At 41.6% G+C, this 72,089-nt stretch overlaps 1 protein-coding gene across 1 annotated transcript; it reads left to right on the top strand.

Moving 5' to 3' along the window:
* Nucleotides 1-30,152: 30,152 nt before the first annotated feature.
* Nucleotides 30,153-31,501, top strand: LOC134221967 (uncharacterized). Its single transcript, XM_062701125.1, has 3 exons — nt 30,153-30,178; nt 30,244-30,467; nt 30,528-31,501. The coding sequence occupies exons 1-3, from the start codon at nt 30,153-30,155 to the stop codon at nt 31,499-31,501; spliced, it is 1,224 nt and encodes a 407-aa protein (XP_062557109.1).
* Nucleotides 31,502-72,089: the final 40,588 nt, after the last annotated feature.

Below are 72,089 nucleotides of genomic sequence, written 5' to 3' on the forward strand. Positions count from 1 at the left end.
GCGTCTTGAAAGGAGGCTTCCGAGCCTTTTGAAAAAAATGTCCTCCGAGTCTTTTTCAAGAAGGAAAAAATAATGAAAGTTTGAAGAAAAAATGTACAAAATAAGGCTTCCAGGCTTCTCGAAAGAAAGTTTCCGAACCTCTTAAAAGGAGGCTTTTGAGCCTATTGATTGGAGGCTTTCGCGCCTATTGAACGTAAGCTTCCGAGCATCTTAAAATGAGGCTTCCGGGCCTCTTAAAGAGAGGATTCCGACCCCTTTGAGCCTCCGAACCTCTTGAAGGAGTCCTCCTTGAAAAGTGGCTTCCGAAAAGCGTAGAAGGATGTTTCCAATCCTCTTGCAACGAAGCAACTGAGCTTTTCGAAAAAAAATTCTCCATGGAGACTTTCGAACTTGTAGATTCAAGATTTTTGTTAGAAACATATTCTTAACATATTATACAACATTTTGCTTCAATCAGGCAGGTGAATAGGATATTTTTGAAATTAGTTCATTCGACGTCTTTCCCTTTTCGTTTTTTGTCCCACAGCCTATCATGTACGTTGAGGAGTACGGTGAAGGATCGTCTGGCCGAAACCCATTCGCCGGATGTTCATTTAGCCGAACAGACCATTCCGGTGTTGAACTTAGTCTGTAGATTAAAAAAACACCTTAATAAGGAGTTAAAAAAAAACGAACAGACCATTAGGCTGAAACCCAACTGACCGACAATTATTTGGTCGAATGGGTCATTCGCCGGATATGTTATTTGGCCAAATAGGTAAGGTCTCATTTCTCACCACTCAATCATCATTTCTCACATCTCACTTAAAAAGTGAGAAATAAGGAGTTAGAAATGATTAGTGAAAAAAGACGTCTCTCTTTTTGCTTTGCTCTTCCCACTTTTCACAGTGAGAAGCAAGAAATGATTAGTGAGAAGTGATGAGTGAGACGTCTTACTTCTTACCGCTCTAGAAGAGGGGAGGAACTCTCATATAAACGGAACACATATTTCTGCATAACTAGAGAACTAATCAAGCGATTGGAACCAAATTTGGCATGTGGAGGTTTTTCTAGCCAACAAATGTTTCAATGGTGGTTTAAGACCCCTCCCCTCTCTTGAAGGGAACTCCCATACAAATGAAACACAACTTTTTGCGTAACTCAAGAACTGAGCAGAGAATAAATCAATTTTAGATGATGAAACGTAGTTCGTCGGGTCTACTAGTAAAAAATAAATGAATAAATTGATAAAATCGAAAAACTCATCAGTTTCCTTAAAGAATTTTTAGGGAAGTTCAACATTTTACTATTTTTCCATTATTTTATTATTTTCCCCCCTCAATTAATAAAATTAAGCCACGAAAAAATCGAGGGGTTGGAGACAGAAAAAGAAAATAAAAGTTGTTCCGGCAAAACACAAATTATCAAAACTTCTTCCATTAGTATGGTATTGGAGACGTCTTTTAATTTTTTTTTCATGTGGGAATTGAGGCTATCTCAGTCTTAAAAACCATTAAACGGTTAATGTTTTAGTCTGTCCGACGTTTCGGTCATTGAATGTGGCCTTTTCAAACGATAAATTGGTCAATCGTTTTCGTCTGAATTTACGTCCAGAACGACATATAAATTAGAACGAAAACGATTGACCAATTTATCCCTTGAAAAAGGGACCGAAACGTCAGGCAGAATAAAACACGAACCGTTTAATGGGTTTAATGGTTTTTAAGACTGAGAGAGTCACAATTCCAACATTTATCAATTATTTTTAATTAAAACTGTAATTCTTCCGCTATTACGCATTTTTGTCTGAGGCGTCCTCTGGGCCTCTACCCCAGGTTGAGAACCACTGTACTAGAAAATAGCCATGTTTAAACTAAAGGGCCCTCCTTAGCCGTGCGGTAAGACGCGCGGCTACAAAGCAAGACCATGCTGAGGGTGGCTGGGTTCGATGGCGGCGATGAGCAGATCCGTTGGTTTCGGCGGCGTGATAATTGAGTTACCGAATGGCGCTTAGCGCGTGCGAGTATGGGCTAAGTAAAGGTAGCGGCTGGATTTTTTTTGGTTATTTATTTTTGTGATTTATCAAACATGATAAAATTGCATCACTTAGCTGACTACTGCTCGTAAGGCTACTGAAGACCCATTTGTTTCAGCTATGACCGTGATGAAATGAACCTCTGAGCTTCGGTTCCAATTCAGCACCGTGGTACGCAATTGGTTACGTACTTCACGCGCCGCACTCTCGGTATAACGGCCCATTTGGGTGGTAAAAAAATGGTACCATCATCGATTATTTGGCAATCGACGGCTTACTTTCTCTTCCCCTTGATTGGCAAACTTCACCACACCTCGTCTAGCTCCGATTAACGTGATGCCGCAAAACCCTTCTCGTCGACTGCAGTCGGCATCTCACACAATACAGCCCAAACCAAAAAATATGCACCTAGCGCAGTGAGTCCAACTCGATACTGACTTTAGTGATTCATAAAAAAATCGAGTAGTTTATAGCATTTACTTCTTTTAGTTGTAATTTACTTTAAATTTAGGAATTATGCGAGCGCGACGTCAAATAGCAAGAATATCTAATAAAATAAAAAACAGAAAACTAATCACAATCACACATAGCATCACTCTAATTAACTACAGTGAACTCTCCCTAACTCGATGTTCTTTAACTCGATATTTTCCCTTACTCGATTATATTAATCTAGCATAGGGGAGAACAGTCCAAAATGCACCCTTTAAACTTTTTCGATGTTTTCACCAAAATAAACAAGAATATCGAACCATTTCGATGGGCAGATGCAAAATTTCTACAACTAGCTACATTTCACAAAGATCTTCTATTCAAAACAAGTTTTGATTGACTTTCTGATGGATTTAAAATATGTTTTAAGAATGGTTCAGTTCTCTTGCACGATAGGGTAACGATGGTAATTTGGACATCTGAATATATTTTGAACTTTTATTTATTCAAAGAAAGCTAAGTAGAAAAACAAGAAAAATATAGCCTAAAGTTCAAAATATATACAGATGTCCAAAATACATCATTTCTAGAGTACACACTAACTTTTTATTTCTCGAGCTCGGCAAAATCGGGCACCGCTGTAGCTCAGTAAATTTCAGAACTGAACTTCGGCATAAAATTTGGTTTATTACTGATTTTCGGCAAAATATTTACTATATCTCAGCAACTGAAACGTCACTTTTACTGAGATCTCGGCCAAAATCATGTTTGCTGAAACTCGGCGGTGCCCACCTCGGGAAAATAAACAAAAAATGCTGAGATCTCGGTGAAAAAAATTAAGTGTGTAACATTTGAAAAGGGCGTAACAGCCAATATTTATTCCTTCTGATTCTTCGTCTACGTATATAGCTATGTATGTGGAAAAAGAATCAAAAGGAATAAATTTTAGCTGTTGCGCCCTTCTCAAATGTTGGTCTAAATTTACCCTACACACGGTTTGGGTAATTTGCCTGGATGCCGTTTTGCCGAATAAAAGAAAAAAAGCAAAGATTGCGAGTATTGACATGTGAGAAGTTGGAAGTTAAAAGGAAGAAGTGAGATGTGTGAATTGAGAAATGAGAAGTGAGAAGTGAAGGTAAGAAGTAAGAAATGAAAAGCGAAACGTGAAAAGTGTAAAGAGAAAAGTGGAAAAAGAAAAGTGAAAAGTAAAAAATGAAAAGAAAAAAGTAAAAGGTGAATAGTGAAAAGTGAATAATGATATGTAGAAAGTGAAAAGTAAAGAGTGAAAAGCGAAAAGCGAGAAATGAAAAGTGAGAAGTGAAAGTAAGAATTGAGGAGTGAAAAATGAAAAGTGAAAAGTGAGAGGTGAGAAGTTAGGAGTGAAAAATAAAAAGCGTGAAGTGAGGAAAATTATGAAATAATTTTCATTCCTTCCAATTCCTTTTTTCATCTTCTTTCTCCCTTCTTCCTTCTTTTCACTTCTTTTTTCCTCTTTCTTTACCATTTTCCTTGTTCTTCTTCCTTCTACTTTATTCCTTCCTTTTCCTTTACTTACTTACTCACTTGATGGGTTGCAGCTCCGCCTCGATAATCCTACGCCAAATGGAGTATCCTCCTCTTCTCGACTCGATCCTGAGCCAATCGCTTCCAGTCGCCCTCAACATTTAGTGCCCTCAGGCCCTCTTCAACTGCGAAAAGCCGTAATGTACGCGGCATATACCGGGTTCGCTACTAAATATTATTTTTGATTGATGCTCTTCCGGCATACGAACAACGTGCCCAGCCCACCGTAGTCTACTGTGTTGTATAAACTTAAGGTCACTCTTGACAGAATCCAAGTTTCAAAGTGCTCGCGTTTTCGGGGACACACCACTCGATACGAAAGCAACGCACAACTGTCATTTTTATTTTTTCACGCATGCTGCGACGCAGCAAAGCTGAATCAACAAAAATGACAGTTGTCCGCCGTCTCCGTATCGAGTGGTGTGCCCCCGAAAACGCGAGCACTTTGAAACTTGGATTCTGTCAGGAGTGACCTTAACAATACCCAGTTACACATGCACCTTGGTAAAACTCGTGATTTATGCAACGCCGCCATATCCCGTTTCCCGTTCACCGCCGAGTATTGTTCGCAATACCTTACGCTTAAATACTCCGAAAACTCTCCGATTAGCCATCTTTAACGTCCATGTTCCATGACCGTATAGTGCTACCGGAAGGATCAGAGTAGTACACGGACACAAATTTCACCCATCTTATTCAAAAACAAACACGTTTATTTGCAAACATATAATTTTTTGAAACAATCATATTTATTTTTATATCGAAAATCAAGTCGTTTCCGGCTGTTGCAGTCTTGTAAATCAGCAGAAACAAGTTAACTTTCGCACCCGAAGGTTACGGTAATTTATTTCACCTTTTTCAAGGATTTGAAGCTTGTTTCGTTGTTAGAATGGTAGTATCAAACACTTATATAATCCATTGAATGGTAAAATCGCTACATGGGTTACAGTAATTTTGTGGTGCACTGTATCACGCGTGGCTTTTTCTGCTGTAAATCCTAAAGCTTCGTGTCTTTTCGCTATGCTTTGCACTATAATTTTATACCTACTATTTTAAGTACTGCAGCCGGTGGGTGCCTGCGATTTTAGACTTAAGGACGTTTTTTGGAACTTTGAGAAAAAAAATCGTTTTAACTTGTTCAATGTGTTGTTTACACTTGTCTATAATGCCGCTAACCGCAAGTCGAGCACATCTGTATATGGGCCCATATACAGATGTGCTCGACTTGCGGTTAGTGGCAGTATAAGACAAGCTAGTACACCCAACCAAAAGACGTAAGATTTTCTCACACTTTTGTATAAGAACATACCAAAATCTGTGAAAGAACTGGGCATATACGTAAAAAATATAAGCTTTTTATACACGTATTGTAAAAAAATCTTGCAACACTGTTGTGTCTTGTCTTGTACAATATTTGTTCTTATACATATTTTTGTAGGTTCTTTTACAAAATTGTAAGAAAATCTAACATCCGCTGGTTGGGTGTACTATTGCATTCAATTCCAGTACTCTACTCAGCCCTGTAGTAAAATGTTCAATTTTTACGTTGGCGGTTGACAGTTTCTACGATCTACGTCGATCCTGATTAATTTGTTTTTCTATTTTCCCGCAATACCGACGACAAGTCAGCTTCACATCAACTAACTTTCGAGATTGCTTTTGGTTTTTTTTTTCATTGGTCTACCACAATAAAAACCAAATCCTTCAGAGCAGTGAGTTTCAAGTTTTGACAGCATAAATTAATTCAATTAAAGTTCATATTCGATTTTCCGGAAAATGGCACGAACAGTCATCGTATTTCCCAATTACGACCGAAAACCCCAAGCCATCACTCAGCATTAGGTTTCCCCGCGCTAATAATGTGAATCATCGTCATCATCATTGGCTCTGGCAGACAGCCGCCGGTGGGGATTGAAGATTTTTACATTCGACTGCTGGAAAATCATCCAGGTACCGAAATAAAAGGAACTTTATGAGTCTGCGGTGATGAGATTTACGGAAGCACGTCGATGGTAGTCATAAATGTCAATCGTATAGCTATTTCATTACCATATAGGTAGAAAAGCCATTGCAAATGGAGGGTATTGAAGCAGAAATGAAAGAATCGTATTCGTTTGCACAAATGACTGTGCGACTGTGTCTGAGCGAATATTTATTTTTATTACACTATTGCTTTCAACATGGAAATGCTTTCATCGACTAATGAGTGCTCCAGAAATAAAGAGGGGAAAAGGTTATCCCGAACAGTTGGTTATTTGCGAAACAGCATTCGATTGCCAATTAATTGAAACTCTTTGTTTCAAAAAGTCAGATATAATGAACTGGAATCGTAACCAGAGCTAATTATTGATCAAAGATTGTGACTCGAAACCAAGCATTGAAAGCGTGAGTGAAGCGGACGAGCATTGATCTAATTCAATCATAGCATCCTATGCCAGTGAGTGAACAGCCATGCTCAGATGGATACCAAACAACGATTATGAGCGATCGTTGTTACGTAAACAACTAGCAACAGAGTTCGCCAAGCCAAACTTGGTATGGTATCCAGGGAAGCTACAACTGGAGCTACGACTACGCTTGCTCTACTATAATAAAACTAAAACACATCAGGTATTTTGCTTTATTCACTCTGCTTTCAAGTTACTGGGATGAAGGAGAGAAAGTATCAAAGCCTCCCATGCAATGTATCAGAGTTCCATTCTCATAGCGGACTTAATTTTCCTAATGTCTGAAAAGATTTTTCTAACAGCGTGTGGTAACTCATTGTTAGGTTACCAAGTGATTTGCCTCACTCAGTTGTCTTCCATTAGTGAGCGATGAAGATCTTTAAACATTGAATCAACGAACGCCAAATTTCAACGATCTAGAAAGCATCAGCGATTAGGCCGCAGCAGAGCATCAAGTTGGCATGAATTTAGCCGATTTTTACTCATGATCTGATTTTTTTTCAATGGCTGCTCGGAACAGATAATGAATGTGAATTTTTACCCCACCTGGCGAAGAACGTAAAAAACTTTTGATGCAAAATAAGAGTTTTTACAGACAGGATAGCAATTGGTAAAACAGGAAAGCTAGTTCTAAGCCGGTTCTTTTTAGAGTATATGACTCAAACCTGGGCCTAATATGCTGCTGTTGAGCACTTCTTTCGTTGTTAATTTTCATATATTGAAGTTTTAACTAAAATTATGCTACCAGGCATTAAGCAATCTTGGAGGCATAATTTTGGTTACTACGCCAAGTAGTCAGAAAAAATAATAATTGTCCACAATATCTTATTTAAGCCATCAAAAGTATCGAGCGAAATGGATTTAATGCTGGATTTTTTTTTCCAGATTTGTTCTTCGCTTTTTCTGCTTTGTCGCCTCAAATTTTAATGCAAATGTTGTGTTTGTTAAAATCGAAAAAAGTAGACAAGAAATGATCATAGTCTTAGATTATCCATTACCCATGTCGGGACATTGGGTCCGGGTTTATACGAAACCTCTGTGAACAAATCCACTGAAAGAGTTTGTAATAGCCGAGCGAAAGAAACCTTGGAAAAAAATGCGCGAGCAAAAAGCAGGACCGTTGGGTTTGGTTTTGGTAGTAGAAGAGTAGGAAGCGCGAGCAACGCAGGCGATAGAAATAATTGAAATCTGGATGTGCGGGAAGAAGCTGGCATTGGCCCAAAGCGAGCACAGCGTTGAATATCATATCATATCAAACAGTTTTGCGATTAGTAGCAGTTAGAAGAGATTCCTGACCAGAGCGTATCTACGTCAACACTCAGATGCGGAACTCCCGTCTGGACGGCTGGAGTTATCACGAGGAGAAATCTGATCTATAGGCTGATGATCATGAGAGTAGCAAGTGCGTATCCTACTACATGAATGGATACGGTTTGTGTCTTAGTGGGAATGATTCCCATAAACATTTTATTCCAGGAAGACTGTGAGTGCTACAGACTGCGAGGAACGGTTGGTGCTCGCATAATTACGAGAGCTGATTCGATGAGGAAGTGGCCGCTGGTTTGGATCAGTAGTTCGAAAAAAGGTGGAAATATCGGCTCATTCCGAACCTGTCGTTGTAGGTGGACAGAAATCACGAGAAAGTCAACTACTTCCTGACGCAATTCATGTGTGGCCATGGATGTTTCCGGCCGTATCTGCACAGATCCGGACACGTCCCCACTTCGCCCGACCTGTCCGAACTGCGAGGAAACACCAGAACACGTGATTTTTGACTGTCAACGATTCAGGACAGAACGAAGTGTGATCGCAGCGGGCAGCGTTCGTGATATAAGCCCTAGAACATAGTACAAGAAATGTTCAAGAACGAGAATACGTGGAACGAAATAGACAGAGCGGTAACGCAGATCATGTTGTCGCTGCAGCGAACATAGCGTGAAAACCAAGGGCATCTGGAAGCGATCACAGTAGCACGGTCGGTTACGTGGAAGCTGCCGCCGTCGGAGAACTTTCTGTCACCTTAAACGGAAGCGAGTCGTTGGTTCCTAGGGAAATTCCAATGCTGAGGAACTCCCTGTCAGAGTAGGATAGATCTACCACCGGAGATCATCTGAGTAGTCCGCGATTTAGCTGGGACCAAATGGGGCCAAATAGTTCAACGAAAAAGTGTTTGAGAATGACAAGAAAGTTATGCTGGAGGCTGTACGGCTCAATGAGCTGAATGGCTCATTGAGATATTAGTGTTGGATGCGCGTCGGTTTTCGGGGAAACTCTCGCCGGCGCGGCGGCGTACTTCCCGTCGGAGTAGGATAGATTCGCCGCAGGGGACTATCTAAGTAGGTTGCGAGCACGTCGAGAGCTGAACTGCCGTGAATCGCAAGTCAGTCCCATCTGTATATAGATACCATATACAGATTGGACTGACTTGCGACTCACGGCAGTGAATAGCTCAAAAATGTGGTGGTGATGAATGGCATAAGGAAGAGAGACAGTGAGAGTTGAAGATCATGAGACACGCAATGTGTAAAAAAAATCCAACTTAACTCACCGAGTAGTAAAACTGCCTTTCTCACATTTAGCTAAGACACCAACCTTATATGGTGCTAATATGGTTCGAGGCTGGGAGGGAGAAACAGATTAAAAAAATGTGTGTGTCAAGCCGAGCCGAAATATAGCTGTCATGACATGTCAGAGTGAGCCGAGAACAAAACTCTCGTCAAGAAAAATTTCTAAGGCAATATAACAACAATAACACACAAAAAAAAATTTGGTCTTTTTTAGGTGGCGCCTACGTTGACTGTTTATTCTTGTAGAAAATTTGCTTGTTGCCTGACGACAGTATTTGTTTATTTGATGTGTAGTATCGAGAGCTCCCTCCCAGGTTCGAGGTACCATTTTCTTTATATCGTTCAAACGCAACGGTCGATCGTTATCAAACCCGCATAATGAAAAACGACATGCCATGCAGTCAAAATTACATATGTGTTATAAGATATATTGTCACTATTCTCTTTATTGTTAGCATACAATTTTAAGCTTGATTCACCATACCAAGCCTACATCAACACTTACTGTTAATACATAACATGCTGTCGATGTGTAATTATATAGTTCTTTAATTGTACATCTACCAAATGATGTATGGTACATCGAAAATTTTGTTCGAATAAACGACCAGATTTAAATGTTAATTATACTTAACCACCCATTACTCATACGGTCGTTTGGCCGTTTACCATCTGAGCTACTGTTGAAACAGTATATGAGACTGTCCATTTATAGTTGACTACTATTAATGAGACCATCTCTACAATACCACTTATTCTCTTCAATTATAACAGATGCGGTCTACGTATGGTCCATGATTATGCGGGAATTCATTAGTGATCAACTAGGCTTTGCGCCCAGTTGAATGAAACTTGTTGAGAGGTGAAAGTGAAATGTGAAAAATGAGAAATGAGTAATTAGAAGCGAGAAGTGAAAAGTGAGAAGAAGAAAGTGAGAAGTAAGAAGGGGCCCGAGCAGCACAAGTCAGACGAAAATGGTTACAGCAACTTGATTGTTACTTAATCTGGTCACATATGAGTTGCAGTAATCTATGTGAAACCTGTGTACTGCTAGGGCAGATGTAACAAAATGAAAAGTAAGAAGTAAGAAGTGCTAATTAAAAATGAGAAGTGCTTAGTGAGTTTTCTTATTTCCCCTTCCTTGTATTTTATTGATTTATCCTTTAACTTTATCTTGTTTATTCTTCTTTCTTCCCACTTTCTTCCATCATTTTCCTTCTTTCCTCGTTAGAAAGAAGTGAGAAGTGAAAAGTAAGAAGTGGGAAGTGAGAATTGAGATTTGAGAAGTGAGAAGTCAGTAGTGAGCAGTGAGAAATAAGAAATGAGAAATTCGAAGCGAGGAGTGAGAAATGAAAAGTGAAAGTGGGAAGTGAAAAGTGAGAAGAAGAAGTAAGTAGTAAGATGTGAGAAATAAGGAAGGTAAGAAATGAGACGTGTGAATAGAGAAAAGTGAAGTGCGAAGTGCTAAGTGATAAGTGATTAGTGAGCAGTAAGAAGTGAGAGGTAAAAAAATAGGAGTGAGGGGTGAGATTGAGAAGCAAAAAGCGAGGAATGAGAAATGAGAGCTGAGGACCAAAGAGTGAGAAGAGGGGTGAGACTGATGAGGAGTGAGGTGTGAGAATTGAAAATTATGAAATTAATCCTTATGTTTTACAACTTCCTTCATTTCGGGGACATTCGCTTCCTCTACGATATCTCACGATGCTTAAGTGGGGCGAAGATGAATGCAACGAAGCCTGTGAAAGACGTGAATGGTCAGTAAAGTGCGGCTTAAGTAAATTAGCAGAAAACTGCATTATCTGTAAGGATTTCATTATGCTTTACTATTTTGAAGTTTTTACAATGTTATATGATATAATGAAATATTGTATACAATGATTATTATAGCACGATTGAAATTTTGAACGAGTTAATTGTAATCAGAAATAATCTTATTAAATTGGTGACGAACTATTTTTTCTGAAAAATCTTTTGAAGTAAATCTACTTATAATTTGAATTTTTGCGAAGACCGTAAACCTCATTGGTTTAGATTAATGCAAGAGTTTTCCATAAATTTGTATTGTTTGAAGAACTTAGTGTTAATAGGAAACGAATCATATCCACGTTCTATTTGTAGCTGTACGAAGAACGGTAAATAATTATGCTGAAGGGCTCGATTTACTCATGGTAAATCCGGGACAGTAGATTCATAATTGTTGTACCTTAATCAAAAATGTTTACTGAACGGCAATGTAGTTCGGCAATGTTTTGATCATAGTGACTATGGTTTTAATAGACCGGACTATATGAGCAACGGTTTGTTATGAATGTTCCCCTTTTGAAAAAGTAGTTTTGGCATATATTTTATAGGAATAATTCTATCAATATAAGATTGATTGTGGTACGTAGACCGTTAATAATGAGTTATCCTCATTTAATAATGTAAATATAATCGCTGAAATATGTAGGTGTTCGAAGAACTTAAAAGTCTGAAAAACCACAAATCTTATTTGATGCACCTTTAAATCTTCATGGAATTGGCTAAAAATTGTTCGCGAGATTTCTTTCAAGCTGCCCATTAAAATGGAGGAGTGGCACTTTGAATCTGGAATACTTTGAAAATAGTAAACAGGTTTACTAATTTTTAACTGATTGAAGAACGGTAAATTATTATGCGGGTAAACTTTCATTCTAAACAGCTTTTCATTATAGCAAAACATTGTTAATACGTCAAAACAATAAAACATAATGAAATTCTTACAGGTAGGGTAACCGTACCCTTAGTGGAAGTAGTGGGGTTTTATTGAGATTTATCATATTTATACACTTTACGATGGTTTCAGTTTATGCGTCGTGCTTTAAATATCCTGTTAAATGCAACTTACCTCAAGATTTCGCTTGATAAACTATTTAAAACAATGATTTTCCTTAACAAATTGACTCCCCTGCACCTATAGTGGTGCAACTGTACCAATAGTGGCGAATCTCATAAGAAACCAATGGATAGCACCACTTGGAATCAAAATTAATTTTTACCGCCACTAAAGGAACAGTGTACTCATAGTGGTGCAAGCAATATTTGGTAATTGTTGATGTTAAATTACATTACATCTATCTCATTTATGTGAGCAAATTTATTAGTTTATCTATTGACTAAGACAGAGGTTCCCAAACTGTGGGTCGCGACCCCCAGGGGGGTCGTGGGCTGTTCAGTGGTGGGTCGCGAAAGACAAATTTTAATTCATAATTTTGTTACTGTTAAAAAAATTATTTTGAGTTTTTAGATACGCATGTCGACCTCAGCAGTAAGGTCGAAATACGTATCTGTCAAGGTACAATTAAGTGGTGGAATTAAATGGGATGGTACAAACTCGTCTTATGACAAATGGTTTTGTTACTATTTTGTCCCACAAATCTATTCCATATTTAGAATTAGGATCTAAGTAATTGGATGATTAAAGAACAACAAACCTGACGAGGTCAACGGCCTTTTTTTGTTATACGATATTTGGGCAAGTAAAACGAAGTCTTATACAATCCAAATCTAAACCCCGAACACAATCCAAAAACAATCCTAATCCAATTCGAATCCAATCTAAATCAAATCCAAATCCATTTAAAATCCTAATCCTAATCTAATTCAAATCCAATTTAAATCCAATCCTTATCAAATCAAAATCCAATCTGAATAAATTTCAAATCCAATCCAAATCCAACCCAAATTCAATTCAAATCCCATCCAAATCCAATCCACATCCAATCCAAAAACTTGACGTAGTTTTGACAATGATGGGATATAAAGCAATTAATTATGATTTCTCGCTTAACTTTTCAAAAGGACCTAAGTAACATTTTTTTCATGAATTAATTTGAATAGCGCAATTAACAGAACAACATGAAAGCTTTCGATTGCGCTATTCAAATTAATTCATGAAAAAAATGTTACTAAGGTCCTTTTGAAAAGTTAAGCGAGATTTGTCCAATCTAACGCGATCTCATTTTTATCTAATTTCACAAAATCAATGCATTTGGTACCTGATGGGTCGCAAGCAATATGGGATTGTGCTAGGTGGGTCGCATATCCAAAAGTTTGGGAACCTCTGGACTAAGATAATAAAGCAGTAAATTTCCCATAATTATCAATTTTTCTAAAATATTTTCTTTTGTGGATCTACTAATACCTCCACTATTGGTACCGTTACCCTAATGCAGTTTTCTAGTAATTTTTTTATGCTGAAACAGCTTCATACAACAATGGTATAATTTCATATGAAAAGAAACTATTTAAAATCTGTTATAAAAATAATAAAATTATGGCCTACTATGGGGCGTCTTTGTTTAATAGAAAAATTGGTTTGCAGCATTTGGTCTAAAACATTGCTAAATAATGTTTTTAGAAACTCAGTTTGTTCTAAAAAAAATAGAATACAAATTTATCTTTGATTTCATATGAAAATATCCGGATTCGGCTGATATTTGACAAAGTTAGAGCGTTTGTAAAACTGATTTTCCTTGAAAAAAAGAAGAAATTTTTATCAAAATCTGCATATTACCATCATTTGGAGCTGATTTCAAGAAATATGATATTCCACAAAGTTTTCATAAATTTAATACTGAAGAGATTAATTACAATAGATTGTACATCGGATGAAAATAGCAAAAGTTATGATTATTTTTATAAAAGTTTAAACCTGATGGTCAAAAAATCACCTTAAAGGCCTTTGCGCGACCTCTAAACTTCAATATTCTGGCCTGAAATTCTTAAGCTACTCTTGTTTTGGCATGAAAAGCGTTTACTCACACGAATTCCAGGTTTCGGAAACATTCGAAAAATAAGCCGCACCCTAGGTCAGTTATTGACCGACCCAACTGAACAATTGAAACGCAGGTTCGAGCACTTCAAACAACTGTTTCAAGTGCCAGCCAGGCCACCATCACCTCGGCATGATATGCTTAGGATCCGACGTATAACACGTGTCAATGCCGAAGCTCCATAACTGCTAGAAGATCCAAACAGCCATCCAAAACATGAAATCGAATAAAGCCCCATGGGTCGATCGCATATCAGTTGCTCAAAGCTGACCCCATGACATCCGCTCAACTACTGCATCGTTTATTTCGTAATATCTGGGACACCGCAATTTTGGATGCAAGATATCTTAGTGAAGGTGCCCAAAAAGGGTGATAACTGGCGAGGCATTATGTTGCTGTGTATCGTTCTCAAAGTCTATGCAAAGTCCTATCCCGGATTCAGCAGACGATCGATGCGACTCTCGGGCGGCAACAGGCCGGATTCCGTACCAGAAGATCCTATGTGTACCATATTGTCACGCTCCGTATTATTCTGGAGCAGGTCAACGAATTTCAAGAGTCCCTTTACTTGGTATTCATTGACTACGAAAAGCTTTCGACCGTCTCAATCACGGCCTCATCGAGACACAGCCTGAAGCCTTCTCGAATAGAGTGCTGCACAATAATGGGGTTTTGTCCGACCCTATCCGGGTCGTTGTTGGTATGAGGCATGGATGTATTGTATCACCGTTACTGTTCCTCATCGTAATCGACGAGATTATGGTAGGTACGATTGACCGTGAACCAAACCGCGGGCAGCTATGGCAGCCTATAACCATGGAGCACCTAAACGACTTCGAATTGGCTGATGGCATTGCACTCCTCGGTCAAAAGCGCTTTGATATGCAGAGTAAGCTCAACGATCTTGCAGAGCACTCCTCTTCGGCAGGTTTAGTCATCAACGTCGTTGTCACCAGAGGCCAATAGCCAAGAGCCATTTGGCCGAATGCCACTAGGTCGAAACCCATCTGGCCGACAGTCATTTGGCCGAAACGGTCATTTGGCCGAAAAGGTCGTTTGAACGAAAGGGTCATTAGGCCGAAAGGGTCATTTAAGCGAAAGGGTCATTTGGTCGAAAGTCATTTGGCCGAAAGGGTAATTTGGTCGAAAGTCATTTGGCCGAAAGTGTCATTTGGCTGAAAGAATCATTTTGTCGAAAGTAATTTGTCCGAAAGGGGCATTTGGCCGAAAAGGTCATTAACGCCAAAGGGTCGTTTGGCCGAAAAGGTCATTTGGCCGAAAGGGTCGTTTGGCCTAAAGAGTCATTTGGCCGAATCGGAAATTTGTCCGCATAAAGTAAGAAGAGAGACGTCCCAATTCTCATTACTCATTTCTCACTGTAAAAAGTGAGAAGCGTGAAGTGAGTAGTGAGACGTCTCACTACCAATTTTGCACTTCTCACTTTTTACAGTGAGAAATGAGAAATGAGGAGCGAGACGACTCACTTCTTCTTATTTCTGTGTTAGTTAGTGAGTTATGAAACGTTCGGTCTAATGGTCTGTTCGGCTAAATGGTATATTCGGCCAAACAACTTTCGGCCTAGTGGCATTCGGCCAAATGGCATTTGGCTGAACGGTATTCAGCCAAACGGCTCTTCCCCCATTTCATATTCATAAACTTTTCAAGGCAAATTAACATATTTTTGACAGTGATCGGCGCTCGGATTTCCTGATATCGTCTGCATTCTGCCTTTGTTTAATATAAGTAAAATTAGTGTGATCCATATAGCGATCCATCTATTTCCTTCGTATGTTTGTAATCTACAATCTTCTTCTTCTTCTTCATTGGCATTACATCCCCACACTGGGACATTGCCGCCCCGCAGCTTAGTGTTCATCATTAAGCACTTCCACAGTTATTAACTGCGAGGTTTCTAAGCCAAGGTACCATTTTTGCATTTGTATATCATGAGGATAACACGATGATACTTTTATGCCCAGGGAAGTCGAGGCAATTTACAATCCGAAAATTGTCTAGACCGGCACCGGGAATCGAACCCAGCCACCCTCAGCATGGTCTTGCTTTGTAGCCGCGCATCTTACCGCACGGCTAAGGAGGCGTAATCTACAATCACTACAATCAAATGGACCGAAAAAACAGATTTCAACATTATATAACTATTATATAACTAAATATGTTGAAAAATCAAAAAAGAATTATAGATCCAAAAAACTTTTAGATTGGATAAAAAACTTGAAAAACTAAATTCGAAAAAATCAAAGTGTGAAATTGATAAAAACGCGAATATTTTTTTAATTCCCAAAAATTTTTTAATACCCAAATAGTGATTTCGAGTGGAAACAAAAATTTGGGTTGTAGAAGGTTAAGTCTAACATTAAGTCCATTACACTTGAGGCTTTCGATGGCCTAAACAAAAGATTGAGGACAATTATCTTTGTTTTTGATTTCATGGCGTAATAACTAAAAGTGAACAAGCCGTCTGGTGGCATAATTTTGGTTAGAGCTACAAAATATGCAGATATATAATGATTAATGTGTTCAACCACAGCATATTAAGCCAAGGTTCTGGCCATGCACCCTACGGAATATATGGCCACTAGACAAATTTGTTCTCTCTTTTCAATAAGAACAATACACCACCCACAGGTACCAACCTTTCTACAACATATCTTTTAGGTTCCGCTCATCACAAATGTTATTTCGTAAACAGTTCAACTCGATATATTTTCCAAGAGGATATCTAATTGTACGACTTTCCACAGTTTTAAACAATGGTGGTCCTTCAGTGATGTGCTCTAGAAAATCCCAGAATCCTCGAATTTAAAGCATTATCCAGCAAGGCACGACCATAGCCCGTGGGCTCTATGGAATTCCTAGAAATACAACACTCAAGATAAACCTGCCTCCATATTATTTTCCTGCCTCTCATTGCGTCCTAAACGAGCAACCGCTAAAGGTGGCCTGCAGCATCCATTAAATGGAATTGCTTTACCGCCTGGGAAGTTTTGCTGATAAAGGGACGAACAGTGCGACGATTTCCCACGGTGGAATAAGAAGCCGTGAAGAGCTTTCCCATTCGTTGTACCGCAGTTAGTGTAGCAGACATGGCACGGCCCCGAACAATGCCCGCTGAGATAGCACACAGGCACGTCCGAAATTCAATTATGATTATTAAATATTTATTGCACTTACCTGATCTTTCACTCTCTCTCGCTCATAACCGACAGGTTCGTACGGTGAGAATAAGGATAACGACGGCCGCATGTCCATTTTTAGTTTAATTTTTTTACGTTCATTCTTCCCATAGATAACTTCTATGTTGCCGTAATGGGCGCTTAGAATATAGAAAAGATGCTGTAACGTTTCTTATTTTTCGGAAGGATGAGCCATTTTACAGAATTCATTATTTATTCGGTCAACAATGTTTGATGAAATTTTTGACAAAGTAACATGAGAAACAGCGAGGCTCAGAAAATTATACTTATAGATGTGTAGTTTTCTCGTTCGTTGCTTTATCAAGCGTATTGAAATGACTGAAACACGTTCCGCATAATTTTCCGTTAAGTTATGTACGCTTCATATTTTTTCCTATTCATGAATCAGTGTTTCCAACCAGATTATGCGTCAATCTTCATGCAGCTTTATTAGCCAAATTATGTGTAAATAAATCTAACCCTCGAATAAGAACATCACTGCGACCACCTGCTAGGTCTGTGATAAATCAATCGTTGCCAGTAACCCAAATGCCATCAATCTACGCACAACCAACCCCACAGTCAATAGCCAAACCATGCTGACCCGCAGTTTATTTATGCAAATTTTACGTGCCCCATTTGCGGAAGCAACAACAATCCCATCTCATCCTCGTGGATGATCCTCGTGCCGGGGAAACCAAAAGGCCACGTGAGAGTGATAAAGCTAAATTAGGGTTCAATCAATGTCAGAGCCGTACGGAGTGCAGAGTGAACGTGGACGTCATCAGTCGGCGTGGTTTGGATTGAGCATCCGTGCGCCGGTTAGGGAAGGTTGTTGGCTGACACCTACTTGGCCGATTCCCTGACGTGCCATAAACTTTAACATTAGCCGGTTGGCCGGCAACGGTTGATAACTCGGGGGGCGACCATGATGAATGGCGCTTTCCGGCGGAAGTTATGAATGTGTGGGTTGATTCAACTTTTTAAAGCGATTGACATTTCAGTTCAACGAAATAAGTTTCGGACGATTATGTCGAGAATTGGTTTACTGTGAAAACACTTGAGCTCAAAGAAAAATACACGACTTTTGTAATATGAACAAGGCACACGAAATAGGGATCTTGGTTATCAAAGGTTTCAAATTCAGCAAGAATGTAAGTGCGGTACATAAAATTATTTTTTATTAAAGCGAGTGCCATGTCTATGCCACGTCTTTTCGCTATACATAGCGGCACCAACAGAAAGGGCATTGTTCCTACCACTTCCACTACGAAAGGAACGGATGATGTGACCACAACGCCACAACAATTGTACGAGCAAGAAAAGTACTACTTATCACAAACACGCGCCAAAGAATACGCCGGGGTACAGAAAGTCGTTAAAACTGGCGCGACGATAAACGATTGTGAGATATTTCCCTACAAACATTTTTCATCGTACGAAAAAAGAGTTGAAAACGCTTCAGTCGAGCATTTCCGTCATTATCTTTCCTAAACTCACAGTGCAGTGACAGGATTCTAAGAGCTATGAAGATTTTGCTTTTGCTAGTTGAAATTATTCGACAAATTTCGCAAACAAAAAGAATGATGTTGCTTGAATCTTCTGAACTCAGTAAATAAAACCAAAGAGTAGTTTCCAAGGATTTACAGAAGCTCATAACAATTCCTGAAAAACAATGTTTTACTTCTTATTTCCACAGTTGCGTATTGAAAACTTTCCACCTAACCCAACCCCCCATGACTCGCTCAACTGCGAATACTTCAACAACAAACACGTCTTTCATCGGATGATTACATTATACTTATGCGGTTTAGCACGCTTGATAATAGCATTCCGGCAAGATCCAACCTTTCGTGGAGCAGAACAAAGTGGGTCAAACTCGCAAACAAGTCACTCAGCTTCACGATCTACCAACCAGCCAACGGCTGCGGCCATCATCTGCCGACATTTTACCCTGAGGCTAGCGATTGGACACTACCGGCTGGGGCAACAACGTTGGAAAATAGTTTACCCTCACCCCTGCGACGGAATCTCGTGTCGCGCTTTGTCTTTCGATCCGGTTCGTCACAAATCTCATAATGAAATATGCCTCCCTCCTTGGCAGCCGGGTCCCTCGAGCCCATGCTCAACCAAGTCAACTGTCAACCAGCATCCAGTAGTGGTGGTGAATAAACCGCAATTAAGTCCGAGTCGTTCGAGGAATGGTCTGTTCGAGGAATGTAGTGCAGTGGGCACTCGGAAGAAATAAGAAAACGGAAAACATCGCCTCCCCAGTACTGTGTGGAGTACATCCGCTCGGATTATTGCAAAAACCACAATATTCATCCACGATCCCACAAGGAACGTCCTCTTGGCATCGTCCCAAAAATGATAAAAGAGTGGTGCACAGTGGGACGGTTAAACAAAAAAAAACAAAAAGACGGTCAAGATACAAGCACAATTTAAAGGTTCCCCCAAACACACGCGATGCGACGGTCGCGACGCGATTCTATCGCTTGGCGACAGCGATTGTATCGCCGTTGGTATGGAAGCGTAAATAGAACATTGCCTGCAGCGACCCAACGATAGAATCGCGGCGACTAGTTGTCGCCGTCGCGGCGATGAAATCGCTTTGGTCTGGGGGAGCCTTAAAACGGCAACAAAAAGAATGTAATTCACTTTACAAATGTTTTGATTCAATCATTCATTAAAAAATCTAATTAATACACCTAGCGGTGTTGGTACCTTTTTCGTGCGTTAGAAAAGGGAGAATGCATATAAGAAAGGTCTAAAAAAGCACTAATACAGGGAAAGGTCACATTACTTACATTTGGTTATACACTTCACTCACTTCAAGAACCTCCGTCGAACGCAACTTGTTGCGAGCATTTGTGATGAATAAAAATGCCAAAAACCTGATTTTTGATGCACAACGTGAAGTTAGTTAGTTTGTACTCATTGAACGATCCTATCAATTTTCAATTATAAACAATGAGACAGAACTAAATGCAACTTGTTTCCAGCCAATCGGTTAAGGATAAGGGCCTTAAGGAAGAGCAAGTTTTGTTGCGCTGACACAGAAGATATTCCATGGTCATAATATGTATCTTTTAATTGACCCAATAAAAGACATTTCCTATGCTGTACAACGCGAGAAAAATATTTAAAATTATAGCGAACCAGTTTGAGAAATAGGCTTTTGACCTTCTTTTTCGGGGTTCGTTCCTCTGTGAGTTGGAAGTAATTTGTTATTTCTATTATCTTCGAAGGCATAGCCAGTTGGATGTAGAAGGAAGAGTATCAAAGCTCATTTAGGTGGCCCAGTATAAAGGCAACGAGTGTTCCATGAGCAGAGCACGACGAGTGAAACAAGAAAATGAGAATCCAAAAAACATACAGAATTTTGAGAAAAATAAAAATCTAGAAACATGGTAGGGTTAAGGCAGGTTTTTCCGTCATAGTCTCGAAAACCCTTAAAAGAGACACTTTTTTGCCAAACTCATCCGTACCAAATCGTAGGCTCAGGAGAAACGTTCTGATATAGTAGAGTTCTAGAACAGCGATTCTCAACCTGGGGTACATGGGTACATGGTACCTTTGCTGTCCTCAGGGGGTACCACGGACAAAAGTTCGTAATTACGGATGTATTACAGTTCAAATGAAAATTTATTGATAAAGTTTTGATGCGTGTGTATTTTTTAATTCTTAAACTTCCACATAATATGCATGGAGATCTGTCCTGCAAGGTATATGAAGGGCTACGGGACAAAAGATCATAAATACAAAACGACGAATCAAGGACATGAAGGTTTTTTTCCGAAAAGCTCAGTAGCTTTGTTGCGAGAGGCTTGGGTGCCTTCTTATAAGCGAATCGGAAGCCTCGTTTCAAGAGGCTCGGAAACCTCCTTCCAAGAGGCTCGGAAGCCTCCTTCCAAGAGGCTCGGAAGCCTCCTTACAAGAGGCTCGGAAGCCTTCTTTCAAGAGGCTCGGAAAGCTCCTTCCAAGAGGCTCGGAAGCCTCCTTTCAAGAGGCTCCGGGAGCCTCCTTCAAGAGGCCTCGAAGCCTCCTTCAAGAGGCTCGGAAGCCTCCTTCAAGAGGCCTGGAAGCCTCCTTTCAAGAGGCTCGGAAGCCTCCTTTCAAGAGGCCTGGAAGCCTCCTTCAAGAGGCCTGGAAGCCTCCTTCAAGAGGCCCGGAAGCCTCCTCTCAAGAGGCCTCGAAGCCTATTTTCAAGAGGCTCAGAAGCCTCCTTTCAAGAGGCCTGGAAGCCTCCTTTCAAGAGGCTCAAGCCTCCTTCAAGAGGCTCAGGCCTCCTTCAAGAGGCCTGGAAGCCTCCTTTCAAGAGGCTCAGGCCTCCTTTCAAGAGGCCTGGAAGCCTCCTTCAAGAGGCTCAGGAAGCCTCCTTTCAAGAGGCTCAGAGCCTCCTTTCAAGAGGCTCAGAAGCCTCCTTCAAGAGGCCTGGAAGCCTCCTTTCAAGAGGCTCAGAAGCCTCCTTCAAGAGGCTCAAAGCCTCCTTTCAAGAGGCCCGGAAGCCTCCTTTCAAGAGGCTCAGAAGCCTCCTTCAAGAGGCTCAGGAAGCCTCCTTTCAAGAGGCTCGGAAGCCTCCTTTCAAGAGGCCCGGAAGCCTCCTTTCAAGAGGCTCAGAGCCTCCTTTCAAGAGGCCTGGAAGCCTCCTTTCAAGAGGCTCAGAAGCCTCCTTTCAAGAGGCCCGGAAGCCTCCTTCAAGAGGCCTGGAAGCCTCCTTCAAGAGGCCTGGAAGCCCTTCAAGAGGCTCAGCCTCCTTTCAAGAGGCCTGGAAGCCTCCTTTCAAGAGGCCTGGAAGCCTCCTGTCAAGAGGCTCAGAAGCCGCCATTCAAGAGGCTCAAGCCTTCTTTCAAGAGGCTGGAAGCCTCCTTCAAGAGGCCTGGAAGCCTCCTTTCAAGAGGCCTGGAAGCCTCCTTCAAGAGGCCTGGAAGCCTCCTTTCAAGAGGCCTGGAAGCCTCCTTCAAGAGGCCTGGAAGCCTCCTTTCAAGAGGCTCAGGAAGCCTCCTCAAGAGGCCTCAGGAAGCCTCCTTTCAAGAGGCCCGGAAGCCTCCTTTCAAGAGGCCTGGAAGCCTCCTTTCAAGAGGCCTGGAAGCCTCCTTCAAGAGGCCTGGAAGCCTCCTTCAAGAGGCTCAGAAGCCTCCTTTCAAGAGGCTCGGAAGCCTCCTTCAAGAGGCCTGGAAGCCTCCTTTCAAGAGGCTCAGAAGCCTCCTTCAAGAGGCCTGGAAGCCTCCTTTCAAGAGACTCAGGAAGCCTCCTTTCAAGAGGCTCGGAAGCCTCCTTCAAGAGGCCTGGAAGCCTCCTTCAAGAGGCCCGGAAGCCTCCCTTTCAAGAGGCCCGGAAGCCTCCCTTCAAGAGGCCTGGAAGCCTCCTTTCAAGAGGCCTGGAAGCCGCCATTCAAGAGGCTCAGAGCCTCCTTTCAAGAGGCCTGGAAGCCTCCTTCAAGAGGCCCGGAAGCCTCCTTTCAAGAGGCCCGGAAGCCTCCTTCAAGAGGGCTCAAGCCTCCTTTCAAGAGGCTCAGGAAGCCTCCTTCAAGAGGCTCAAGCCTCCTTTCAAGAGGCCTCGGAAGCCTCCTTTCAAGAGGCCCAGCCTCCTTTCAAGAGGCCTGGAAGCCTCCTTTCAAGAGGCTCGGAAGCCTCCTTTCAAGAGGCCTGGAAGCCTCCTTTCAAGAGGCTCGGAAGCCTCCTTTCAAGAGGCTCAGAGCCTCCTTCAAGAGGCCTGGAAGCCTCCTTTCAAGAGGCTCAGAAGCCTCCTTCAAGAGGGCTCAAGCCTCCTTTCAAGAGGCCTGGAAGCCTCCTCAAGAGGCCTGGAAGCCTCCTTTCAAGAGGCTCTGAAGCCTCCTTTCAAGAGGCCTCAAGCCTCCTTTCAAGAGGCCTGGAAGCCTCCTTTCAAGAGGCTCAGGAAAGCCTCCTTCAAGAGGCTGGAAGCCCTCCTTTCAAGAGACTCAGAAGCCTCCTTTCAAGAGGCCCAGAAGCCTCCTTTCAAGAGGCCTCTGGAAGCATCCTTCAAGAGGCCTGGAAGCCTCCTTTCAAGAGGCCCGGAAGCCTCCTTTCAAGAGGCTCAGAAGCCTCCTTTCAAGAGGCTCGGAAGCCTCCTTTCAAGAGGCCTCGGAAGCCTCCTTCAAGAGGCTCAAGCCTCCTTCAAGAGGCCCAGAGCCTCCTTTCAAGAGGCTCAGAAGCCTCCTTCAAGAGCTCAGGAAGCCTCCTTTCAAGAGGCCCGGAAGCCTCCCTTTCAAGAGGCCTGGAAGCCTCCTTCAAGAGGCTCAAGCCTCCTTCAAGAGGCCTGAAGCCTCCTTCAAGAGGCTCAGAAGCGTCCCTTCAAGAGGCTCAAGCCTCCTTCAAGAGGCTCCCAGCCTCCTTCAAGAGGCCTGGAAGCCTTCTTTCAAGAGGCCTGAAGCCTCCTTCAAGAGGCCTGGAAGCCTCCTTTCAAGAGGCCCCAGCCTCCTTTCAAGAGGCTCGGAAGCCTCCTTTCAAGAGGCCTGGAAGCCTCCTTCAAGAGGCCCAAGCCTCCTTTCAAGAGGCTCAGGAAGCCTCCTTCAAGAGGCCTGGAAGCCTCCTTCAAGAGGCCTGGAAGCCTCCTTCAAGAGGCCCGGAAGCCTCCTTCAAGAGGCCCGGAAGCCTCCTTCAAGAGGCTCAGCCTCCTTTCAAGAGGCTCAAAGCCTCCTTCAAGAGGCTCGGAAGCCTCCTTTCAAGAGGCCTGGAAGCCTCCTTTCAAGAGGCTCGGAAGCCTCCTTTCAAGAGGCCCGGAAGCCTCCTTCAAGAGGCCTCGGAAGCCTCCTTTCAAGAGGCCCGGAAGCCTCCTTCAAGAGGCCCGGAAGCCTCCTTTCAAGAGGCCTGGAAGCCTCCTTTCAAGAGGCTCAAGCCTCCTTTCAAGAGGCTCAAGCCTCCTTTCAAGAGGCCTGGAAGCCTCCTTTCAAGAGGCCCGGAAGCCTCCTTCAAGAGGCTCAGAAGCCTCCTTTCAAGAGGCCTGGAAGCCTCCTTTCAAGAGGCCTCGAAGCCTCCTTTCAAGAGGCCCGGAAGCCTCCTTTCAAGAGGCTCAGGAAGCCTCCTTTCAAGAGGCTCGGAAGCCTCCTTTCAAGAGGGCTCAGCCTCCTTCAAGAGGCCTGGAAGCCTCCTTCAAGAGGCCTGGAAGCCTCCTTTCAAGAGGCTCAGGAAGCCTCCTTTCAAGAGGCTCGGAAGCCTCCTTCAAGAGGCTCGGAAGCCTCCTTTCAAGAGGCCCGGAAGCCTCCTTTCAAGAGGCCTGAAGCCTCCTTCAAGAGGCCTGGAAGCCTCCTTTCAAGAGGCCTGAAGCCTCCTTCAAGAGGCTCGAAGCCTCCTTTCAAGAGGCTCGGAAGCCTCCTTTCAAGAGGCCCGGAAGCCTCCTTTCAAGAGGGTCGGATGCCTCCTTCAAGAGGCCTGGAAGCCTCCTTTCAAGAGGCTCGAAGCCTCCTTTCAAGAGGCTCGGAAGCCTCCTTTCAAGAGGCTCAAGCCTCCTTTCAAGAGGCTCGGAGGCCTCCTTCAAGAGGCCTGGAAGCCTCCTTTCAAGAGGCTCGGAAGCCTCCTTTCAAGAGGCTCGGAAGCCTCCTTTCAAGAGGCTCGGAAGCCTCCTTTCAAGAGGCTTGGAAGCCTCCTTTCAAGAGGCTCGGAAGCCTCCTTTCAAAAGGCTCGGAAAAGCGGGCATCGAGCGGCTACCTTCTACCAAAGCTGTGGAACCACCAACGAGCTGGGAACCGGCTGCATAGTGCTGGGTAAGATGCGCCAACTTGTGATTGGGTGGCAACCAATCAACGCAAGGATGTGCAAGCTGAGGATAAAAGGACGTTTCTTCAACTATAGCATCATCAACGTGCACTGCTCACACGAAGGGAGACCCGACGACCAGAAAGAAGCGTTCTATGCACAGCTGGAGCAGACATACGATGGATGCCCACTGCGAGACGTCAAAATCGTCATCGGTGACAAGAACGCTCAGGTAATCTATAGACCGGTCATCGGACCGGATAGTCTGCCTACCGTATCGAACGACAACGGCCAACGATGCATAAACTTTGCAGTCTCCCGTGGAATGGTAGTCCGAAGCACTTTCTTTCCCCGCAAGAATATCCACAAGGCCACTTGGAAATCACATAATCAAGTAACGGAAAACCAAATCGACCACGTTCTAATCGACGGTAAATTCTTCTCCGACATCACAAACGTCCGCGCTTACCGCAGTGCGAATATTGAATTCGACCACTACCTAGTTGCAGTATGTCTGCGCTCAAAACTCTTGACGGTGTACAACACGCGTCGGAGTCGTCCGCCGTGGCTAAACATTGGGCGGCTACAAGAAGGTAGACTAGCCCAAGACTACGCGCAGCAGCTGGAAGTGGCACTCCCAACGGAAGAGCATCTAGGCGCAGCGTCTCTTGAAGATGGTTGGAGAGATATTCGATCCGCCATTGGTAGCACCGCAACCGCTGCACTTGGCACGGTGCCCCCGGATCAGAGAAACGACTGGTATGACGGCGAATGTGAGCAGTTAGTGGAAGAGAAGAATGCAGCATGGGCGAGATTGCTGCAACATCGCACGAGGACGAACGAGGCACGATATAAACGGTCGCGGAACAGACAAAACTCGATTTTCCGGAGGAAGCGCAAACGGAAAGATCGAGACCGTGAAGAGACGCAACTGTACGTGCTAATAACACACGAAAGTTCTCTGAGAAGTTGATAGGTGTAAGGAACGGGAACCTTCTTACGAACGAGCGTGAGGTGATCTAAAGGTGGCGGCTGCACTACGAAGAACACCTGAATGGCGATATGTCAGACGAAGATGGCGGTATGGTGACGGACCTGGGAGAACGCGCGCAGGACATAATTTTACCGGCTCCAGATCTTCAGGAAATCCAGGAGAAGATTGGTCGGCTGAAAAACAACAAAGCCCCTGGGGTTGACCAACTACCAGGAGAGCTATTTAAACACGGTGGTGAGGCACTGGCTAGAGCGCTGCACTGGGTCATTACCAAGATTTGGGAGGAGGAAGTTTTGCCGCAGGAGTGGTTGGAAGGCGTCGTGTGTCCCATTTACAAAAAGGGTGATAAGCTGGATTGTAGCAACTACCGCGCAATCACATTGCTGAACGCCGCCTACAAGGTACTCTCCCAAATTTTATGCCGTCGACTAGCACCAACTGCAAGGGAGTTCGTGGGGCAGTACCAGGCGGGTATTATGGGCGAACGCTCTACCACAGACCAGGTGTTCGCCATTCGCCAAGTACTGCAGAAATGCCGCGAATACAACGTGCCCACACACCATCTATTCATCGACTTCAAAGCCGCATATGATACAATCGGGACCAACTATGGCAGCTAATGTACGAACACGTACGATTTCTTTCTTTCTTAACTACTGAAGCATCGGCTAACATATTTACAGAAATCAGTGAATTCATCTAAAAAAGCTGAGCTGTCGGTTTACATTTTTATTTACCGAATTGAATCAGTAAACAATATATAAGCGTGTTGAAAGTTTGAATTTAAGTGCCGACAAATTAAAAAGCTACGTGGCCCACCCACTACAAGTTCGTATCGGTAATGACGAAATTAAAGTGGGTTCGTGTACTGCAACAATTCATTGATGGTTGCTGAAAATATTACCAGCAGAGGTATGTGGTTACGTGCCGACAAGAGTTTAGTGCAGATTGAAGACGAACGACGAACCATAAATTGCTTGAATTGTTGGGAAATCATCCACATCGCGAGAAGGGGACTACTGCGATGGGTAATGTTCTTATGTCGGACTAAATATATTCCGATGAAAATGCTTCCGAAGAGTTTTGTTATTGATGTTATGTGGACTGGTTATGCTCTGAAGTCGTAGACTGCATAATTGACGTCGCTCTGATCGACATGGAAAAGACTTAATACTTTACAGGCCATAGAAATATAAGCACTACTGTAAGTGTTATTCTTCAGACACGAAACAAAATACAGCAAACAGTACTTTTCCACAATAACAAGATGGTACGACATGGAATGAACCAACATGATGCACAACACCAACATGGAACAGCAATATTATTAATACCATGTTCAACACTTCAGTTACAAGACAGCTAGCAAGCATACTTATCGTTGTTTTTATTTCAGCTCGTCTGAAGGCTCTATACATGTAAAAAGCGGGGAAAATATTATTCATCCTGGAAGCTCTTGTAAAAAACGATAATTGTGCATCGACAAAAAAGGACGGAACATGCTCACTCAAGGGAACAAATAAGGAGATCAAAATACTACAAGACCAACTTGTAATTGCCATTGTACTGAAGTTTTCAGTATGATATTTCCAACCTTTTTGCAGTATTCAACTTTGGCTTCTCGAAAACAAACAATAAATCTTCAAAAGTTATGGTAACCAAGTCTATGCTTTCGAAAACTTCACATAAATTTGGATGCTTGATGAATTACCTTTATTTTCCATTCGCCCAATATCAGCAGCTCCGCGCAGAATGTGAAGCGAAAATTCATCACCGGCTCCACTCTCCCCCCCCAAATGGGAAAAGTTTGGTCCTACATCAAAGAACACCCCCTTCAATTCGGCCCAGTTATATCCATACCCCCGGGTAAGTGACGACGGGAAATTATTATATCCTGCCGTTTATCACTGCTAGGACCCTATCCAGCCAACCGCGTCGCTACGTGTCGGTCGTGTTGCCATGTTTACCAGATAGGTGCCTTGTGTGACATTACTCGAGCAAAATATACGGCAGGAACCGAACCAGCTCGCAGGCAGAAAGTACCTACAGAGGAGAAACTTCCCAGCATAGCCATCGTTTAAGTGATGTCACTTTTGAATCTACCAAATTTTGAACGCAGGTTTTCAATCAATACTGAAAGGCTTATTAAATCAGCTGAGAATATCGATCGTTTAATGTACAGGGGCTATCATCAAATTTTGCTTGACAAAATGAAGAACGCCTTCCAGGAAGGATGATTGCGTTTGTTTACAGGTTGGCAACAATTGAAAACGAATACGTTCGAATTTTGAAAGAGTTTTCTTCTAGGTATAACAAATAATTTATTCACGAGAGATCCTCATTTTCGTCTTCTGTAGCTCTACATTTTAACTGGAACTTGCAGTATGCCTTTCAAGTAAGGGAGTTTTATCAGCGTTTTCACAGTTATTATTCGAATTTATGTCTTGTGTAGCAAGCGTAGTGAGGGAGAGTAGTATTCTCCCAACCAAAAGCTCTCGGACTGGAACGAAATTCCTTATTCATTATAATTATGCTGGGAAACAACATAAAAAACCGTCTACTAACTCGAGAATCGGGAGATCGTCTGTTGGAACTGATTCATTGCTTTTCTCGTACACTAAATGGCTATAGAATCATCCCAAAACCTGACTTTTGATTGAAGACCGGGTCGACCCAGCTCGATGAATTAAGGTGATATCTGCATTTGTATGTGTATTTATTTTAAATCGAGTTATACATACCTTCGTCTGCACTTTCAAGCTCACGGATTTGGGCTCTATGGGGATTATGTCTGCTTAGTTAGTTGAATAATTTTGATTCTCAGATTCAGATAATACCGTCAAGTAACCATTCACCGTGCATTTTAGGCAATTTAGCATGTCTTAAGGCTCTCCAGATATATTCAATTAAAAATTATACTCTTGAATACCGTCACGTACCTTAAAGAATTATTTTAATTCGAATGAAAATCATAAACTATCTGTTTTCGGCAAGGTAGATGGATGTAGATAATTTTTTAGTGATATGATAGGTACCCATTAACCGTGCATAAGAACTTTCTGTGGCTTAATTTTATACGCAAACTGCAAATACACACACACATGACACTTCAATTGCATGCCCAGTCAACCACAGATCGTATATGAAAATATATATTTGATCGCATATATTGCAGTTTTTTCATCGGACTCGTATATGATGACTAATAAAGATAGCCGAAATATGATTACTATCGTATGTAATACCTGCATTTGGAATATATGCGATTGTGTTCAAAAAAGCCCTAAAACGATATAAACAATATCCACTTATAGTACGTTCAGATTATGACTATATCACTTGATACAGCGAATCTTGACAAGAGATGCCTTATGCATTATTTCCAGTGAAAACTAGATGTACAAACACTGATGTCAAGATGCTCTATATCAAGTGATATAGCTCATAATCTGAACGTACTATTAATCTGATTGAATCGCAAATATCGTATATCAACATACGTTATGCCATGAAAATCGTATACGGATGTGCGTTGTACGTATATAGTTTTCACTTCGGCGCGCTGGTCAAAACCCACTGTATCTCAGCGAAAAAATAAAAATCGTTTCTTCTTACTTGACTCCATCCGATGTAACTTAACTTCCATTCCTTAAATTCTATCGACTTTTACTCCATACCACTGCCAAGCATTGAACAAAACAACTAAACTTCAACAAAATGAAAATACTCAGAGGTAAACACGGCGAAATTCGCCTTGACGGAGTTGATTTTGACGTTTCGTGTGCGTGAATGTGAATGTCAACAAAGCGAGTGAAAAATTCAGTTTTTTTAACTTAAGTTTTCGAAGGTTTACGGCTATAAATTAGTGAAATGGTAAGTGCGTGTTGCAAGTTTATTGAACACATAATCTAATTAAAAGTAGTTACATGAAAAATATACTGTGAGAACTTTGTATTTTTATACTGAAGTTCAGGTGGTTATGTATCATCTTATTTTCCATGGAAAGTTTAGAGAAAATTCTGAATGAAAATTCAAGTTTTTTAGGAAAATAACACCAAGGACCTGTTTTAGGAATATTATTTTTTTGGAAATTCAATTCGATCGAGTGCTAAGCGATTCTGTTATGTGAAAATAACGAAATGATAAGACGTGGCAATTTCGTGGTGAAGGTCTATATGTCGGATATATTCAATTATGCATCGGGTGGCAGCAGACTGATTGTAGAAGGCGAAAGGGTATATCAAGCGAATCACATATTATTAATCGGCGTCAAAGCAGTCCACGAAGATGGGTTAGGAATATTTGCGACGTGTTTGAAGTCTTCGTCACCCAGCTCTGATCCACATAAAATCAATATACGAACAAGACCTTCGTTCGAAAATTGGACATTTGAATGTTCATGTAAGGCAGGACTGGGAAAATGCAAGCACATCATGGCGGTGTTGAATCATCTTCTGTTGTAAGTAATAATTCTGAACATACCTTATTAAAGAGTATTCCCATCATAATCATATTTATTTATAGGAATCATCAAATTTCTATTTTAACTGTAACCGATATGCAACAAAAGTGGGGGAAGGCTGCTGAAAAGGTGGCGAATGACTTATATAAAGTTACGCGTTTATCTGAATTCTGTAATAACCAGAAGCAACAACATGAAGATGAGAAAAACTGTACGAATAGTTTATTCAGAGACATACACTTGTCTGAAGATGTAAAGTCATCTATTTTGAATTCGTTCGTTAATGGTAATAAACACATTATGGTATTTTTAAATATTCATCCTTAATCTCGTATGATTTTTAAAGCATTCCCTGATAGCAGCTTGGCATACGAGCTTAATGGCCGCCCAGGAATTAACGAAGTTGTTGAGAAAAGCTATGACAGTTGCCACGTTCTGAATGAATTTTTGGACCTGACTATTGCATCCCGTAGATCCTCCACCGACTCATTAATTTCCATTGAAGATGACCAAGCAACCTGTGACCTGAAGGCTTTTTTGAAACGCGCATTCCATCCGGACAATCGCTCATCAATTGATACCGATATCATGGATTTTATCGGCCCACTGGAAATCAATTTATCTGTATTCTACGAGGTGCATGTACGTGTTTCAGAACGCGAGTCATTGCAAATTTGTTTAGAAACAATTGGGCAAAATTCCTCTTCCATGTGGAAAGAAGAACGATCTCGACGTATAACCGCTTCACACGCTTACTCACTGTATACGTATTATTCTACCGGACAGGACAAACTTAAAGACTGGAGGCGAAAAATAATGAACATTGTCATACCTAAGGATTACCAAACAACAGCAATGATGCATGGTTCTTACAGTGAGTTACCAGCTATAAATGCGTATATGCGTGATTCCGGGAAAGTTGTTGTTCGATGTGGACTCGTAGTGCCACCAGATATTCCGTGGCTCGGAGGTTCTCCTGATGGGATTGTAATTAATGAATGGAAGATTATTGAAGTCAAATGTCCCGAAAGCGGAAAAAGTCTTCCTCTAAAAGATATGATTCCCTGTCTCAAATATTTGACTCGCAATCAACATCTGCTGAGAAGAAATCACCAATACTATGGTCAAATTCAGATGAACATGTTTATTCTAAAATGTGAGAAAACGGATTTTCTCATATATTCAGCATTTGAAGATAGGTGTTATGTACAGACTGTATTGTTTGACGAACGTTTCGTACGTAATATGTTACATTCATTGAAGGAAGTGTATTTCAACGCGTTTTTGAAATATCTGTATTCATCTAGTTTTAAGGGTTAAAAATAGTTGAAATAAATAGAAGAGTTGAATTTAGATAATTATCTGCTATCGTTTTATTAACAAATTAAAATCTCGTATCCATTCATACACATTTTTAAAAACGTTCATTGGAAAGTATTGGTTTACTTATATTTGTTATGGCACATGCGATAAAGAAAAGGTCATCAATCACAGGTACAAAACGAACATCAATTTTCCCATTAAAAATATCATAAAGTTTGATTCTCTGGATAGCACGTTCAACGTGCACTCTTGCTGCTGCTATAGACATATTCTCTGATGCATCAATTCGGCTTAGTTGTGTTATATTTGATCTAAGAAAAGGAGGCCGAACTAGTTTCACTCCATAGTTTTTGCATTCCTGATCTATGTGAAACCCTTTGTCGGTCATAACGGCTTCTCCGATATTGAACTTCTGTAGTAACTTCTCTTGTACGACTATTTGCTTATCTGAGCTTTTCCCTCCATATCCACTCACATAAGAAATTGTACCACCTGGTGTAACGGATATCAAGTACTTCGCCGTTTCTTTCCCTTTATAGTGCGAGTATGCATTTATGCGACAATGTAGACATTTGGGTTTCTTAAGGACATAGTTGGAAGAGTACCACGATGGCAGTCAAGATGGCACCGGACCTTCGACGGGTCAACCCCACACCTCCCGCACCCCTCTCCTACCAGCATTCGAATGCTTCGAACAGCATCGAACAAAAGTTTAATATTCAAATTACTAACCTGTTCACAGCATATTTATTCACTTCCCGTGATAATGAACATGTTTATCCAAAGAGTCCTATGTATTTCGGCTCGAGTAATATCATAAATCAGCAGTTTCGGGCCAATTTATTAGCCGTTCGCGATTTGGTGAGTTTATCACTGCACTTCACTTCTTCTCAAAGGGCACTGAAAATATAAAGTTTTTACTCACTTCTCCGCACATGAACACCCCGAAATGTTGATGGAATGCAAATTAAACATCAATTTTCGAAATCAATCACTTGTTTAAACCGAAAACTTAATATGAACTGCTATTTTTGCCCGAAAAAAGCGATTAAAAACTGATCGCGGAGCGAATGTAAACAACGGCACCGGCAGCAGCAAACTAATAAACAGGGTGGTTCAAAAAATAATTTTGCTCCGCCACGCTCAGCCGATTATGATTTATAATTTGGGTGTTATCTGATGGTTTGGGCTGGTTTGATTAGAGTAATGTGACCAGACGTCCCGCGTTTAGCGGGACGCTGCATTTTTGAACTTCGTTTTACAAATTTATTACAATTCATACAGCCTTACAAATATTTTTCCAATTTTTTTTTGGCCAAAAATCTTTGCGAAATGCACTTTTGGAGGATCCATTTTCAAGCCAGTGGCGCAATCCAGATAGGCGTCCCGCGTTTCGCAGGACGCTTGCTGGTCACATTAGATTAGAGGCTTACCGTGCACAGGTTGTTTCAGGTTTGTATGACAGTTGATATGGCGAGGTTGAATTTAACATTATTCTGATTCTGGCACTCCTTCATTGGGCGATGGCGAGGGGAGAGACCATATGACTGAATAAAATATTCAAGAGCTTCAACTCCATAGACAATCCATATAGAATGGTCGTTCCAATAGTTGGGAGTCGATTTTAAGCGAGGTTGCGAATCTTTAGCATGATCATTAGGCTTCTCAGAAGGCATCAGTGTTGAATTGCACAACAAAATACCCAGAATTTGTCTGTGATATCTATCGCACCAGAGGCAGATACTTCTAGTCTAGTCTAGTCTACACAATCGCGCAAGGGGCAAATGCTTCATACAAAAAGTGTGACGTGGGGGTGATGGGGTATAAAATGCTTTTTTGCGTTACGTAATCAATGGATCTTTCCTGCGGTGCGGTTTTCGTTCAGTGAAGTCTCAGGAATGTTGCTTTCAGCTATGTGGGTTCTCTTTTCGCCAGCGTTTGGAGGGGAGGCACTGTAGCCAGTGTAATAAAAGGTTTTGTTTCCCAATCTAGTTTTCATACATACTTGAACCGGCTTGCGCTCAACCAGTTTTTGTTCAAATCGGTTTTTGGAGGACACTCGGAGCATGGGACGAAATTGAGTGAGCGTGGTGGTGCTGGGTCGTTTTTTGAACCACCCTAATAATATTCTTTGTTTTTTTTTATAAAAACGACACCAATACTACTACAGTATATGACAGTTTTTATTGTACCAATACTTTCAAAGCTTTGTTTTGGTACTCAACCCACCTTCACCTTAATAGCAATTTCCGTGCAATCGAGTATAGAAACAACATCTTCATATTCAGGTCGGAAGTAGTGTGGCATGTTCGCTTTAATTTGCTGCTGAGTTGGCCACGGCACTAGTGGCTCGCACACTGCTCTAACAAACGGAATAATTCGATAGAACGATGCTGATAATGTTTGGTAGTGCAAGTTGAACAAGGATGCCAGGCAAACGAAAGTCAAATTAGTTTTCATTTTCATAAAAAGAATTAGCACCTCGTCATCCAGTGGAACATTAGAGTGAATTCTCTTTTTATATTCTGGAAGTTTGACAATTGCTTCTGTGATTGTGTTCAGCATTTTGAAAGAATTCAATCCTGTCCAAGAGGAGAGCTCAGAATCGGTTTTGAATTTGAATACCATGCTTCTTCGACGAGAAATGAAAAGTTTATCCCAATCGCTTGTGCTGACTTGTGCTGCTGCATCTGCCATCTTGGGTACTTGAGGTACATCATCTCGGATATATGAGGCATGTGAATCAGTTCCAGCGTCACTTCGCCTAGAAGCCCGTTCAGCTCGATCTGCCGCAAGCTTTGCTTTTCTGAGATCTGTTGTTGGAAGATTCATATCCGGTGTTGGGCACACCAACTGGAGGGATCGTCTTCCGAAAAAATAAACCACCTCAAATTCTAGGGTTGGTTAAAATTTCCTGTATTTGATATGTGAAGATAAACGTTAGTCACGACCAGAATGTATTTTTTATGAAGACTCTCTTACGTTTAGTGCCTCCACTGCCTTGGAATTCACAAATGTCTCCTAACCAATTTCATTACAATGGGTTTTAACGCATGTACTGTAGGTAGATTTTAACGTATAATACATAAGAATAGTTTTTTAAGGAAATTAACTGCATGTTTAGGTTTAACTCACATCTTATAGAGCCAATTATACTGATATGGCTTTCCACAAACAACAGTGAACACTTGTTGTGTTTGCTCGCTCGGATCAGTAAATCCACCTAAGATAGATACTATTATTATTTCACTTATTTATCATTTAGTTCAAACCTAACCACGTTTTTGTGTTAGATACTAACTTGTAGTTCAACTTTTAATGTATTTAACAAGTAAAGAAAGATAATTTAACTGCATATCATAGCATCAACAGGCGCACAATTCGATCACACTTTTTATTCTCTATTGTCCATCTAATGCCAACGTCATATGCCTATCGGTTGACGTGCAGATCTATTTTGTCGATGTCGACTCAAGCATGGTGTTAGGGAAGTAGGTGCGCACAGTCCAAGGGACGTCACATCCGGTATAGCGCTGGTTCTCAATATCATCCTGCCTGTTACGCGCTTCGAACCTAAATTAAAAGACATATTGAAACACACGTTCAAAAACCTGTACACGAAAACTTACCCGAGATTAAAAAGTTTGACATACTGAAATGTGAACTGCAAACTCTAGAAGATGTAGTTGGCTCAAACCGGAGTCCCAGTTTCCGTACCCAAATTTTCCACCTTTTCGTTTCATCTTTTTTGGGAAATGCATGAAAAGAGTATCCTCTTCCGTATCGTTCTTGGCATCCCGGTACAATGCAAACGGTTCTGTTTGGTTTAGCGGAAGTCGATACACTCATTGATGCGTCCGTAGCTTTTTCATCGTTTACTTCACACGAATCCATTTTTTACCTCGAAAAACATTTGGAAATTACAGTTGTTTAGCACTAAAAATCAAGCAACAATCACATTATCTGTTAGAACAATATTCAGGGTTTTATATTTTTACCCAATGGATTGCACTTTCTTTCAAGTTTTCATTCAGTATTTTTTAATCAAATTTTAGCCAAAAAAAGTTCTGCTCCAAAGGCGAAGATTCGTTGCACTCGTTAGGTAACTTTCTGAATCCAGATACAAGTTTGCACTTCAGAATCTGCTTTTCCAGACACTAAACATTGATTCAACCTAATAAAAAACTGGATACTTTAGTTATTTTCTTCAAAAAACCCAATTCAAATTGGAGATTTTCGTGCAAGGTTTTGTTTACTTTTGAATCACGCACAGTTATTTTTTTGTAGATGTCGCCACTGTACCTTCGTCAGTCGTTTTGAAAATTTTGTCTTCATCTTTATTCCGAAATCTTGACACTTTTTTGACGTAGGACTTACGTCTTTCTTTACTATACTGGGTGTCATTTAGATTTTTGGAAATCGAGAGCGTTACGCTGGAAGGGAAGATTTTGAACGTTACTAGCGCCTTTATCTTTCGATAGGTTTCTAAGATTTATATTTCAATCGACTCGGACACTCTCCAGCAATTTCACTATTTCATTGAAATTTAAGATTATTAACGATAAGCTATTAAAATTTTCAATTCTTGTTAAAGCCAGCAAAAATTTCATATATAACCAATCCCGTGCATTCCTAACACGGACATCAGAATGCGGTATGTCACGAGCCTTCGGGTCCACCGCAAGATTTTCTTTGTGTATGAAAGAAGCAGTGCCTGCTGTGTGCGAGTCATTACAATTTGTGACAGCAGCGCGTACTGACGTGCTTGTTGCTCGCGCATTTTTCGTTTCGTTCGTTCGTTCGCTGTGTTTACCTACACAGCGACAGCATGCAGTCACCAGTGCAAGCGGTAGAGCTGCCGGTGGGTCTGCGAATATACATGAAAGAAGTGGGCGTATTTTTTTGTCATTCTGTGCTTGATGATTCGGATGCAGTGGTGTCGGTTGCGATAGATGCAATCGCCCATCGCATCGCTCGGAGTTCACGACTAGTGGCCGATGATTAAGGCGGAGGCGGATTAAGAAGAATAAAATTAGATATTTGGTCTGCTCATCCACGAAAAGTGATTGCTTTCATAATCCACATGTTCCCGGAATGGGTACGAGTCATGACATATTAAAACTACTAAACGACACGCAGTAAACGACACGTACATTAAAACATGGTTAAACTAATACGGTACGTTTATTCAAGTCCTACGTCTACTCGCGGTTATGTTAAAAACATTACCCATTGCTTTTTTCCAGTTGGTGTTCGCGAGACAGATGTCCTCCCACAGACACTTGGGATGTTCGCTCCGAGAGAAAGCTTCGCAGGATGTTCATCATCCGACCACGAATGTTTGCGACCAATCAATACAACAGCGAATCCAACCCGTCCATCAGGCTGCAGAATAATTTCATCTATATACTGACCTACGCACCACCTAGGGAGCGGGACCATTTGGGCAGCACCCCCTATTCCCATCCGCAACGTTGATATCTCGACCGCGTTACAACCAAAGGGCTTGATTGTTTGTACATCACTAGATATCGAAACAGAAACTAACCATGTACCAAAAACCAAGTAATTCGGTTGTAATGGGCTGGAGTAATGAACGTTGCTAACGGGAATAGGGGATGCTGCCCAAATGATTCTCTACCCTATTGACTGGCCGAACGATCGCTTTGCAGAGATGTTTACGTGCGAGACCAGGGGACTGAAGAGAAGGCTAATACGCCTACCCTCATTCATTCAATATGGCGTACAATGTTTTTGTTTAAATTTCGTTTGATTCATGTTAACAAAACTTCGGAAGTAACGACGAGCTACTTTTCGACACAAAGAAGCCATACAAACACAAAAGGCTCGATGTACCTCAACCAATTGTAAGTTTTCGCCAGGAGAAATTAAATGCCGATAATTAGCACTAACTGCGTACGAACCAATAACCCAAAATAAGCGCTGAATTCGAGTATACTACCCAGAAACTGAGTACCAAAATCAGAAGTACCAAAAGCGATGTTGGGTAGAGTGAAAAGATATTTTAGTTACTAGATAAAGATTGTCGCTGTCGTCGTTGTCCGGAACATCTTTTGCGATAGGGGATCTAAATGTCAATGAAGGAAAAATACATACGATTTGACAGTTTAGTACCACACATGTTTCGGACAGCATAACAAAGGGAACCGAAGCGACAATCTTTATCTGACACATTCCGGCGTGACGTTACAACGTTTTGACGTATTTTTAAAAGTTTTTTTGAAGGAAACTTGCATAAAACATCAGTAAACATATGCATATTATTACATATTCAGAATCCTTATAAAATTTCTGATCGAACAGATATATCAACTTCGAATTTGTGTAGAAAAATGGCTTTCTGGGATGAAATTTGCTGCGTGACGTTACAACGCGCGTGAATTCGTGACTTTGTACCTCGACTTAAACATGGTTAATTATCTGCTCTGATCGTTATTTTACTCCAAAAATAATGAACACCCTTCAAATATATGAGGATAATCGATGACCCTACGGGGTAATATGCTTAAAATACGGACTAAGTTCGTTTTATTCGACATCAACATTTCGTGACGTTACAACGCGAGGAGCTCTAAAATTAATGTTTTTCAATGCGTTGTAACATCACGAAAAAGTATACCACTATTAATCAATTTTAACATGAATTTTCGATCCGTATAGTTTGTTATTGCACCAAAATAGGAAGATATAATATTCGATAATTTATTAGACGAAATCCTGGTTTTTGATCAATGGCACGGAGCGTCAAATCCAATGCCCAGATATGCAATCTGGAACAAATATTTTGGTTTCTTTGCAAAATCCCACCAAGTAGAAACAAAAACCTGATCGTTCGAGCATAATACCCAGTATTTGGTCTTATGTAAACATTGCGGCATAACTGAAATTGAATATTTTATGAAAAAATACATTTGAAATCAAATGATAAATTATATCGTGATAGTAGAAGGAAGTGTGTGCCATTAGACATCATATTCTAAACGCATGCTTTGATGCTTGGGTTTTCAAACGCCAAACTGGAGATAACTGCAATAGCAAGACAAGATCTGAAAAATTGTATTGACAGATTGTTTATTCCACGCAAAATACAAGATACTTCAAGAAATCTAACATTAGTTATCTGATAAGTATATTGTTTATCAACACCATCGTTGATGGTGTCACATTTCATTTGGTATCGGACGCATGTAAATGCAGCCGCATTGACTTACTGATGCCCAGACTTCTACACCGCGAAATCTCATATTGATGGTTGCATAGTACTATTACTGTTCCTAACTAAACTGGCACCTTTGGAGGCAGTATTTCTTTCGGCAAAACAAATTTAGTAACCTGGCCGAGGTCTAGTTGATCATGTATGTGCGTGTACGCGATATTTTAGTATAAATAATTCGACAAGGGGAAACTGAATGAGCACAATGAGATTTTAGAATAGACCTTTTTAGCTGTTTTTTTTTTGTAAATATAAGTTCATCATTGAAAAGACCTAAATCAGATTCTACGATAGTCTATTCATTGATGTGCCCGTTTTTGCCTTTCTCGTATACTAAGTAAACGTGAAGGCTACACCCAACCGGCGATTGTTAAATTTTCTAACAATTATGTATAAAAACCTACCAAAATCTGTATAAGAACTGGGCATATGCGAAATTGGTAGATTCTTATACAAATATTGTATGAGACCTTACAATTTTGTTAGCTTTTCTAACAATATTTGTATGAGAGCTTACATTTTCTGTATAGGAATCTGACAATTTCGCATATGCCCAGTTCTTATACAGATTTTGGTAGGATCTTATACAGAATTGTTAGAAAATCTAACAATCACCGGTTGGGTGTATATATTCGCTCCAAAAATAAGCTTTTTATAGAAGCCCCGGAGACCCATAGTGTTACATACCAATCGACTCAGTTCGACGAATTGAGGTGATGTCTGCGTGTGTGTATGTATGTGTGTGTATGTCTGTGCGCAAGAAAAATATCACTCATTTTTCGGGCACTTAACTTCAACCAATTTGCTCGTGACAAATTGCAATCGACGGAGAATCCTGTCCCATCTTATTGGCCCGATCGCACTATGGGATTAAATGTTTTGGCCAAAATAAAAAAATTATACACTAAAACCATGGAAAAAACTCACTCATCATAACCTTATCCAATTTGCTCATGTTAAGTTGCATTCGACGGGGAATCCTGTCTCATTGTTTCCTATTGAAAATTGACAAAATCGAACTATGTGATCAAAAGTTATGGCCAAAATACTAAAATACAAAACCTGTATTAAAAAAATCACTTTTTCGGCATTTATGCTTGTCCGGTTTGGTTGCAACAAGTTGCGTTTGGCAGGACAATTCACATTGCGTATAAGCAAATCTTAAAAATAAGACCTTTCCACCAATCAGTGTTATTTCAGTCTTTTCTTATATGTTTCTCAACCCTTTTGAACGAACGAGAAAAGCATCATCACCACTAGGTGGATTAATTAGTGTTTTTAAAATATAAATCGAAGTAGCCGTTTACGCTTTCATTGCTTCTGCTTGTAATGCAAAGGCATTCGAGAGCAAATTTCAATGCCATCGGAGGTGCAAACGCATTTCATCGAGCTTTGAAACTATTCCCTGAAGTCTAGAAGTCTAGATTAGAAGTCAATATAGCTGGTTGTACTGTGGGCAAATATCAATTGCCATCACTGTTGTATTTATTCAATGTGAAAAAAATAGCACTATGCTGTGCATTTTTGTTAGTACCCGCTTTATTTTACTTTACAGAGAATAATTCAACAGATTTTTCACTTGTCCTGCATATTCCGACGGAAATGGGTAATATCGCCTAAGCACTACTTCACCCTATATCACATCAATTGGAAACTCGCTTTCTATATTTATATTTATATGTTCAACCTAGAGCTGAACACAAAATAAGTCAATCTGTCCGGACATGTTACAAGCTCCGTAGGCTTTATGAAGAATGTTTTTCCGTGACGTTACAACGCAAACTTCACCTAGGTGAAACTCAGGCTTTTTACCACCGATTTTCTTTCTATTACCACCAAAACAAAGCTTTTTTTGAGTACAAAGAGCATACGAAATTTTGAATTCAAGGCTTATATGTACTTCTCAGAAAATTTAAAACAGTCAATTTTTCGTGACGTTACAACGCTTTTTAGTGACTGATTTTACCTTGCCAAAAATCAGTTTTTCTTCAATTTCAAATCAAATTTTACATAGGGCACAGATTCTATACCTTTTCTTCTTTCAATAGGTGACGACAGAGTGTAAATTGATGCATCAGAACCCAATTTACAGTCAATTTGGGCTAATATGTCTAAACAGCCGTCTCTCTTCATTATTATCTATTAAACTAATTGTTAGTCAAAAACTTAATTTTCGTCAAACTAATAACATACCAAATATTTTATTTGATGATTTAGGTATTGTAAAATATGGAAAACACATGGATAATGTCAAAAATTAAGTTTGAAAAGTTGGTGCTCTGGTGGACCTGTCCGAAGAATGTGTCATCTAGTAATTAAAATATCTTTTGTAGCGTGCCATTGTACCGCGGATGACAGGCGTTTCACCCTCCTGTGCGAGACAATAGGCTTCTACGACCAGCGGTAAGATACATGCCATCATTGTCATCGTTATTCCTACAATCCATCAGCACCTACACGTTCGGTCATCAATAGCTAGCCGTATGATAACGGCGATGAGAGCGTGAGATCTTCACTCTCCGACCACTACTGCCGAATTATCGTCGATCAACCTCATCACACAGCAACTGCAGCAGTACCGAGCCAGTTGAAATTGGCCGGCCAACAAGTACACTGGGCCCATGACCAATTTTCAACCTGTATAGTTTAAGTGCAAATATAAAAGATATTTTAGTTACTAGATAAAGATTGTCGCTTCGGTTCCCTTTGTTCTGCTGTCCGGAACATGTTGGGTACCAAGCTGTCAAATCGTATGGATTTTCCTTCTTTGACATTAGCTCCCCTATCCTCGCCAGCAAAAGATGTTCCAAACAGCGACGACAGCGACCATCTTTATCTGGTAACTAAAATATCTTTTGCAAATATAGATACAAGTGTGCTCTATAAATATAGTCTTTGTCCAAAAATGTTCTCGTGCAATAAATAGTAATAATTTGAAATCGCTCGAGTTTTTCAAACTGATGGTGAATAAATGTGCATGCAGTTTCCTTAAGTGTGAACTATAATTACCCCGAGCTGATTCCGTTGATCTCTGGAGGAAATTTGAGTGGTCCCATTGGATATCCTGTTGATAACCTCCAACAATTAAACGGTCGATGATGAATTCACTGCGTCTCGCTATCTGAGCTGAGGGATAAAACAGCCAGTTTCGTACATTGCGGTCCTTCGAACTGGATGGGATCAGGGAAGCATTAACGGAAGCTCTGCCAGAATTATATAAACTCGGTGTGGACGAAATGGGCGCGAATCGGTGCAATCTTAGCTAGCAAAGTTGAGTGCAGTGATTGTTCTTGTGAAGAAAGGATTTAATGAAGAAAGGATTCAATGCGACAAAGAATCAACGATTGAAAGGAAAAAAGGATCCACCATCACACTTTGCGGTCGCTTGGCTTGGGCATCCATCGCGCGGTTCTTTGGTCAGGTTAGTGAACACGGCTTAGTATATGTCCAGCTAATCCTAGGAAACATTCATACTCTAACACATGCATTCTTCCTTAAACACGCAATACTCATGCACAATACCATCAAGTATTTTTGGACCTTAACAACAACGGAGTCATACCGGACAGGCCAGCTGGTGTACCGAATACTGGAATTGAGGACGATTTTGTAAAAGCGCTTTATGGCATCGATCTAACATTTATATCATCGCTTGAATACAATCAACAATCTATCCATCGTTTCGTCCAGGAATTGTTCGATCAGTGCAGTAGCTCAACGACATCCACATCGTTGGAAGCGACTACTACCTCTGGGAAGACTTGTCCAGGTTAATAAATGTATGGTATATGTCGCCGAGGCACCTATTGATTTGAAAATTTCCCCTCTTCGACTCATACGTAACGCTTTGAGATATGCGGACCAAGTTGTGTCTCTTGATTGAATTTGTGATCATTGTTATATTGTTTTGATTTTGAATTGTTTTAATATTGGAACATTGGCAATTATCGCCCGCTGGATTGGTGCAGCTGTTGATTGTCTGGGTAAACCACAACAGTATATGTCCAGCCGAGGCATTTGTTTTTAATACTACATCGTATATTCATCTGCCCATGATCTCATAGTTGACGTAACAACCATTGCACTTCCGTATGCATTTCGAATAATTTAGGGACAAATATCGCGCATTTAAAACATTTCAACTCGTAAGCACTTGAATGAAGTATGGAACAAGCAACGTATCGATGTTGCAGCGGTCGAATTACTTTAGTAAACACGTAATAAATCAAATTTGCTGAAATTTCGAATGGTTGATACGTCAACTATGAAATCATGGGCAGTCATTCTCTTCACTTCCCTACGTATTACTAACTGAGTCGAATTGGTTGACGTTTGAGACTTTGGATTGGTAGTGCTCGGATACCGTTGCACGGTGACGTCAATCATGCCGCCCGCCGGATCATCCATCAAGAAGCCTTCGTTGAAGCAGCTTATAATCAGGCTTACAGAGGCGCAGTCCTTGTTACAGGACATTTGGAAGTTCATTGAGAACTTCAAAGAGGATACTAAGCTTTCTCAGGTGGAAGTCCGACTTGAGAAGTTGGAGGACATATATGATAAATTTTCGGAAACGTTAGTCGAGATCAAGTACCATGAAGACTACAAAGACGACGATACTTATGACAAGGAAGGCGGGAGTTCAACAACCGGTTTTATGAGGCTAAATCATTTCTTATTGATCAAGCGAAAGAAAGAAAGGAACCTTTGCTGCTAGACAGTGTGTTCGGATACATGACACTTCTGTACAGGGTGCGTTAGACAACGTTCGCTTGCCCCAAATCATGCTACAAAGTTTCAACGGAGACATCGAAAAATGGTTGATGTTCCGCGATCTCCTCACCTCACTCATCCATTAGAAGCCGGACCTGCCAGAGGTGGAGAAGTTCCATTACTTGAAGGGATGTCTCCAAGGGGAACCAAGAAGCCTGATCGATCCGCTAGAGGTAATCATGGCCTACTATCATGTAGCATGGGATATGCTACTGAAACGATACAACAACAGTAAGCAGTTGAAGAAACGGCAAATTCAATCACTGCTGTCGTTGGACACGCTCTCCAAGGAATCCATACGGGAATTGCAGTCGCCTTTGGAAGGTTTTGAGCGAGTCGTTCGAACTCTCGATTAGGTAGTCCAGACAGCGGATTATATTTTTAAGGACTTACTGCTGGTGAATATTCTCATGTCACGCTTGTGTCCAGTGACACGGAGGAGATGGGAAGATTTTTCATCGTCCAAAGAAAACGATTCTATAGATGACTTGAGAGAGTTCCTCAACCGACGAGTACATGTACTGGAGTCAATGCCAGCCAAATCGATGAACACTAGGGGTGTTCAGCATCCACCATCGCAAGCGATACCGAAGCCATCGCTTACACGAACAAGTTTCACTTCAACTCAAGTTTTCGGAGTTCAACTGCAGCTCTTTCCAATGGTTTTCGGTTCAGACAAGGACGGCCTGCTGAGAACTCACTCCCTCTGCAGAAACTGTTTCAGACGCGGGAATGGCAATCCAAGGACTTGTGCAGGAACTGCAAGGGTCGTCATGACCCCGTGGTCTCCTTTAAGCCAGAAAAAGGTGGCGAAGGCAAGGTCACAGCGGTTGCAAAGGGCAATATTTAATCTTCCAACAAGGAAGCGCAAGGGGCTCCAAATCTAAATTCCTTTCCGGCTCCGGAGCAATTGTTTAGCTGAATGATTGTGCCAGAAAATGAAGATAACGTGGGACATCTCGGTTCTCGGCATCGGACAAGCTTCAACGAGGGTTAAGCAACGGGTTCGAGCCATGGTGCGCTTGAGAGTTTCTCAATTCTAGCGAGAACTGAATTTTCTTATTTTGCTGGATTGTCTTACCCGGGATAGATGGGTGGGTTGTCATTATTACCCAAACGGTGTTGAAGAGTGAGGTTATCGATTGTGTTGATTTTTAGGTGTCTCCGATTCCTCGGTCTCTTAGCCAGTGTTGGTAAAAACTCAAATTCTCAAATCTCATCCACGACTCAAATTAAGCGTGGGGCAAACCTAACCCGATTCATGGCCCAGAGAATCGTCCATGATGCGACTCACAATTTGCATCATTGCGTGACTTTTGCGTGTTCTACTTCATTAAATTCATCGGAATAACTTTCTTTGCTTAAAACAATGGATAACAAATCCATACCTAAACATAAAATACGCTTCGATTGGGTATTGACACTTTTTGGAGCGAAATCATTTTTCGGCGAATGAGCGAAACGATGCGATTTTGCGTAGAAGAATAAATGCGCGATGCTCTTCATGCAGAATCGCAAGCGAGTCAGCTCGTGCATGAGGCTTCGGCAAGTGAGATTTGGGCATGATTATACCACCACTGCTCTTCGCTACAGTACTATTCCTCGCTGGGGCACGTCGTTGTTGCTGATTCTCTTAGGAGGTGGACTAGATTCTGGTGACGTGACAGGTTTTCCGTTGTTGTGCTTACGATGGCGTCCGTGCTTCGTCTCCTGAACTACAGAGAATTGCGCATTGTTTTATTGGACCTATTAGGATATGAGCTGCGTTTTGTTCTCGATTATGGTGCAGCTTTTCTTGGCTACATTGCGACTGGTTAGCGAGTTTTTGGTTGCTAGTTGGTCGGTGGCTCCCCTTGCAGTTACGACACATTGGTGATTCCCTGAGCAGTTGTAGCAGCGTTTCGGTCCAAAGCAGCGAGCACGTGTATGACCATAGTTGAAACAGCCATAGCACAGCATGGGCCTCGGGAAGTACGGACGAGTAGGAACATGGACTAGACCAAAATATGTTCCGGATACGCGGTTTTACAGAAAGTCATGTTTTCCACCTTCGTTCCTTGTAATCCGCTGTACATGGAAGACGTTATCGGCGCCCCTCTCCTCTAGGATGTCTTCTTCAGCCATGTGAATCAGTTCGTTTACTTATATTTAGATCATTTCCATTAAGGACAATCCTCACAAAATCCAAAATTGAAAGCATTCGCGTTTTCAAGGGCCCCCATTCAAAACGGGAGCTTCGCACAACTGTCAATTTGATTATTCCACGCATGCTGTGATGCAGTAAATTTGAAACAATAAAAATTACAGTTGTGCGTTTCTTCCGTATTAAGTGTTGTGCGCGAGTACATTTAGTTTTGGATTCCGTGAGGATTGTCGTTAAGAATTTGAATTATTGATTGTTCAAAATTTAATTATCTTTGCATTGAGCTCAATAGTTACATGGTGATTCATCGAATGGGGCCCTCCTTAGCCGTGCGGTAAGACGCGCGGCCACAAAGCAAGACCATGCTGAGGGTGGCTGGGTTCGATTCCCGGTGCCGGTCTAGACAATTTTCGGATTGGAAATTGTTTCGACTTCCCTGGGCATAATATATCATCGTGTGCTAGTCTCATGATATTATTATTATTATTATTATTATTTATTCAGACTAAGGCCGAAGTGACCTGTGCGGTATATAAGAGTCTTCTCCATTCGGCTCGGTCCATGGCTACACGTCGCCAACCACGCAGTCTACGGAGGGTCCGCAAGTCATCTTCCACCTGATCGATCCACCTTGCCCGCTGCGCACCTCGCCTTCTTGTGCCCGTCGGATTGTTGTTGAGAACCATTTTCACCGGGTTACTGTCCGACATTCTGGCTACGTGCCCGGCCCTCCGCAGTCGTCCGATTTTCGCGGTGTGAACGATGGATGGTTCTCCCAACAGCTGATGCAACTCGTGATTCATTCGCCTCCTCCACGTACCGTCCGCCATCTGCACCCCACCATAGATGGTACGCAGCACTTTCCTTTCGAAAACTCCAAGTGCGCGTTGGTCCTCCACGAGCATCGTCCAGGTCTCGTGTCCGTAGAGGACTACCGGTCTAATGAGCGTTTTGTAGATTGTCAGTTTGGTACGGCGGCGAACTCTATTCGATCGGAGCGTCTTGCGGAGTCCAAAGTACGTACGATTTCCAGCCACTATGCGTCTCCGAATTTCTCTGCTGGTGTCATTTTCGGCAGTCACCAGTGAGCCCAAGTACACAAATTCTTCTACCACCTCGATTTCGTCACCACCGATGCAAACTCGCGGTGGGTGGCTCACATTGTCTTCTCTTGAACCTCTTCCTATCATGTACTTCGTCTTCGACGTGTTGATGCCTAGTCCGATCCGCTTAGCTTCCCTCTTCAGTCTGATGTAGGTTTCCTCCATTTTCTCAAAGTTACGTGCCATAATATCTATGTCGTCGGCGAAGCCAAATAGCTGGACGGACTTATTGAAAATTGTACCACACTCGTGTTAATCCCTGCTCTTCGTATTACCCCTTCCAAAGCGATGTTGAATAGCAGACACGAAAGACCATCACCTTGCCGTAACCCTCTGCGGGTTTCGAAGGGACTCGAGAATGCCCCTGAAACTCGAACTACGCACATCACCCGATCCATCGTCGCTTTGATCAACCGTCTCAGTTTATCCGGAAAACCGTGTTCGTGCATTAGCTGCCATAGCTGGTCCCGATTGATTGTATCATATTCGGCTTTGAAGTCGATGAAAAGATGATGTGTGGGCACGTTGTATTCGCGGCATTTCTGCAGTACTTGGCGAATGGCGAACCATAAAACCCATAAAACCCGCCTGGTACTGCCCCATGAACTCCCTTGCAATTGGTGCTAGTCGACGGCATAAAATTTGGGAGAGTACCTTGTAGGCGGCGTTCAGCAATGTGATTGCGCGGTAGTTGCTACAATCCAGCTTATCGCCCTTTTTATAGATGGGACACACGACACCTTCCATCCACTCCTGCGGCAAAACTTCCTCCTCCCAAATCTTGATAATGACCCAGTGCAGCGCTCTAGCCAGTGCCTCACCACCGTGTTTAAATAGCTCTCCTGGTAGTTGGTTAACCCCAGGGGCTTTGTTGTTCTTCAGCCGGCCGATCTCCTCCTGGATTTCCTTGAGATTCGGAGCCGGTAAGATTATGTCCTGCGCGCGTTCTCCCAGGTCCATTAACATACCGCCATCTTCGCCTGCTACATCGCCATTCAGGTGTTCTTCGTAGTGCTGCCGCCACCTTTGGATCACCTCACGCTCGTTCGTAAGAAGGTTCCCGTTTATGTCCTTACACATATCAGGCTGTGGCACGTGGCCCTTACGTGAACGGTTTATCGTCTCATAGAACTTTCGTGTGTTATTAGCGCGGTACAGTTGCTCCGTCTCTTCACGGTCTCGATCTTCCTGCTGGCGCTTTTTCCTCCGGAAAATCGAGTTTTGTCTGTTCCGCGCCTGTTTATATCGTGCGGTGTTGCAGCAATCTCGCCCATGCTGCATTCTTCTCTTCCACTAACTGCTCACATTCGCCGTCATACCAGTCGTTTCTCTGATCCGGGGGCACCGTGCCATGTGCAGCGGTTGCGGTGCTACCAATGGCGGATCGAATATCTCTCCAGCCATCTTCAAGAGACGCTGCGCCTAGCTGCTCTTCCGTTGGGAGTGTCACTTCCAGCTGCTGCGCGTAGTCTTGGGCTAGTCTACCGCCTTTTAGCCGCCCAATGTTAAGGTGAATCGCGTTGGAGCCCAATTTCAAATCTACATAGCACTTTTGAGGGCACATAACTTGAAAAGTAAACGACAGACAAAAGCAAAAAGTAGTTTTTCACTTTTGCTCACTTGCAGCATACATGAAAAAATGGTTTCCAGATGTGCTAACCGCCTAAATGTTCACATTTGTGCGAGCAAAAACGCGAGGTGAGAGATAGCACGGCCATTGTGGCTGCCATTTTTGGACGCCGCCGTAACTCACCTTAAGCCGCGGCGTCCGACTTCGACGCGTGTTGTACACCGTCGAGAGTTTTGAGCGCAGGCATACTGCAACGAGGTAGTGGTCGGATTCAATATTCGCACTGCGGTAAGTGCGGACGTTCGTGATGTCGGAGAAGAATTTACCGTCGCTTAGAACGTGGTCGATTTGGTTTTCCGTTTCTTGGTTAGGTGATCTCCATGTGGCCTTGTGGATATTTTTGCGGGGAAAGAAGGTGCTTCGGACTACCATTCCGCGGGAGGCTGCGAAGTTTATGCATCGTTGGCCGTTGTCATTCGATACGGTGTGCAGACTATTCGGTCCGATGACCGGTCTATACATTTCCTCCCTTCCTACCTGTGCGTTCATGTCACCGATGACTATTTTGACGTCCCGCAGTGGGAATCCATCGTATGTCTGCTCCCGCTGTGCGTAGAACGCTTCTTTCTCGTCGTCGGGTCTCCCTTCGTGTGGGCAGTGCACGTTGATGATGCTATAGTTGAAGAAACGGCCTTTAATCCTCAGCTTGCACATCCTTGCGTTGATTGGCTGCCACCCAATCACGCGTTGGCGCATCTTACCCAGCACTATGAAGCCGGTTCCCAGTTCGTTGGTGGTGCCACAGCTTTGGTAGAAGGTATCCGCTCGATGCCCGCTTTTCCACATTTTCTGTCCTGTCCAGCAAATCTCCTGCAGCGCCACGACGTCGAAGTTGCGGGGATGTAATTCATCGTAGATCATCCTGTCGCAACCTGCGAAACCTAGCGACTTGCAATTCCATGTTCCTAGCTTCCAATCGTGATCCTGTATTCGTCGCCTAGGTCCTTGCCGATTATATCGAGTCGCATTATCTCTTATATTGTTCGTAATGATTGGTTTTCTAGGCGGCTTATTGGGCCTGCGCAAACCTCCTGTCTCGTCGGAGGGCCGTCGTGTCAGGGCTGTTTAGCGTCCCACCTAACACCAGGACTTGGGCTTGTGCGCTTTGAGCGGCACACGGTCGCTTTGGTGGGGCCTACTTGCGGATACATGCGCCTTTTTTAGAGGTTTAACAGGGCCCACTGTCAAACCCCACCACATCCCAAGCAAGCCCCACAACTCGCAGATGGCCTGGGGAGGGATCGTCAAGCCCTTGGACATAGCCCCTGCTGTCTCATGATATACGAATGCAGAAATGGTAACCTGGCTTTGAAACCTCGCAGTTAATAACTGTGGAAGTGCTTAATGAACACTAAGCTGCGAGGCGGCTCTGTCCCAGTGTGGGGATGTAATGCCAAAAAGAAGAAGTAGATTCATGGAATGAGGAACCACTCAGCAAAATTCAAACTTAATCGGAAAATGTTTGCATTAACGGACTAGACTTTTTTTAAATTTGTCATGGAAAATGTAATTCCGAACTTCCGAACTTGTTTCAGTATGCGAAAAATCAAAATCATATAAAAGTTCTGGCGTACATTAGGTATATGAATTTTATAAAAATAGGTCTTCCAGGAAAACTTAGGAGATTGGATTTTGAATCTTGAAAATGCGTTTACCTAAACGGCTAATGCATTTCCAACGGAAAATGCATTTACCCAAAAATTCAGTTCCACTATATATAGACTTGAAATACGTTTTAAAAAAGTGCACGATTGTTATATTAAGATCGTCTATGCGAAAAAGTCGCTTTATAAAGCTTTTCTATAAAAACAAACTCAATGAACTTTAGGTGAATTCAGAAGGAATTACAATGAGAGTTTCTTCGAAATATACAAGAATATATCGCTTAGAAGTTAGAACGAATTTGCAATGAAGCTGCAAAAGAATATCCCACGTAATTCCCGTTCATGTTAGAAACAATTTAGCGAAATAAATAGAAATAGATGTTTTCCACGGAAAACTGGAAAACAGCCTTACTTATAAAATTATTCAGTCTGCATCTGACACTGCTCGACATTCATTGAACATCGGTACTTTTCAAGTAACCCGAGAAGGCAGTTGTGGTATATTTCCGACGCACAACAATGATACCGCGACCGGAGATACCTTCTGACATACCATTGACGTACGAACGATACCTCTGCCAACGAATGGCACAAATAAGATGCTCGTTTATTGGAATAATTTCATCGGAAAGATGGGTAATTGATTCCCAGCTCCATCCTTTCAGCCGACTTTGTCGAAACAGCCACAATATAGATGGCAATAAATTTGCTCCTTTCCGGTCATGACCTAGTCTTTGGCCCCGAACGCGGCTCACGTGGGCTTTCCAGCGCCTCTAATCGGATTGCAGAGGTTGTTGGAAGAAATTATGTGCACGAACTCGACGTTAATCAACTGATCCAATTTGTAACAGAACTCTTTTAGCTTCGGCTTTTGATGTTCGCCACACGATGGGACTCGCTCGACGACAACCCGTTGATAAATGATGCTCCGAGAGGCGTTTCACGTTTCACGTTATTCGAAGTCCTAATGAGATAGACTAAGACAAGATGCTAAAAGGTTGAGTAAGTCATTAGTCGAAATCGGCGTGATGGGAAAGTTAATTATACGATGTTCGCTCAACTTACAGAGCTGAGAGAAATGTGGCGTTTATTACATTAAAGAATAGGCAAAAGGGATCCACAAGCTCCGTGAGGAGCTGTAAGGTCCGGGCAGTCAATGCAGCCCAGGGAAATGAACGAAAACGAAGTAATATGAAACACAAACGAAACCACACTTCACGAGCAGTGGGATTATCACTAGGGTTGATTGATCGGTTGACCCTTTCCATCAATCAAGTGTGAATTTTCCTCACCGCAGCTCCATTATTGACTGAATGGAGTTGGTAGAGCGAGATAATGGAATTCGAATTTTCTGAAATGTAAATAAGAACCAAACCACTTACATCCGGGAAACAGCTTTTATTCTAGTCGTACCTGAAAAGTAAAAGAAAGCATTTGTTAGAAATGTGGACCTCTTTATAAAAAGTTGTTGATTTTTAAACGAAAAGGTTATGGTGCTTCAAATGAATAAGTGTTGATTTGATTCATTCTTTCTAAAATTATGCACAAATTCACATCTTGAGAAATTAAAAAAAAATAAGTTTAAAAAGTTTCCTTTACTTATTCGTTACAAATTCGTCCAAGTTTGGACAGCAAAATAAAATTTCCATAAAGAATTAGAAATCTTCCATAAAAAAATTAGGAAATTGTCAATAAAGAAATCAGGGTAGAAGCAAAAAGTAAATATAAAATTATCATAAACTATGCAAAATTTCCATTTATAATTTTCTTAAATCTACGGAGGCCTTATAGGTAAAAATTGCCCTTATAAATGAAAAAAAATTCATTAAGAAATCGAAATTTTTCCATTGAAAAAAAAATACAAAATTTCCATAAATAAATCAATATTAGCAATAAACAATACCAAAAGAAGTAATACCGTTAGGGGTGTTTCAGAGGCAATGCTTAACAACTACCGAAATACGTGTTGATGGGTCAGCGCATAAAAAGCATTATTTGCTTGATGAGAGAAAAATGAAATCCAATATTAATTTGTTTTTCATTCTTTTCGAAAAAGCCATAAAAGCAAATGCTTTTATTTACATTTTGCTCGACATATTTCATTGATTTAAATCAAAAGATACCAAAAGATGGCTCCATTCTGTTCTATAAATGACATATGAGTCTCATACACGAGAAAGAATTCAATTCATCTGAGTATCCAAAGATAAAAAAAACCCTGATTTATTCACCTAGCGATGATCATTCCATTTTTGTTAGTGTTGCAATGGATATGAACGTAGTTTTCCTTAGCCTAGCAGTAGTATGACGGTGGTTGGGTTTGATTCCCGGTCCAGTTTAGAGTACTTCTGAGAATAATTTTTTAAACATATTTCCTTTTTTGACCTGAATTCTATTAAATCTGAATACATAAGAAACTATCTTTCTTATCTTTCCACTTGTTACATTTGAATAGATGAATATTGATTCCAGGATGATACAAATTTCACGTACACAAACTGCTTCTTAATTCATTATTATTCCAACCCTTGATTGAAATTATAGCCTTTCAGCGCAACTTTGTGATACGAGAAGGACATAAATGAACCACGATTTCATTCAATTAAAACGGACGTTTTATTTTTATTATCTACAGCTCTCTCATCAGATGCAAAATCATTCATGACCATATCACGGTCAGGCTTCGACAGCAATGGTTGTGGTGGATGATGGACCTAAATTAATTACATTTTTCTTTGAAAATACTCCATGAAACCGCACTACTGAATGAGTTATTCGCTTGAGAAGCTACTCAAGTCCAACAGTAAATTTTTTTTTTGAGCTTGCATTTTTTTGAACTTTCATGCAATTCAACATTTATCATTGTTTCGTATATGACTTTTAGTTAATTTAATCGTTCATAAAGCACAGGACAGTTTGATTCTGTTTCATAACCTCTAAATTTATTCTTTTTCCTATTCAAATCGTTTCAATTCAACGAAAGTTCCACAATCGTTCCTTTGACCAATTATCATGGAACAATTCATTAAACTTTTTCATTTGAATAAGAATGGTACATATGTTGTTTCTCTTACCAACAATTCGAATGATTCACCACCAATATGCGCGCTACGAGTTTTCCTGTCAATTGCAATCTGTAACCGCTTGCAAAAGATTGCTCTTTCATTCCAGTCGAAAAAAAATGCTACTGAATGATTTTGGTATTTCGTAAAATGATTGACATGTGTTGCTCCAGGTTGAGGATGCCAGTAAGGATGATAATTGTTTATCGACTACGTAAAACATTATTTGACGGATAATTCCGTGCCTCATTATTCACGCATCGGAATCATTGGTTTGGCAGGTATTTAATTATCGGCATTTTTATCCGAAGGTATGCTATGATTAGCAGATAATATATTATCGACATTTATTATCATGTGAGCATGTTTGTGTATAAATGTGCGCAAATTCCTACTCATCTCTAAGATCCTTATCCGATTTGCTTGCAACTGGTTGCATTCGGCAGGGAATCCTGTTGGCTATTGAAAATTGGCCAAATACTAACTCCCTTAGAAGGTCGGAACGATACTCCCCTTGTTGACCGCGAGCTTTTCTCAAAGGGGATAAGTAGGACTTTCTGATCTAGGTACCGCTTTGCTAGACTCCTCCCCGCGTTCTGGAGCATTGAAATCGTTATTTTTCTCAATTATGGTTGAATTCCTTTAATAATCAAATGCATTCAAGTTCTGACGTCAAAAACGAAGTAGATAAATTAAATATATCAAATAGAAGTAAAATAAAAAGTTTCCCAGTTACCTTATCAATGCAGTTATCTATATTGAATACCAATTTTAAGAAATTTGTTGAAATATACTTTTCTCTTCTCAATATTTCTTTTTTTTACTTTTTGTGGGAAATTCTTCAGAAAAAAATTTAACTTCATAATAGAGATGTGCAGCCCTCAGTTGGCTCAGCTCTTAACTTTCAAACTACATCGGAATTCTCTGAAGAAATGTTTTGGAATAAAGTACACCGGGGGAAGTGGAAAACGAAAAGTCGATAGTTCATGTTTAAATTAGTATAAAACCAGTTTGTATGATCTAAATGCAAATAATCATAACGGGGCATCAAAAACAGTCAATTTTGTACCAGCTGTGTGGTAATTCATACCATTTTGTCACTTGAAATTTATGGAAATAGATTTGCAAGTTAGGAGTTTCAAATTAACTTGACCTTCAATTGTGATTAGTAATGACATATTATCAAATTCAAAACGGTAATTGCTCTGAATAACCTTTTTTCAATAACTTCAATGCATTAACAGAATAGGTGCCCAAGGAATTCTTGTAGTAGCTAGTAGAGGGCTGTCTTTGCCTTTCTTCGGAAAACTTGTCACCTGCTCCGATCATCGCATGTAACAGGATATATAATGCGTATACCTAGGAATGGTTATTGCCCCCCCAAACCCTTATAAAGAATTATGGTTAATTTCATTTGTACAACCATTACACATACAACAGAACAACACACATAACAAGTAAGATCGATTGTTGACAACAGTCAATCTATCAAGCGCGATCGCCGTGCTATGGCCCATTCCTAGCGCAATTGGGTACAAACAGTGAATGAACGACAAATAAGGACCGAGCAAAACCACCCAAGTATGAATTTAAAATTACTGAATCACCCTAAAAGCCTAAGCCGAATTAGTTCATCTTATCGCATACATTGCTACAACTATCATCACTGGAAAGATGCTACCAACAACCGATATCAGCAGCACTCATTCTTCCGTTAACGATATAACCATCATCTACCTATCCACACAATAATATAAAATCCCTGTACAGTCTACAGACAGGTCAGTTAGTGGTCAATAATCGCTACGACAAAGTACGCTACAACGCTACAAACGCGGAAATTATAAAGTGACCAAAGTGGAATACGGTGTTAGTGATCAGTGACAAGAAGGTAGAATTATGGATACAAGATTTCTTCAGCTAGTGCACAATGTAACTGAACTGGTAATTACAGAAATCATCCATCTTTACCCAAGGAGTCGGTGCAAGAGTGCACATTTGGGATTCGATATATCCTGACTCTCCCTTTGTCGCTGCACCCAGGATGGGCGCGCCCCAGCACTAAGAGGGTGGTAGAATGAGGATCGGTGAGATAAGACGATGAACTATTAGTTACTAACAGCACTAATTTGTAACTAAAAGAATAAGAAATTAAGTTTGTCTAACAGTGATTATGTCGTTCATTTTGTGCAGGCCTATTTATTCCACCAACACAGAATGGCGTAATGGTGGTAGTGATCACAGTGTTGCAGTAATCCCACCAGCAGTTAATTCGGCGTCAGTGGAATGGACTCCGATCGGTATAGTCGGAGCTATCAGCATGATGGATCGCTGTCCGGACAGTACGAAGCATGTTTCAACCGCCGTGGGATAGACATCGACACTCTGACACACTTCCACATTACTGTTAAGACAACGTAGGTTAGGGATGCACAGACATAGGAGTAAGTAATAAAACCTTTTTTAGTTTTCTTTATCCAAATTTTAATTAATTTCAATCATTAAATGAATAGCATTATGTGAAATTATGACTCTTTCTTTGTGCTATTGGGAGATTCGGAAGAATTCTACGTTTCATATCGCTTTTAGCTAGACCGCGAACCTGGTATATTCGTATGATTGGGAGGGCAATTCTTCCCTTTAGCGAGTTAATCCTCAATAATTATATTATTGTCTCATGCCCAGCTGGACTGGACAAACTCTTCGAAATTTACTGGGTAAATTATTTCAGATTTCCTTGAGAAATTCTTTGCAATTTTCTCGGCAAATTCATTTTTCAAAATATCCTCGGCAATTTCTCCGGAATATCCTTGGAGAACTCTTTGCTCACACTAGAGGAGTAGATGTATCGAGGTCTCCAAGTTTCGAACATGTATTTTTTTCAAAAGTGAAACGTGTTCCTTCAAAGTTTGCTGAAGATAGCAGCTTTTTCGGTCAGTGCGTCTGACACTCGCGAATCACTCCATTTGCCGGAGTTATTATTTCAAGATAAAAAGCGCATAGGCGCTTTTTTGTACGCGTTGGAATTAGGGAAGATCCATAAAGTATGTCACGCAAAAATTGGCGATTATCGACCACCCCTCCCCCCTTCGTCGCACTTTTTGTATTAAACCTCTAACATTTTTGTATGAGTCGTCACGCTGCTCGTTAACCCCCCTCCCCCCTAGGAGCGTGACGTACTTTGTGGATGGCCCCTTACGTGACGACTAGCGGAGTCGAATTGGGGCTCCGTCCATTGGATGCGGGTCGTTTTCCGATTGAGTGAGCTTGTGGGTCCACTAAGGCCCGCCTTTCGGGTTAGTCAAACGGAGGGGAGTGCAGTTCGTGAGATAGTCAAGTAAAATTCACCCGACAGTCGCCAAAAACTGTTGATAAGACCACCATTACGTTACACAACCCTCCCTTCCCCGCACGGTGGTCAGGTGTCGAGAGCGCTCTGTTCACTTACGTTGCAAAATATCGTACGTTGAACCGAACTAGAACCGAGAATCGGTGAATCGGAAAGGTACGGGAAGCCAGGTCGAAAAAGGAAGTGGGCCACTAGTTCGAGGGAACGGTTATTCCGGACGCTCTCGAGAAGTTGAAATCGGAAGCTTTCCGTCCAGCCGCCACTTCCTTCACATTTTTAGTTCGGCCATTTTGACACAAGCTCACGCCGCCATCGTGTGGAGCATCGAACGCCCACTGGCAAGCCGCCGGTACCACGACGCTATCACGACAACTACGTCGCCAGCACGGTTGGAAGAACCTTCGTCTTCGGCACACCGCCGGAAAAACCCTTCGTCTTCGGCACACCGCCGGATAAACCCTTCGTCTCCGGCGCTCCGCTGGAAAGCACATCGTCTTCGTCGTCCCGCCGAAAAACATCGTCTTCGGCGCCAGCCGGAATCCAAAGTCACCGAAAAATACTGCGCAGGTACGTGGAAACTTGTATATTCATGGCCATGAAATAGTTTACCTTAGCTAGTACTTAAGTTCCGTCCAACCCGAATGAAGTCGTGATCATAAATTTGTTGAATTAGAAGATCTGAGCGTCAGTTGATTTTGTTTCGGCAGTTCCGTGGGAACCTGCTGTTCTCTTTACGTTTCCGTTATTCCGTAACGATTATTAAACGATTATAATGTTGTTTTCCCCAATATTAAATAGCAGAAGCGCCTAATACTTTATAGCGCAGGCATCTGACGAATAATGGAGATGAAATTTAAAAAGCTGCTAGCTGTAAATACGGCACCCACTATGTCGTTAGGATCAGTTTATCAACGGATGCAGAAAGCGATGGTCGCAAAATCGGCAGCAGCAGCAGCTTTGGTTTTAGCTCGGCAGTGCACCTACGATCACGACACGCGAGAGTGGCGTTAAAGCCACCAAAGTTTATTAACTCTCTCAGACCAACGGTTACATTCTTCGAAATTTCCTCGGCATATTCTTCAGAAATTCCTTGGAAAATTGTTTTAGATTCCGTTGGAAAATTCTCCAGAATCCTCCTAGAATTATTGGGAATTTCCTTAGCAAAATCTTTGGGATTTACTAGACAATCAAACTAAAATTCTTAGCAAGTGGATGAATTTCGACTCTTAATTTTGTAGTTCGAGTGGAGTGGATAGGTTTCCAGTCGTGAATAATAGCGTTAGCAATTTCAATTTATCGCTGACGTTTCGATCCGGGGATGGGGTCTTCTTCAGGGCCTGTTGTTTTATTAAAATATTATTTTTTAACAAACTCAAATTATCTTCTTTTTATATATGGTTTTATATTATTTTTTCACGAATGATTAGATTCGCTAGACGAAATTCAAGAGTTGTCAATTGTGTCTTTGAAGGCATTTTCAACAACCTTCCTATAGATTACCTTGATTCATATGCACATGGTCGATCAAAAACAATGGGACTGAATGTAAACATCGAAGCACCAGCTGGTTTTGTTGTGTAAACATGATCAGCTGGAGAGCTGAGAACAATGAAAAATATGTAAACATGAGGCTGGCGGCAACTGTCACGATCTTCAAGTGAAATGCGCAAGGTAGCCAACAGCGAAATCTGAGGATACGACGAAATTTATTTCATAAAAGTCTAAATGGTGAACAAAATCGCAATACTCGATGGCAGTCAATTTGTTACCATTCTATTCGTACGGAATTTTGTCATTTGATTGGTGGCCTCACTGTTGGTGTGAAAGTTAGTGTAGTAGTGTTCTTCCATCTAAAACTATCTCACTTGGACAAAATATACACTGACAAAAATCCAATCATATTCATTATGTGTGGCGCACATAAAATGACTATAGCATTTCCCACACTTCTTCTTATTGGCAAATGGCATTACATCCCCACACTGGGACAGAGCCGCCTTGCAGCTTAGTGTTCATTAAGCACTTCCACAGTTATTAACTGCGAGGTTTCTAAGCCAGGTTACCATTTTTGCATTCGTATATCATGAGGCTAGCACGATGATACTTTTATGCCCAGGGAAGTCGAGACAATTTCCAATCCGAAAATTGCCTAGGCCGGCACCGGGAATCGAACCCAGCCACCCTCAGCATGGTCTTGCTTTGAAGCCGCGCATCTTACCGCACGGCTAAGGAGGGCCCCCATTTCCCACACAGTGAATGTAAATTCGCATAGCATATATGTGGAAACACACATAATCGTTATTAACCAATAACCTTTATGTGGATTCTCCTATGGCGGGTAGTAATTTTCTCGGCAAATTCTTCAAAACTTTTTCAGAAAATAATTAGGAACTACATCTTGAATTTCCCCAAAATGTGCTCTTTAAATTATTTGGAATTTCTTCGGGATAGTCTTCAATATTGAAAACTGAACGGATCGGACTATGGGATCGGAAGTTAAAACTAAAATACTAATTTTAAAACGTGAATGGTACCAACAAATCATCATTCTGGCTTTCATACTCATCTGCCTATCTGTATGAACCCGACCTTGCCCAGAGTTGCCAGTGTGATTTCACCAACACCAGCTGGTCAACGGGTCATTGCTTATTATGTGTTCCAAATTTGATTGAAATCGATCAATGGATTGAGGAGTTACAAAGAACTGCTCGTTACCTAAACAACAGTCCTCACTTCCCCTCCCTCCCTTTTTTCCAATGATCTTCCCCTTCCCAATCTCACCGAATAGATTTAGGCTCCATCAACTATAAATAACTTAGCCGCCACACTAACGGTTAAGAATTCAACCAACGTAAGTATTTCACCGTCATCGAAAGAACCGAGAATCAGACATCTGGCAACAACGAAAATGACGACTACCACGCTATTCATCGGCCAAATACCAACACCTTTTCCAATAAATCTCTCTTAGTTGGGCCTTCATCCATTACAGTTGTTTCTAAAAAGTTATCTCCACTGATTTATTCTATTTTTATTATCAGACTAAGGCCGGAGTAGCCTGTGCAGTGCATAGAAGTCTTCTCCATTCAACTCGGTCCATGGCTACACATCGCCAACCACGCAGTCTGTGGAAGGTCCGCAAATCGTCTTCCACTTGATCGATCCACCTTGCTCGCTGTGCATCTCGCCTTCTTGTACCCGTCGGATCGTTATCGAGAACCATTTTCATCGGATTACTGTCCAACATTCTGGCTACGTGCCCGGCCAACGCAGTCTTTCGATTTTCGTGGTGTGAACGATGGTGTGTTCTTCCAAAAGATGATGCAACTCGTGGTTCATTCGCCTTCTCCATCCTCCATCTGCACCCCGCCATAGATGGTACGAAGCACTTTCCTTTCGAAAACTCCCAGTGCGCGTTGGTCCTCCACGAGCAGCGTCCAGGTCTCGTGTCCGTAGAGAACTACCGGTCTAATAAGCGTTTTGTAGATAATCAGTTTGGTACTGCGGCGAACTCTATTCGATCGGAGCGTGTTGCGGTACGTATCCGCTGGTTTGGAAGTTAATTTATGTGTTCCAATTTTGTTTGAAATCGATCAATGGTTCCAGAAGTTAAACTGAGTTGATAGACACCCAAAAAAATTCCCTCCCCAGAACCCTCCTCCATTCCAAAGAACCTTAACCACTATAGCCGTCTCCGTAGGACAGAGAATATGTGTTTCAAGTTTGGTGAAAATCGGACATAATGTTCCGTATCTATGCTGGAGCATACATAAAAACATTTAGTTTTATTTATATAGAAAATAGATTTGTTCGAAACAAATTGCATTCGACGGTGGTTCTGGAAATGAGTACAATAAATAATGTGAATAATAGGCCTACATATCTGGTAGAGGAAGATCCAGTAATTACGTAACGTAAAAATTGTCAATTTTCAACATAGCTCGCATAGATGATCACATCTGCAATTATGAAGATGCGTAATGTAGCGTTTCTCAACCTTCGCCGGGCCCAGAAGGTACCTTGGACAAAAATGCGTAATGACGAATGAATTACAATTTTAATCAAAACTAATTGATAAAGTTTTGATACCCGTGTAATTTTTTTTATTTCAAAACTTGGTCGTGTAAATAATATGCTTGGCGATCAATAAATCAAGGCATATTGAAACCTGCTCTCTTCAACCTGCATGAAGGGCTGTGGGACCAAAATCAAAAAGACAAAACGTCGAATGAATAAATTTTAAAAATCTTCAATATGCAATCTACCTAATTGAAACAAAATGTTGAATCATATGTTAAGCGTTCCCGAGTAGACAAAAATAGCTCAATAATATCAAAGGTTGATAAGATAGCAAAATGATATATGGACATGATTTATATAAGAGATAAAAGATCAGACGATAATATCAATATTTTGCACTTAAATAGGCGGTATTATGCTATTTGTAAGAAGTGATCAATATCATGTGCCCGTAGTTTGTTCTTATCCATAGCATATTTTGATATATAAATGCTATTTCGGTGTAAATTATTGATATTGTTGACTGTTTTTTATCTCATATATCAATCAAGTCCATATCGTGTTTTGTTACTCTGTTCATGGGTTCTGCCCGGGTTTGGATCTAAACTAAAATCGGTTCGGGAGCCTTCATTTGAGAGTCATGGACGATTTTTTCCGAAAAGCACAGTTGCTTCGTAGCAAGAGGATTGAAAGCATCCGTCTACGTTTCTCGGAATCCTTCTTCCAAACAGCTCGGCTGACTCCTTTCAAGAGGCCCAGAATCCTCATTTTAAGGAACCCGGTAGCTTATTTTAAAGAAGCCCGAAAGCTTCATTTGGTCAAATATATAGGATTTTGCGAAAATATTCTGCATGCCCAAAAGTAGCATTTTGGAAGCCGCAAAATGTTCTGTAGTTCGGGTCATAAGCCCTATGTAGTAACAGCCTCCAAATAGTTCATTTCAACTATCAATTTTTTTCTTAACAGATTCTTAGATGCCTGTCAAGATATGTAATGATACCAATCTTCCTGTATTTCAATACACCAAAAGCAATCTAAAACACTTTTCAATTTGTAACGTAACAGCGCACGTATCTAAAGCGAAGAAATCTCAATTTGTCTTGGAAGTTGCAACACAAATGTTCCTTACCATGACGCAGAAATCAAAGAAATTTTGTGGAAATCTCCTCTATCATTCATATTTATGAAGAAAGAAAGTAGGAATCATTTGATGTGATTTCTCATTCTAAATAAGAGTTTTCTATGATGGCTCGGGTGACTCGGGGAGGCACTAAACACCATGTTATTTTTCCTATCTTTTGTCTCTTTCTAGCATTTTCATCTCGTAACTTTGGAGCGGCGTATTTCGGTTTTCAGTTGTTTGATGTAACTGTAAATGTATCAGCATGTAGATCGCGAGTAAGCACGCGCCGGTGATACTTTTTCAAAATCATATTTGTTGTAGAGAAAAAATTAAGCATTCAATGATGAAAATGATGACGATTTGATGATTGTTTGTGCTTCCCGTGTCACCTTAAGGCCAAAATATACCTTTTCAGTAGAAGGCTCATTCAATTCAAACTGAACTGCAAATAAATCCTGAGCATATTTACGTGAGGTTGGAGTATCGATCGCAGCCCCCGAAGTAGCAGAATGGGTTTTCCCCCAGAGCTCGAATATCGATAGAAACAAAAGCTGATATTATTACGTGGAAAAAGGCTTCTGTAAACACGGCCCCAAAACAACAAACCATCAACATCTTCTGCGCACTGCACTCGCTCTACCGTGAAACCATCCATCCTCTCGGGCCACCAACCGTGACCATAACCGGCACGAAAGGCTCTGATTTGGGATCGAAGAGCCTCGCTGTGTATGCAGAAACCTGGACCAACCCAGCCCGCACCACTAATGGGCCACGTAGCTGATGGCTGATTTATCAATTATGCATGGAACGACTGCAGCGAACAATGGCCCTCTTCCAGTTCACCGGGTTGGAATTATGGTAAAAGGGTAAGCAATACGCCGTACACCTTTCCAGCCGGCAGGCCCATATTACTCCCATAATGTTGGTTAGTGAGACAAGGCCAAACTGGGGCTAACTTGGCTTTGAATAAAATAATGCACTGAGGCACATTGGGGCGTAAGTAATTTTACAAGTTTTACGTTATTTTTACTACTGGAACTTACCCTACTTTGCTCGATTGATTTTGCTTTACGAATGACATCACCATCACCGCTTTCCAGGTCAATAACGGTGAGAACTTTTGTCATGTTTCTAATTTTTCTGTGAAATATTTTCATTTTCCTTACATGAAAACATTTCGGTTATTAAGACAAATTGATCAAAGACAAAGAAATTTAATTTTGCTGATTCATTAGTGATTTGACAAAAAAATACCAAAATGCTTGTTCCCCAATAAAACGTTACATGGCAAAGTCCTCGTTTCCACGTTATCAGCACATAATCAATTATTAGTATACGACTAGCTTACCTTCATCACTAAAGAAAGTTTTCATTCTCGATGAATTGGAAGTTTTTCCAAGAGAAAATAATGTGTCTGAATTTGTCTGGAAATGTTTTCTCTGACATACCGAAAGTTCCTTTTAATATGGGAGGCAACGACCGACGACTCCAACGACAGCGGCAGTGCCTCACTCAATCAGGACGATCAATCAGGATTCCGGGAAAAAGATTTCACCTCAACAGGGAAAAATATCTTGAGAGTAGAAATTCAGAAGTGAAATGTTTTTTGGTTGATATCGACGAATCGCTTCGATTATTGACAAACTCGAAAAATTGCTTCCCGGTATTATTCACTTGGCACTTCGATCCGCACTCAAAATTGACACAAACTCGTTCACTTAATTTTCCGAAACCAGTGATTTTATTAATAGGATTTGATGGCTACTTGAGTTGTATGTATCGGCATCAATTGCCACTTGGACGTTCATATCAAACTTGAAGTATTTGCTGTACCAGGCTCAATTTTCACCGGCACCGGCTGTTTACACATGTGCAAATAAAAAGACAATGCGCTCGCTCTCCAATCGATCCTACTGCCCACGGCACAAACAAGAAGTTCAATAAAGTTCGACAACATCCGGTATCATGGGGGGGAAGGCGGTGGTGATGTTTACCACTTCCACCAACCATCCCCATCGTGGTTGTGCCACAAGGTGAAAACGAACCTTACACACTTCACTTTTCAGTCGGTGGCTCTGTCATCGGTGCTTCTATTTCTATCTTTAGGCGAAAGAGGACAAATAAAGTTAGGTGAAGTACCAATGGCGTGGCATTCGCAGATTCGAAAACACTGCTGGGAAGCATTTCCATTTTCACATATTTCATCCAACTATTTTGGCTATTTCCTATTACGTCCTTAGTGGTCACTAGTGTTCGTGGTGTTCACATTTTCGAAATTCGATTGCAGAAAGAGGAAAATACAACGTTTTGGAGAGTTTCGTCCAGTTATTGGAAAGAAAAATGCCAAGTATATCATTTCAAGAACTTTGAATGACATAAGGCATATTCACATAAAATTTGAGCTTAACTATTCTTATGAAAGCTACTGTCAATAATAGCACCAAACCTGATAAGCGACGCACCCCATATACAACAATCAAAAGAAGGTCACCATGAGAGATTTTAATAAAGATGTCCCCTCTGGAAGCAGAGGATCTGCCACAGGTGAAAGGCTCATTGCATGCTTCAATACAAATAGTTGAAAAGCCAGGTTCACCTTTCATTTTTTTACCGGATCATGCCTTACGGCGATTTAACCAAGCAGCAGAATATGTACTGCACTGTAGATGACAGGGGAGATTGGCTCAAAATGTTCGACAGTTACAATATGCATATGAAAAACATGCAATGTTTTTTTTCCTTTCTCGTACACCAGATGTATGTAAAGGCTGAATAAGATAAAAAAAGAACTTCTTATAGGAGGTCTGGAGACTTATTTTCTTATGGGTCCTGCGCACCCCGAGTAATGAAAATGGTCAACTTGAAAGATCTTCATCCTGAGCGATAAACCGCTTTCGCCTTAACCTGCTTTTAAGTTATTTTTTCTTGTATTGCTTTGATGAGGCAATAAGCAATAAGCACCTGGGTCAGACCAAGGATCATGGCGACAATGGAACTGTTGAATAGTTAGTAGCTTGTGGCTCCTCGTGTAGCAGCCCTCGCGCTCGAAGCGTGCGTATAAACTGATCCTCGACAGCAACTCAAAAGCATCGTATTCAGATGATAAAAGCTTGGCAATAAAAGCACACTGAGCCACATTCCTCCGATTGCTTGGCTTGGCATGGAAGGTGACGCAAAGCAGATTTGACGAATCTTCTTTGGACAGCTTCGAACCGCTTAGTCCATACAGCCTGGTAGGGATTCAAAACAGCAGATGCAAACTCTAGTGTTGAGCGTAGCAGAGAGCAGTACAGTGCTTTGAAACACAACGGATTGTAGATTTTAAACATGAACCCAAGCTGGCGATGGTATTTGAAAAGTGGTGGCTGCGGGTAAGCTTGTTATCCAAAACAACTCCTAGGTCTTTAACATGATCAACCCGTTGAAGTTGAAAACCTGCAATACTGTAGTCAAACTGGATGAAATTAGTCGTTCGTCGGAAACTTATGATACAGCACTTCTGAATGCTCAGAACCATCATATTCCGAGTACGTACACCAGTCATGGAAGATTTCGAGAAGGCTCTTTAGCTCATAGCCAGGGTTTGCAGAAATCGCTCTCAATAGGAAACGAACAACGATAAAAGAGAGGGAAAAACTGTTCCGAATCATAACAAGCCATGATAACAAATTTATCAAACTTGTATACAAGTGCGAAAAAACAGAATCGGATAGGCAGCCCCACAGAAAATGGTGATTCTCACTTTGTTTTCGCTCCTTTCGTGTTGGTTAGGAAGGAGCGCCTAACATAGCTCTGGTCCTCACAAGTTCCAATACTCACGCTTCCACGGGTCTTCCGATGACAATTGACCGCCAGCTAAGGGTTGCGTACTTAGCTGGTAGTGTAGCCTGGGAACTGTTGTCCTTCTGACATCAGCTAGAGTGAGAGGGTGCGTCCTGTGGGGTCTGCCTAGGATGTGGTGGGGTTCGACAGTGGATTCTGTTGAACTTTTATAAAAAGCTGCATATTTTCCCAAGCAGGCCCTATCAAAGCGACCGTGTGCCGCTCAAAGCGCACTAGCCTAGTCCTGGTGTTGGGTGCGACTTTAAACAAATTTGACCCGACTGATCGAGCGTCTGTTCACCAAGGAAGTGCGGCTCCAACAGGGTCTGTTCTGGCATCCAGCGGCTGAGTATGAAATGCTATTCCCCGGAAGCTATACCTAAGATGGCAGCCCGAGAGATCGAGAATCCGATAATGAAAGAATACGAACTGATTATACGGCGACGACTCTTAGCGCGAAACAACGGACACGTATAGGAACATGGCACGTTTTAACCCTAGCCCAGCAGGGTAAATTGGCAAAACTTGCCAATGAGGCACGCCGCGTGAAGCTTGAGATCCTGGGATTGAGTGAAGTCCGTTGGTCAAACTTTATAGAACACAGCATGCCGTCGGGACAAGTGCTGCTATACTCTGGTTTACGAGGTGAACACGCTCCCCAGCATCGCGGAGTGGGCTTCCTACTAAGCGCTCAAGCACACTCTGCGCTTATGAAGTGGGAACATATAAGTGAAAGGATAATTGTTGCCAGTTTTTGAGCATGGGTCCGAAACCTTACTATAATCCAATGTTATGCGCCAACCGATGCTGCCGATCTGCAAGACAAAGAGAACTTCTACAGTCAACTCAATGCCGTCGTAGATAGAATTCCGAAGGGTGATATCAAGATCTGTTTGGGCGACTTCAATGCGAAGATCGGATCCGACAACTCGAACCACTCGAGCGCATTATGGGACGTCATGGTCTAGGAGAAATGCTGCAGATATTCCGGAAGGTGGCAGCGTGGAAGAGCAATGGACCGCCATCAAGAATGCCTTCATCGCCACCAGCGAGAACAATCTGGGCGAACTGCGCACCCAGTGAAAACAATGGATCACCAATGAGACCTGGAGGAAGATAGAGGAGCGAAGAGAAGCCAAAGCCGCGATAGAGCGATCAAAAACCAGAGGAGCCAAAGTTTTAGCCCGCCAAAGATACTCGGCTCTCGAGAAGGTAGTAAAACGCTCATGTCGACGGGACAAGCGAGCGTGGGCAGACTCTCTGGCCGACGAAGGAGAGAGGACATTCGCCTCGTCTACGATATCTCACGACGCTTAAGCAGGGCGAAGATGAATGCAACGATGCCTGTAAAAGACGCGAATGATCAGTTATTGACCGACCCAACTGACCAGCTGAAACGCTGGTTCGAGCACTTCGAACAACTTTTTCAAGTGCCAGCCAGGCCATCACCACCACGGCATAATCTGCCTAGGATCTGACGTATAACACGCGTCAATACCGAAGCTCCATCACTGCTAGAGATTACAACAGCCATCCAAAGCATGAAATCGAATAAAGCCCCAGGGGTCGACCGCATATCAGCCGAGATGCTCAAAACTGACCCCATGACATCCGCTCAACTACTGCATCGTTTATTTCGTAATATCTGGGACACCGCAACTTTCTCGGTCGACTGGATGCAAGGTATCTTAGTGAAGGTGCCCAAAAAGGGTGACCTGACTGTATGCGATAACTGGCGAGGCATTATGATGCTGTGTACCGTTCTCAAAGTTCTATGCAAAATTATCCTAGCCCGGATTCAGGACAAGATCGATGCGACTCTCCGGCGGCAGCTGGACGTATTCCGTGCCGGAAGATCCTGTGTGGACCTTATTGTCACGCTCCGTATCATACTGGAGCAGGTCAACGAATTCCAAGAATCCCTTTACTTGGTATTCATTGACTACAAAAAAGTTTTCGACCGTCTCAATCACGAGAATATGTGGGGCGCCCTGAGACGCAAGGGGGTTCTTGAGAAAATCATCGGCCTCATCGAGGCACAGTACGAGGCCGTACACGGTGACCCCTTCCAGTTTCACAGTAGCCGGGCAACCAGGGGAGAATGTTGAAAGCCTTCAATATCTTGGTAGCCAAATGGCGTCAGACGGCGGTACCAAGATCGACATAGGCGCACGGATCAAGAAAGCAAGGGCTGCCTTTGCGAGTTTAAGAAATATCAGGCAGATAAGTGAACGCACCAAAATACGAATTTTCAACTCTAACGTGAAATCTGTGCTGTTATACGCTAGCGAAACATGGTGTGTATCAGTGGAGAACACTCAACGGCTGCAGGTGTTCATTAACAGATGCCTGCGGTATATAATTCGGGCCTGGTGGCCTCACAACTGGATCTCAAACAACGAGCTCCATCGTCGTTGTCACCAGAGGCCGATAGCAACAGAAATTCGGGATCGGCAGTGGGGCTGGGTCGGCCACACTTTACGTAGGGGCCGTAACGAAATCTGTAAACAAGCATTAGACTGGAACCCAGCAGGACATCACAGCAGAGGCAGACCCAGCGGCTCATGGCGGCGAAGCCTCAATAAAGAAATAAAATAAGTCGACCGAAATCTATCCTGCCAACAGGTTAAAGCGATAGCCGGGCAACGCTCAGGATGGAGATCTTTCAAGTCGGCCCTTTGCACCACCGGAGGTGTACAGGATCCATAAGTAAGTAAGTAAGTCGAATTTCCATAGAATTTCCCGAATGATCCCCACATCATCACCGTTGGAACCCCAGAGAATTTTACGTGAAAATACCATTGATTTCCTTGAGAATTACCGTTGAAATTCCGACAACCTCGTTTGGCAGAAAGTAATTTGGCCGAAAGCCACAAGGCCGAAAGTTGTTAGGCCGAATATGTAGTTTGACCAAGCACATCATTTGACCGAAGTCCGTCTAGCCCAAAGTTATTTGATCGAAAATGTTATTTGTTCGACGACCCTTTCCTGTTTTAAATGTTTTCCAATGGAACTTTCGAAAAATTTCTTATGGATAATACAAAGAACCTCCCGTAGAAATCCAAAATCCTTCTGGAAAAAACACGATGATACATTTATATGCTCAGGGAGGTAAAAAAATCCTACCCGAAAATTTCCTAGACCTGATCGGGAATCGGACCCAGCCACCTTCTGCATGGTTTTGCTTTATGGCCCTGACTAAACATATGCGATATTTCGAAAAATTTCGTTTCAGATGGTTCGAAACGAAATTCCGCGGAATTTCGCGGAATTTGAGCATGGCGATATCTGATTTCTTGATTTCGTTTCGTTTCGTAAAATTAGAAAAAAAAATCGCTAGAAAAAACTAGCCTCTAACGAAATTAGACGGAATTCCGCGGAATTTCGCAACAAATTTAAACTTAAACCATATTTTATATTATCAAAAATTTTGGCTGCGCCGTTTTATGTTATACAATTTTAGAACTTTATGTTATACAATTTTTTTATAACGCTTACTTCTTCTTCCTCAATGGTTTTACATTCCAACTGGAACTAGGCCTGCTTTCCAACTTAGTATTCTATTAGCACTTCCTTAGTTAAATATTAACTGAAAGCTTTTCTATGCCCGCCAATGGATACAATGGATACACTATACCCAGGGTGTCGAGAAAGTTTACAACTCGAAATTATCCTAGACCAGGTCGAGAATCGAACTCGCCATCTCCGGATTGGCATCCTACGCCTTTGCTTGCAAAGCTACTTGAGACGCTTACTACATAAGCCCATCCTAAGTCGACAAATACGTATTTAGTTTTCTTCTATAAAACGTCTCTAGTAATTTGTTAGAAATATCTAACAGAAAATGAAAAGCATTTTCAACTATTCTATCCTATTTGTGAAAATGTAATCAGATATGAATCAGATCAGTATAACTTTGTCAAAGAAGCAAAGCCGTGGCGGGGATTGCAAGGGCCCTTGTGAAGTCTTTTTTGAGAGCCTCTTTCTTATTAAAGACCAATTTCTTCATCTCCACTCAGGCCTCCAACCACGTTTAAGCACATTGTTAAAAACCGTTTAAGAGTTAAGAAGGCCCTAAAGGTTAAATTGACTGTAAGCACGTGACCGGCAGACAGTCCTCATTCAGCATGGTGTTCACCCCGTCCTGCAACAGGGTGGCACCACTTGTCTACCAAGCCGGAGGCGACCCTAGGTTGGTAACTCCTATGCCGCTCCTACCTCAGCTACGAGGCAGACCCTTTCATGTCTCCTATTTCTGAGGTGCCGCAGAAGCATCAACCGACACTCCTACCAGTCATAGCGAGACTTTCGTGTCCCCTAACTCTGAGGTGCCGCAGAGGTATCCCGGCACTCCTGACAGGCCTAGCGAGACTTCACTCAATCCGTCACTGGCAGCCGGATCACACTACTGCCTAAAAGCAGTCATTCTGACCACACGTACCATGCGAGTCTTACTTGTGTGCTCGCTCATACATTCAGTCCCTATCGCTTGCACCACTCTCTTGACATTCAGTCTCTCACTCGGTGGGGGTTGTAATACCCCCATCTCCCATTTTTATCCACTCTGTGAACCTCCTGTGCATCGTGCAACAAAGTGGTACCACTTACCTTAAACGTCTCCAATTTCTGAGGTACCGCAGAATCATCAACCTCCCGACACTCCTGCCAGGCATTGCGAGACTTTCGTGTCCCATAATTTTGAGGTGCCGCAGAGGTATCTACCCCCCCTCCGACACTCCTGCCAGGCCAGACTTCAGTCATTCTAACACTACCGACCATGCGGACCATGCGGGGCTTATTTGTGTGCTCACCCATACACTCAGTCCCTCACTCTGTGGGGGTATTACGAGAAATACCCCCAGCTCCCATTCGCTTGCACCACATGTGCACCACTTGGATGTGTTTAGGTACCACTCGCTTGCCCCCGAAGCAGCTCCAGGTCATTCATCCCCTCGGCACGGGTCGCCTGACACCTTGGGATTAGGGGTTAGGGACGCCATATTGTCAGCTTCAGTGTTTTACTGAGCCTGGCGATATGGCCGAATTTACACCGTTACGCACTACTTCCGAGTATCCATATCCCAACGTAACGGGGAAATAATATTATTTGCTGCATCTCGACCAAACGATGTGTACGTTTAATCAAGCTAGGCTAAGAACTTCTTTAACTATTTGCACAATATGTACGAAACATTACAGATTCGTGGGCATTTCTAGATCATTGCATTAAATTTGCAAAAAAAAAAAATCTAGAACGGGTTAGAAGATCATTAAAATTGCTGAAAGTTCTTCACTCAAGATTGCTTTCAGCTCTTACTGGCCATAACAGCTGTTTCTTGCACTTAATTAAAGTCGGTTGATCAGTTTTTGTTTGTCTCATATGCACAAACACATATACACGGACAAGCAGACAATAGCTCAGTTCGTCAAGCTGATCATATACACTGGATTCTGTTTTTACACGATTTACAATTGCACCCTTCCTAAATGTTTAACGCATATTAATTACCAAGTGATTTTTCTTTGAATTATTTAAAAAAAAATGAAACATGTTGCAAAGATTTTGGTGGCAAATTGAAGTCACACGGTCAAAAAGACGAGCATAAAAAACGTGTGTATAAGACTATGGGCCGACCCTCCAATAAAAAGTTTCAATTTGGAAGTAATGATAGCCTTCTGATACAACTTTTTGTATGAGAAAGGAAAATTATTTCATTTCGGGTAAACTGCTGCCGTTGAAACTTTGCGGCCACATTTGTGAAAAACAATCTGAAATACATATCTTAGTGCATTTTAGATAGCTTCATAGATTTTTTCTAGTGAACAATTGTATGCTATTATCAATTCTCTATCTGCGTATACTCACGGTGGAGTATCCCACCGGACGAAAAATAAAATCTAAACATTCATTTTCTAATTTCAAGTTAGCTCAATACCATAAAACCACGCTGATAAGTGAATATGAAGTATGCTTCCGTATAATCACATAATTCTTAAGTGAAATAAGGTTTTTAACGAAATTTGAAACGAAGAATCACAAAAGTCTATATTTTTATATACTTACTAATATAAAACTGAACTGATTGATCAGTTTCGGGAGCACACGCTCCACGATGTATTTCATTCAAAGCGGCACAAATGCTGGGGTATTGCCTTATCACCAATGGTATATAAACGGGAACGCGGCGATTTATAACAGACTGCTTCTTCTGTTATAATAACTCTATTGGTCGCAAAACAGTTAGTTGGCTTTGAAAAGTGAAATGAAAATTCCATACATAATGTAAAACCAATTTAAAAAAAAATCCGCCGAAAAAAATTAAAATTTCGTTTCGTTTCGTAAAATTTCGAATTGAATAGACCTTGATTTCGTATCGTTTCGAGTTCTCGAAAGAAAATCTATATTTCGTTTCGTTTCGTTTCGAATCAACATAGACATTTTAAATTTCGTTTCGTTTGGAAAAAGAGTGTTATCGCATACCCTAATTAGCCCTGACTCGTAAATTAGTTCATTCAGAAATTGCCTCAATCATTCAATCAAAAATTCCTTCAGGTATTCCTTCGAAAATTCCTCCAGGAAATGAAATTGGAAATTCCTTTCATTCACATTCTTTCAGAAACATTCTAAGAATTGCTTCGAAAAAATTTCCTTCGGAACTTTCTCCAGAATTCCATAAAAAAATTCTTCGTAAAATACTTTGGAGATTTTTGCAGATATTCTTTTA

Source organism: Armigeres subalbatus, chromosome 3 (genome assembly GCF_024139115.2).
Source record: "Armigeres subalbatus isolate Guangzhou_Male chromosome 3, GZ_Asu_2, whole genome shotgun sequence".
In the NCBI taxonomy this organism is placed as follows: domain Eukaryota; kingdom Metazoa; phylum Arthropoda; class Insecta; order Diptera; family Culicidae; genus Armigeres; species Armigeres subalbatus.

Coding starts and splice junctions, on each gene's coding strand:
- LOC134221967 (XM_062701125.1), top strand. CDS start 30,153: ATGGCGGTGTTGAATCATCTTCTGTT. Junction 30,179..30,243: donor GTGTTGAATCATCTTCTGTT/GTAAGTAATAAT, acceptor ATTTATTTATAG/GAATCATCAAATTTCTATTT. Junction 30,468..30,527: donor TTTGAATTCGTTCGTTAATG/GTAATAAACACA, acceptor TGATTTTTAAAG/CATTCCCTGATAGCAGCTTG.